A 72089-nucleotide genomic window follows, 5' to 3' on the forward strand; every position below is an offset into this window, starting at 1 on the left:
TATGTAAAAAATACTCTGCTATGAATAATATTTAGTTTACCATGGTTTCCCCACATAAAATATTACTAAAATTCCTGAAAATCTTTATCAGTGTCTTTGTGTCCCAACAGGCAGTGGCAGGTGGCCACCCACCTCGCCACTGTCACACCAAATGCTTGCTTGTGGGACATTGTTTGGGTCTTTGTAAAGTATAGAGTGTGGTCTAGACCCACTCTATCTGTAAAGTGTCCTGAGATATAACTCTATAAATACAATTGAATACATTTGTCACAGTTTCAGCAGGAGGATCCAAATGCAAGACTCTTTCAGGCAGATGTGCAGAAGAAACACACTTTATTTAGACTCTACAACTTAAAAACTCACAACTGCAAACCTACAAACGAACAGGACTCTCAAAGGAACAAACCGAGAGACAAACCGACAAAACACAAAGGAACAGAGGGGTGTAGAAATACACAGACCAGTCAACAGAAAGACAGAGGATTGGACAAGACTGTAACGAGAAAAAGGTGAGAGCAGAACCCGAGGGAAACTAACAAGACAGGAAGTGCAGACCATATAAGGGGATGGGGGGAGACAAAGACACATGACAGACAGGTAACCACAGAACACATGGAACACAGCAACAAGCACAAATCACAACACAATACACAACATGGCAACAAGAGTGGCACAAAGGCAGTGAGTCACAGCAGGATCCTGACAAAATTTAACTTTTTGAATCATTATGCAAATATAGATGTAGTTGAACTACAGCAAGCTACTGGGAAATTTAGTTAAACTACTAGTTTAATTACTTATAGTTTAATACTCCCCAAAAATATGTATATATTCTATTTTAATACACCTGTTATTGTTTTTCTATGATCAGCTTAGTGCTAACCAAACTAGCTAGTGTGTTGCTAATACAAAATTATAAGTAACTGTTGAATACTACTACTACTGTTAGGATAACTGTTGTGTATTTAAATCTTTTTACTTTTAATCTTTTGAACTTAAAGGTACAAAATGTAAAATTTGTGCATTAAAATGTCTAAAAACAACTATAACTATGTTATATATTTTGTTTAGTTGTGTACTTACACTATCCTAAATGTTCCACGTCCAAATGTTCAAACCCAGAGAAATCAGTTTATTTGTTTATTTTAATGACACGGGACGTTTCATTTAGTCACCTGTCAGTAGTGTCATAAAACCTTTGACCACACTAGTTACTTCCGTCAAAACACGGACACCCAGATGATACGTTCGAGAGTAATCGTAAATCATACAATGTCATAGAAAGAATAATACTCAGTAACCGTTATAAACCTTGCTTTCTGCCACACAGCATCATTTTGTCATTGATTACATGCCACTTACAACACAGTTATACAGCAGAGATCTAATTTATTAATACATTTCAATATTGATTGATCCAGCTTAACTTGCTACGTTGACAAGTAACGTTACAACAGCCCCAGGGACATGACACATCTACAGTTAGCCAGCAGCCAGCCACTATTGTTAACTTAGGCAAGGCAAGGCAAGGCAGCTTTATTTATATAGCACATTTCAGCAACAGGGCAATTCAAAGTGCTTTACATAAAACATACAATTTACAGCAATCCGAACCCAGCCAGCACAAACTCTAGTGCCAGGTGATAGCTATGCTAATGGCAGTAACAGAAAGTTTTATGTTCCGTCTGGGAAACAGAACATATCGGCTGCCAGCCCCAGCCGCGAAGTAAGTCTCTCAGCAGGGATGAGTAATGTTACAACAAACTCTTTTTCCCCCGGTGCTGAAAACATCCAAAAAGTTTAACTGACGTGAAATATATTGTGATACTGTGGTTTTAGCTGCTGGCTAATGTTAGCTTGCTTGCTCGCTAACTAGCTAGCTCACATTGGCAACCAATACAAATCGTGTTTATATTTACATTGTTTTGATTGAGAGACCCCTAGCAGCAGAAAATTACATATTTTACGTTTAATGTGAATGATTACTGCATTAGTTAGTTACAGTGTTTTACTTCCTATGAGAACTTCAAGTTGATCTTTCACTGGTGATACTTAGTTTATCCCTGACATGAAGCACGATGTGACCTAGTTGACAGCTAGTCTACTTTAGTTTCCTTGTTACACTACTAACTCATTTTTACAATGCATTTGGTGTAGCTTGGGGTGGCAGTAGCTCAGTCAGTAAGGAGTTGGTTTGGGAACTTTGGGGTGTGCTTGAGTATGGCACCGAACCCCCTCAACCGCTCAGGGTGTCTGTTTAGCAGTCGCAGCCCACTCATGCTGACATCTCTCCATTAGTGCATGTAATGGAGCATGTGTGTGTATTTCAAGCCTGTTAATAGTGAGTAATAATAACAGAGTGTAAATTGTAATTTCCACATTGGTGATCAATAAAGAGTATAGATTATTAATTAACATTATTGTATACTGGTTCAACCATCAGACAACAAAAACATATAGACACTGCCACAATAGCTGCATTGTGACTTTGACTGTTGACATACAAAATGAGCATTCACACAAAGAGTTGCAAAGAACAGAATGTTGGTTTTCTATCATTGCTTGCTGTTATGAGGAAGTATTTAACAATTTAGTTTGGAAAAGATCAGACTTGGATAATGGAATATATGGGCTGAAAGAAGATGAGAGCTATGATCAGAGAGAAAATTATGTGTTTTTTAATGTATTATAACCAGGAGGAAAAGCCATTGTGGTTGACTGTGGCCAGTGTGTCTTTGTGTTGGCAGCACAACCGGCTTCAATACCTTTGAGGTGGATCAGTAGTGACTGACTGACAGTTGTGTAATAGCTGTGATATTCTTAGCTGTTTCCTTTCCAGCTTTTTCTCCCAGGATTGCACAACAAGAGTGCCGTATTCTCTGAAGTTGCCCTCCCATCTGAGGACAGAGATCATGTCAGGAATATCAGGAGCTATTTATTGTTCTGTAGGCATCTATGTTCTAGACAGTTTGCAGTTGAAGTCCGTGCAGGGATTGATCTGTTTATTATATTTGAGAATTATTATTATAATTACATTGTTTTACTTAAATTATATTTTGGTTAATTTAACTTTGATTATCTTCAACTTCTTGTCTCTGTCATTTCATGAACAACACATTCTTTATTTGTCCTTGTTTTAATCATGTAAGAATATAATATGAAACCTAAGTAACCTTGCTATCACTATACATGTTTCTGATGGTATGTACGGATGCAGTTTAGGTACCAAAAGGTGACGGTTAAGTGTAGGCACCAAAACTATCTTTACACAACTGGTTGTTGTGGTTTTGCCTGTTTTTAAGGCGACTGTGAGTATTACATACTGTTGTGCAGTTCCCAAAGTTTACCTGGGGAGTTTCTGACCTCTAGTAGTGCTGTGATTTTATAAATAGTCCTGCTAATAGTTTCAGACTATTCAACTAATCTAGTGGATGCTTTGTTTAGTTGAGAAACACTGAATATAAACGGAACTGTTGAGCGTTTCAATGCATTAATTGCCTACTTCAACAAGACTTCCTGGATCATATTTCAGTACCCTAAAGTAATACTAACATCAAGGCATATTGTTTTTAAGTCTGTTATTGGTTTGAACACTCACTTAGGCTTTTATCATGTTTTTTCATTTTATTTTTTTATTTATGTGATGCAGCCATCCAAAAAGAGCGTACAGTTTATACATTATGTGTAAATTCACATCACCTTGACACAAAGAAGGCCATGTTATGTAGCAAGTTCTCCAGTTTAGCTACAGTATCTGTTAAGCTAAAGACTTGGATTGACTTTTGATTTGAGTTCAAGGACAAATGGTGCACTTATTTTACTTTAATATCACTTTTAGTTGAAGCCTATAGAGTACAAATGAGTTACATTTGGCATAGAAGAATGCATCAGCTTTCAGCAGAACACGTATTTTAACTTTACATGTATTTACAGCACAAATATCTTACTAAAGAGTGTATATAAACAGGGAAAATGGTAAGGCAAGGCAAGCTAGTTTAAGGCAGCTATATTTACTTTGTATAGCACATCTCAGCAACAACACAATTCACAGTGCTTTACATAAAACAAAGAGTAAAAAAAACATTCATTAAATACAATATAGAAACAGCTCAAATAGAATAAGACCGGTATAAAATACAACAAATACAACAATACAAGTTATAGTGCAGTGTAATAAATGAACACTTGATTTAAAACAAAGGCAGCATCAAAAAGAAGTCTTTAGCCTAGTCAGGAATGTATTTAGGGTCTAAACCATTCAGTGCTTTATAAACCAACAGTAGTGTTTTAAAATCAATTCTTTGAGAGACGAAGCCAGTGTGAAGACCTCGGAACTGGAGTGAGGTGATCCACTTTTTTGTCTTAGTGAGGCATCAAGCAGTGTTTTTAATCAGCTGCAGCTGTCTAATTGATTTGTTAGGGAGTACCTGTTATAGTAGTCAAGTCTACTGAATATAAAGGCATAGACAGGCTTTTCCAAATCCTGCTGAGACATAAGTTCTTAACCGTTGATGTATTCTAAGTAGAAGTACTATGGTAGTAGTACTACCTTCCTTAGAAGTCGTTATGTGGCTATTGCAATTTAGTCAATGACCAAGATTTCTGGCTTAGTCAGTTGTTTTAAACATTGCCCATTACAGATTGAAGCTGAGCGCCGACTTTTCATCAATCATTCTTCTTTGGTTTAAAAACAACTACCTCAGTTTTGTCTTTAATTCTGGCAAATCCAATTGTTAATCTGTTCAATGCACATACTCAGTGTTTGCATTGGACATGGTTATGTAAATATGTGTCTAATTTTGTTGTTTTCCATTATCCGAGCTAGTGGAAGCATGTAAATGTCAAACAGAAGAGGCCTATGAATGGAGCCTTGGGGAACTTTTTTTGGGTCATTTTTGTCTCCTCAGATGTGTAATCCCTGTTCTTCAAGTAGGCTTTAAACCAGTTTAGTGATGTGCCAGAAAGTCCAACCCAGTTCTCCAATAGGTCTGTTATTACTTTGGGGTGAAATGCAGCACTGAGATCATGTAATACGAAGACTGAAATTTTGCCTCTGTCTGTATTTCAGTGGTGTCATTGAAGACATGTGTGGTGTGGTCGAAAAACCTGACTGGAAGACATTAAAACTGTTGTTTAGAGACGAGAAAAGGTTGAAAAACAAGTTAAATATTTTAATAGACTAGAAGAGAGAGTATTACTGAATATCAGTGGAATACAATTTCACTGGAACCTTTTTCAGAAGGATATACTGCGTTTCCTAATTGTTGTTCTTAGCCTAAGATAGGCTTGCATCTTTTCAGTGGACATATCCATTATGTCCAGCACTGAATCAGTATAGCTGGTCTCGCTTAGCGTCCCTGAGCTCCTCAATATAGTTGATGTACTTGATATGGAATATCTGTTACTCTTTAGTGAGTGTGTATTCTTTCCAGGGTTATCTATAGCTATCTCTGTCACAGAATCAAGATTTGGACTGGAGATGACATGCCATTTTCTTAGAATCTTCTCCATTGTGTTTGTCTTTGAACCCCAAAGTGCTTCATAGCACTTGGGTAAAAAATGGCAGAAGATGATGCCATAGCTGGACACTAGAATGGCTGAAGCCTGCACAGGAGTGCCATTTTCATTGTTGGTGATATAAACTGGGATGAAACACACCCATACAAACAAGTACATTAGCATGCTAAAGATTATGTAGCCTGTTTCACTGACCTCCTGTGGAACCTTCCTGCCTTTGATTGCCAAGAGGAAGCAAATCAATGATAACAGAGCTATGTAGCTCAACATAATGCCAAAACCTATATATGTGTTACCTTCCTCACAGTGGATTAGTATTGTCATGCTTTGTGGAGATGGAGGTTTTTTATCAATATCAGGAGAATCAAAGATCAGCCAGAGAAGACAGATGATCCCCTGGAGAGTAGTTATGATGATGACAATTGCAGGTGGATGGTAAAGTTTGTGTAGTTGCCTGCTTGTCAGCTGACCAAAGGGAAGGAAAGCCAGGAAAGTACGATAGGCCTTGACTAGGATGCAGGACACACACAGGGTGAAGCCCATAGCATACATTACCTGGCGGGCACGGCATAAATGTACATTGGGCTTGCCCATGAAGCATATGACACTTGCAAAGCTCACTGATAGACCAGCCATCATCACACAGGACAATCTCACCTCAGCTCTTTTCATAGGTGGGGAATCTCTGTACACTAAAAAGATAATGAAGATAACCAACAAGAGCAAGATACCAAAGGCCGCTGCAGCCATCATGACGATTGGGTGAGGATCGCTCCATTTCATGTAAGACTCTCCTCTTGGCTCACACCCAGTCGAATTCTTGAGAGACCAGGTTCCAATTTTACAGGGTGTGCAGTTATTAAGATCTGTTAGAGAAAATGGTGATGTACATATTAGGCAAAATAAGGCCATTCTGGTTTATTTAGGTCTGCAGCAGGTCACCAAATCTGGAATATGAAGTTCACAAAAGCCAAAATGACATCTGTAAGGGGAAGACGTGATGCAGGAAACCGTCACTTGTCGGACTCAAACCCTGGACCTTCTGCGTCGAGGAATAAACCTCTACATATGTGTGCCTGCTCTACCAACTGAGCTATTAGGCCACTTCAGTGGCTTTTATACATGTAAAAAACTGGTGGGACCCCAACCATTTCAAAAGATAGGCTACATACCAAAACTGAAATACCCTGTATCTCTGTTAACATGTCAACAACAGCATGGCTCCACAAAAAACTCAAAGGGGGAGAGAGACAGTGCAAGACAGAGAGAGAGAGAGAGAGAGAGAGAGAGAGAGAGTGAGTGTGTGTGTGTGGGGATTGTACCTTGTGTAGTTGCATTCCCCTTTCTCTCTCTCTCTTACTCACACACATGTAAAATAATACCGTCACAAACCTAAATTAAGAGTGAAATATTTAAGGCGATACAACCAGAACAAGTGCACTGACAGGGCAATATGCAAACAGTAACGCTATGAGCTCAACACCATGAAGGTAATAAAGAAGCACACAGACAACTTTTTAGGGTTACAGATCCATACAGATCCATTGTATGACAACAACCTTGATGGATGAGCATGGACACACTCGTCACCATGTAGCGTAATATCAATCGATGACCGAATGACCAATGCATGGACCAGCCCCACAAAGGCATGATAATAAAATATGCTTTCACTCACCAAGGCCAAGGGCTCATATGAAGAGAATGGCGACACAGCGTTTTTTCCTCAGGGCAAACTTGTCTTATTTTGTGTGCTAACAACTCCACGTTAAACCGCGGTTACTTTTACTAGCAATTTGAGTGATGACAATATTCAGTGATTGGTGAGCACCAAGGCATATTAGTTCCAGTTTCTCCTTCAAGTTAAGGGTTCAAATCTGTGCTTGAGTATGAATTCCACTTCATTCATTTTTTAAAGTTAGCTAGCAATGATAAGACAATCTCCCCTATTCTTGCCGACGAGTGTTGACGACCCGCCAGATGGATATCCAATCAAGTCTGAAATATGAAATGCTGCTGTCGTGGGGCAACGGGCTGTCAGCCTCACTGGGCATCATATTTGTGTGATCTACATTCAGGGGCGTTTGACTGGGGGGAAAATGGGGACTGAGTACCCAGGGCCCTCATGTGAGGAGGGCCCAAAATGATGCTTGAATGAATAACAGGGCCCAGCATTTTGTGCTAAGCTCCTTTCTACATTAAACACACTTAAACTCTGAGCATATGTAATAATAATTTCCCACATACAATGCACATTGCATTGTGAGAGAGAGGCTAGCCCGACTCTCACATTCAGGCTAATGTAGCCTACCGCAAACACAGAGAGAACGCAGCAGCAAGGCAGGGACCAGTGAATATGAAATAAAATCCTACCACACTTGATATGCAATTTAGGAAGATATTATACTCATAGAAGATAATAAATTATAGATGATAATAATCTTAAATTAATTAAAAATAACATAACATTTGTTTGCATTTCTTTCTGTTGACAACTTGAAAATAAAATCAGTATTTCAATCACGCTTACCCGGTTTATCTGAATAGGTCCCCTCCTCACATGGGATGCAGTTGTAACAGCAGGATGCGTTCAAGATCTTTTTTACTGAGCCAGGGGCACAGCTCTCTGAGCATCTAGACTGAGGGTTCTGAGAGCGCAAAAGAGAACGTGAGTTATCATTACTAATCAGTCTTTAAAATCTCACGTAAGCTGTAGTTTTAAAATGAATAAATACTTGTTGTTTTATCAAATGACAAATTCTTTGGTCCAGCCTAAGATTTCTGCAGGTCGGATTCCCATTTTGCACAGAGATCCAACAGGACAGCTTGAGGAAGTCTGAACCGGCTCTGAGGCCACTCGTCCTCGATTGCCAGCAAAAGCCATAAAAAACAATGTATATGATGACCATATTAAAACATGTGCTCCACCAGACGGAGGCATCGAAAACAGAGCACTGCAGCACAGGCTGCATGGCTCCTGATGGCAAGATGACTAAAGGTTGAGGGTGGAGGTGAGTGTCTTGTACTGTAAACAAGTGACAAGTCTGTAAGTTAAGCTAAAGCTGCATTTTGTACACAGTATGCAACTTGTGTCTATTACTATGTTTGCAAATGCCTTAGCTTGCTAATACATAACTAACATTAGCTTACTAACAGCTAACTTGTCCTCTGGTATAAAAAAGATGCTAAAATAATCGTTTCACATGCTTAAATCTCGTGTTTTTAGCTAGCTACCCGCACTTTGTGGAGTTATTTCTCTGCCGGTGGGAGAGGGGTTTATATGTGCTATCTCTGTACACTAGGATAGAAGTGGGCCATAGCATGTGATCTCTCTTCTCTCTATGGGCTGATCAACAACAAAAAAATATCAACCCACATAGTCCGGCCCACCGGGAAATCTCCCGGTACGCCCGATGGCAATTCATGCCTGCTCTAATATCACAGCCAGGCTACATCCTGCTGCCTCACTGGTCTCTCTTCAATAACTCTGTCCTTTTCACGTATTTTTGTAGTCCCAAGGCAATTAATCATACAAGTGGGTCTAACATTGCCAACTTCTGCAGTCTCCCCTTAGAGGCATTAAGGTGTTTGCAATCAGTTGTTCACATTTAAATGTGACGGAAGTAGTATCGGAGAATATAAAATCAACTTCCGAGGGATGTTCAAGTTTTGGTTTCCCACCTCCACAACAATGTGAGAAATTGCTGTGTGAAGTGGGCGTAACTGTAGGATTGCCTGTTTCAGAAAGTTATGGTGATTCCAACATCTGGAAGGTTTTTTTTAGGACACATAGACAACTACTGTTCTACTGTTGCAGAAATCATATCAATATGAGTTAATGCTGTGAGTATGATGTTGTCTTACCGTGATATTGGCTGTTGAAAGCCAGAAGATGTTTGTCTCGACTTCAACTGTTTCATTAACACTGTAATTCCCAATCCGTTGAAATTTTCTATGTTCCCCATCCGTTTTCCACATGATCAGCTCATAAAAATTAGCAAAATCACCATTTTCATTAAAAGAGAAACTCTGGTTGTCATAACTGAAGTTTACTTTCTTCAGTTCTTCAAGAAGCTGCAAAGCAAAGGGTGGTATGCCAATTTAAATCGTCATTTTGCAGAGATTAATCATTGTAACTTTTATTATATTATGTGAATTCTAAGGGATAGAAACACACATTACATCGTAATTCTTAAATTATAAGGAAGCTACACTTTCAAATTTGAATATGTTCTCATCTGAAGATTATATAAATTCTCACCTTCCATGGTGGGAAGTTTATTTCTCCCAAGCATAATGAACTGTTGCACTTCAGTAGCTTTTTGAGGGCATTTGCTACAGCCTGCACAGCTACTTTGTGAAGGAAGGCTTGACTTGTATCCAGAGTGTTTACAAGATAGTCATCATTTTGCTCTTGGGGATCTGTGAAATTGCATGCATTCCTCGATTTAATTTCCATGAGATCAGGACAATAGGATGGAGGTGTTTTGGAGTCACATTCTGAGCTGCAGTTGAATCTTAGGCTCTTGTATTCTTCAATGAAGTAGTTGTATCCTCCTGGGGTTGCTGTCAGATTCTTGAGATATTTTTCAAATGAATCACTTTTGCCTGAAAGAAACGTGAAGCCCAAGATGTCCCCAACCTTGTTGATGTTAGCCATTTGGGAAATGGTCCTGCTCCTGGACCAGGCATCACTGGCAATCCAAATTCTTGATGTGTTGGTTTTGATCATTTCCTTAAAGAGGCCCTCCACCTGATCTGACTTAAGGATTAGCAGTACCACCTGGGCATTGGAGGAGCGGATCTGCTTGGCGACTTGCTCAATACGTTGCATGGTCTGTGAATTATCAAGGTAATGAGGCAAAACCTCCTGGTAGGCCAAGCACACATTATTTGCCTGAGCATCCGTGAGGAAGCTCTGGAAAGCTGCTTTCCCGTATTCATCATCCCCATACACGACCCCGACCCAGTTCCAGTCATAGTGTTTCATCATTTTGGCCACTGCTTTGGTCTGATGCACGTCACTGGGAATGGTGCGCAAGAAAGATGGGAAGCGCAACTTATCACTCAGTTTGGTTGCAGACGATGTGCTGCTCAGCTGATAAGATAAAATCATACAAAAACTCTTTAATACACAAAAAATAAACTTAAATATAAATTACAAGCATGATTTAAATTTGTAAATTACACTTGTTAGGGACCGTTTGGTATTTATGGAATGGACCACCGGAGGAAAATAAAGTCCAAGTCATGGCTTTTTATTCTTTGTTGAGGGGAGGGTCACCCAGGGGGGGGGGGGGTTTCACCCAACTTTTGTATTCATAAAACAGCAACATTTCAAAGTGGCTTGTTTGGTGCATATTTTTCCATGTGGCTCTTAGTCTCGACCCTACTTTGCTACCAGATGGGTCTGATCCATGAGTTGGCTGAGGGGCAGGGGGAGCACTGGACACCTTGCTGTGCCAAGGTTGCAATAAAGGTTTCCTAAATGCCATGTATATACATTTGATGTCATCTTATTAATTGATTGCGGGTTTTGTGTAGATTTGGACTTTTATACGTCTATTCCACTTTGTTTAAACAGCGATGTGGAGAGGCCTCGTTCACCTGTTTGGAGCTGGCTGGTGAATGTGACGCTCGTATAGGCCTTGCTGGATACACCGTGACTCTATTTCAGAGCTTCAAATTTGTAAGGGTGCGACTAAGATTTTTCCTAGGTTGCACGTAACGTCCTCGCATCCGAGTCGTTTATATCGATATGGTTTAATGTTGCGTTACATGACCTATTCCTTCTGTAAAGCCGTGCCTGTGTTTGGATCTCTCTTCCGTGCAGCCCCGCCCCCATTCACTCACGGCTCCACTGCAACATGGAGAGAACACAGCTGTATATTGTTAAATATGAGAGGGAAACCTGTATTGGTACCAGTGTTACCACTGGTAACTATCGGTTATTGCGGCCCCCACGGCGAAAAACACATTATAAGTTATTAAATGCAACTAACTTCAGTTCGTTGAGTAATAGCGTGTAAGACGGAGCCTGCTTGACCTGGGCGAAGAGTTGTGACCCATGGGCAGAATATCATAGTTCATAAAAATGCAGCGCAGTGACGATACAGACATTTCATAGCCTACACAAGACGTGTGTAACGCCGCTGACCCGCCAAAGCGCATTCGACCCGTGCTGCTCCATCACACTCCCCTTCTCTTCCTCTGTCTCCCTATGTCTTTCGGTCTGGTTATTTTTATTTTTTTTAAGATTTCGGCCTTTATTTTGATAGGAAAGCTGAAGACATAAAAGGGGAGAGAGAGGGGGGAATGACGTGTAGTAAAGGGCCGCAGGTCGGAATCGAACATCTATATTTACCAACTGAGCTATCCGGGCGTCCTCTTTCTCTTTTAATCAGTCTGTTATTGTTGTTGTTGAAAACAAGTGAAGGAGCTTTCTCAGAGATGGATATATTTTTTTAATATATCCTAGGCTATTTATTTCAGATAACTTTCATTTTTTTTTGTTATTAAACTTTTTATTTAAAGAGAATTAAGTTATACATGTTGCTCTTAAGTCTGTAAACATGCCATTGATCAAGAAAGAAAAATTCACATCATTACAAAAGCATCCACACTCTCACATCACAGTACCTCGATACCGGTTCTGGACTGGTATGGAAAATAAGTGGTAGTGATAACTACAAGAATAAAAATAGAATAAATAAAATAGGTAAATATATAGCAGTAAGTAAAATAGACAATAACCACTGTAAAATGAATACATTTGTCTGCTCCATATGTAGATAACTTTCATTTACATGTGTTGCAGCTGTATATTTTCAAACCGGTAAAGGAAACCCTGTCTTTGCATTTTATTTTAATCACAATCTGTTTTAATAAAAGAGCTTGTGAAAAGTGGCTTTCACTTAAAACTGAACATTTTGCCCACTTTGTAAAAAAAAATAAAAATACAGAGCTATATATCGTGTATCGGCATTCAGCATTAACGGCGACGCAAGGAAAAATTTGGGTGCACCTAAATTTTGTGCTGGGGCACCTAAATAAAAAAGATAGGCGCACCAGTGCAACCAAGGGAAAAAGATAGTCTGGAGCCCTGTATTTGTGGATCTACTTATCACTGTGGATTACTTTTTTTTCGTGTCATTGGATTACGGCAAAATACAGATCTTTTTTCTTAACATTTTATGGTGTGATTGAGCTTGGTTTCTGTGTTTGGAGAGGCATCTCAACAGACTGTAGGTCTAACACTGAGTGTTCACTGTTACATTTTAGTTGAATTTAAGTGTCGGGGCATTCCGCCACGTCTGTCTATTGCGTTCCAAGACACTGAAATGGCCACCACACCATAACAGAGGAGTGCGATGCGTTGGATGAGAAAACAGAGGTTAACTCATGTATGTCATAGCTGTAAAAAATCAGAGGGACATCTCTGCCAAGCGCAAACTAGCACATAGGGCATCATTTCAAATCATTTTGGAGGGCCATAGAAAAATGAATACTGGTCAGGGGAGGGTCAAGTCTATTTTGACTAAAGATCCCAAAACTCCTCTGGTGGCCCCTTAAATAAATAAAAAGTCCCTTACTGCACCCAAAAATCACCTCAAATCCCAAGATATCCACCCAGCACACCGTTTTAAATTTAAACTACGAAAGTTAGTAGTACATCTTTAAATGTTAATAGGATTAGTAATATTTCAATATTTTTTAAAGTACTGGACTGCTACAAATATTACAAACTTATAATTAAAATTACAAGTATGCTTGTTTGAGGTCTTACATATGCAAATCATACCAATGCAGCCTCAGGATGTTTCAGGATGTGCTAAACCTATCTTAGCACAAAGTATTTTCTGATCAGACAGTATTTGTGACTTACTAGAGGGACCATGTAAGTGGTCAGCAGGCCAGCCAAAGCGATGGACACATCAGAGTTTAAAGCTCCTAAAATAATCTTGACTTTGGGCCTGAAGTCGGTGTAGTTGCACTTCACATTTAAAGTCCTGCTGCCTTCGAGCATGTAGTTCACATCATCCAACGCCTTGCTTGCAAAGGAGCATGTGTCACACATCAGATATCCAAGACGCACTCCTGGGAGGAAGCCAGCTGCATTTATCTCATCAATTTCGTGGATTGTAGCCAAGGATCTCATAAACGACACCAGATCAAAACTGAAAGTGGAGAAACACAATAAATGATCTATGCTTGAGGAACTGTGGCAAAAAGGCAAACTGTTTACAATTTTGGTATACATGTAAATCTTTACAGATATTTTGGATAAAGGTGTTTCATTCACTTCATAGAGGAAGTCTTATGGCCGGGACACACCAGGCTGGCGAGGTCAGTGACTCGAGTCTGTTCGGTGTGTCCCGTGCCGTTGTCACGCTGTCGGCGTTCATTTTGGCCGACCTGACATGTTCAGTCGGCAGCAGGGCAGTCGGGACTCACCCGGAAATGGCGAGCGGATTGAGCGTGACTAGAGTCTCTCAAAACCTGACGAAAATCTTTTAAACTGACCTTTGTTGATCTGAAATGAAGACAGATTCAGCAACTGCATGGCCTATTTCTCTCTTAAAATGTTTTCAGAAACATGTTTCAGTGAACTATTTTCTTACAATATGAGATCGTATTCTGAACGAGCCGCCATGACAGTCTGGCTTTGAATTTCCGGAGAAAACAAACCCATGTGACGCGTTCGTCCAATCAGCTGCCGGTTTTACTTTCTTGGGCAACAATACAGAGTAGTGCCGCCTGCTGCTATGGAGACGTATTACGTTTCTCAAGTCGGTGTCGCCTCAGTGGCAGGACCTCGGGGACCCGATCATTTCGACTGGCTTTTCTGTCGAAGATCTGCCGTCTGGCTGGTGTGTCCTGGCTATTAAACATACACACGTGCTGACACACATGTAGACCTAGGTCATTTTCATTTGATTTACATTTGGGAGGGGTAAAATTTGCGTAACACAACCTTATAATAATGACATTGGTGAATCACTGTAAAATTGAACTATGAATACTGGAAAGTGTAGTTCCCCACATTTTACCAGGAAACACAGCAATGATTTACCTTTTCCCAGTTGACAGACACAGATTATTTGGAGAAGTAATTCACAAATTTGGTGATAAGCTTCCTACTCTCCGATAAAAGAGAGAACAATTGGGACGGCCTCGGGCTCGTTCGCCCCGTGTTGGGTGGTTCCTGCAGCGGCGCGGGTTTCGGGTCCGGCCTGCTGCCCTTTGCTGCGTGTCGTCCCCCATCTCTCTCCCCCTATCAAGTCTATCCACTCTCACTTCATAACAAAGGGAAAAAGCCTCCAAAAAACAACAGAGTAAAAAAACAGTTTGTGTTTCTCACATAAGGACTCAAACTGGGGGATGGCTTTCCTTACAAAATGCCTAAGTTGCATATAACCCAAAAAAATTACAGTGAGGTAGATAGTACTTTAAAGTCTATTTAATCAAAAATGCCTTTTTAACTCTTTTAAATAACATCCCGGTCATATTGTGCACCTATTTAACAATATATTATATTTATAGTATGTATAATATTACACATATTATATATAATATAAATTTACTAAGTTTCCCATTCATCTTTTGTCGTCCTCCTGATCTAACAGCAACAGCAGGTATGGGGAAATATGTGTGGAGCCATTGCCAACAGTCCTCAATCTCCCAGATTATAGAGAGGCGAAGTTCCTCCCTTTGGACCCCATGGAACCTTATTTGAAAAGATATATGAATGGTAGTGAACATGGAGCACTGACATTTTTTTTTTATCCCATTTCAATTGAGCCATGAATTACCTAGCTTGATTCTCGGCTTGCTCACTAGCTAGCTAGCTTAGCTATGTTTGGTATTGGTATCTTACCCAGGACTGGACTGGGACAAAAAATTGGCCCAGGCGGCCCACACCCACCATGATTGGTCAGACACATTCCCTGCAGACAGTCCTCTTAAAATATGTGTGCATTCTATGATATGAGTTGCCTAGTGTTCTGCCTTCATGTGATCGTTTTGGATCCTTCCAGAGGGGTCTCAATCTAATCTGTTGATCTTACACTTAAATAATTCATTCATTCTTAGAGTTATGATTTGTATATTTATGGTATTTTTATAATTTTTTATTATTGATATTTGATTATTACCATTTTGCTTAATATTGGCTTAGCAACTTTAAAAACTGATTTTTTAGATCACACAGACTTTTCAACTACCCAACAGCTAGCATTTTCAATGTAAGCTTAAACAGTTAGGTTACCTGACAGCCACTAACTTTAATGTTACAGCCAAACTGCTTGTTGTTGTTATGACATGAGGAGCACATAAGTGTGCGCGCGTGCGCACCTATACGGCCTCTCATACACACACACACACACACACACACACACACACACACAGACTCCCTCCCTCCCTTCCTGAGAGTCCCTGTTAATTTGCCCACTCCTTACCACATCGTCATCTTCTCTCTCTTCCATCTTTTCCATGGCCCTGTCATGCTTCAGGTGAAATCCCCTGAAGCCGCTGCACACACTTCACCATAGCCTGAGTCGCTAGGTCGGCATTAGCCTTCGGGTGAATATAAACAAGTGTTATAAATATCTGTGGGTTCTTTATAAAAAAGGCCTATTCATATCGGCGATTCGGCTCAAAAGTGCGTCGGCCCACCAGGAAAATGCATGGTATGCCAGATGGCCAGTCCAGCCCTGATCTTACCTGATATGTTTTATCCAGTGTCTATATTCATCAACTGGGAAGCAAAAGAACAAGCAAGATCTGTTGCTCGTTTGAGTAACGTTACATCCCGGTACGAAACACACAGGCATCGTAGCTTTGAGATGTCACCCATGCGACTTTGTGAAAATGTTAGAAAGACTCCTCACTTCAGTATGATACTTCAACAGTTTTATGACAAACTGAGACTTTCTTGACTTGCAAAATTATATTTTAAATTGAGGAAAATCAGGTATAATTAATGGCTCAATTCAAACGGGATCAAAGTATGATTTGTCTCTCCCTATTTGTTCACTACTGTTCATATTTTTTTTCCAAAATAAGGTCCCATGGTGGTCCACCGGAAGAGGATGGACTTGGCCCAGGAAAAACATCAGAGCACAGAAGCTAAAGACGATACAACTTCTGTTTCACTGGGAGTTTAAGTTTGATTGATAAAAGCAGTGGCTGTCAACCTGGGTGTAGGGACCCCCAAAGGGTAAGTAAGTAAGAATATTTCTGGGGGTCTCCAGATAGTTGGGGAGTAAAGAAAACGGTTTCGAACACCAACTTCATTATTCTGGGGGGGTCACGACTCGAAAAGTTTGAGAACCACTGGATGAAAGGATGCTAACGTAAGTCCTTTTACATATGTAAACCAAAAACTTTCTGATTGTAGAGCTACCACTGTTGGGAATAGAGAAAATATTAGGTAATAATTATGTAAACCAACCCTTAAACAAAGCATATTTGTTCTGTTAGCTGGATAGCTTTGCTAAGTCAAACCGTCTGAAATCTGGAACATGGATAGAAGGGAAAGGACCTGTTGTGGATTCTACTCAGCAAAGTGGTCTTTATTCATTAAGCCTACTTTGTGAAAAAGGCCTCTGTTGAAGGCACATGATTAATAATTTAAGATGTACAGTTTTCATTTATTGTGGAATTACTTCTGATTGATTGACTAATCTTTGTTTCATTCCTTAGTTAAAATAAATCATAAAAACTGAGAACAGAAATATGCACCCAGACTACCAAATAATGTAAGCATTAGTTAAACATTAAATAATGAATTCATTATTTATAAAGCATTGTTTCTACATTAATACACATTAGTTTGTAATTCATAATTCACAGTTATACAGGTTTTATTCTTGATGAATAAGCTAATCTATAATGTGTTTATGATTGTATTTTCATACTTTATGAATGATTCACGATATTTAAGTATATTTTAGTTATATTAATATTGAAGTATTATATCAAGATATTTAGGACTTGTCGATGGTTCATAAGATCATTTAGAAACTAAGTAAATGATTAACAAACTATTTAGATGTACATTTATTTCTTCATTTATACATAATGCTTTAGACATACACTAATGTTAGTAAGTGTGTTAACAGATATTTTAGAAACACTTAATACTGTTAATTAAGGTATTTGTTCAACTTCATCTAAAGTGAGGACTATCTTTGCCTCGCAAAGATACTGAAAAGCCAGCAGTACCTCAACACTCACAAAAGTCTGTTATTTTCTAAACAGAAAAAGAAAGTATACACAACACTAATTGATATAGAACATATGCCTATTTTATTGCAGGATGCAAACAATGTAATACAAACGTATCTCTGTGAATCATTCATTTAAAATAAAAATAAAAAACAAAGATTTTCCTTCAGGAGAACATGGCTGGTAAATTTGTAACTGTATGTTTTATAATTAAATAAACATGGGCAGCAGTTTCTTTGCAACTTTTGACCAACTCGTCCCTCTCTGACGCACCAGTCTCATGTTATAGATGTGCAAAGTATTACCAAGTTTTAGTTCTTCCTATTTATACAACTTCAAAGTAGGACTTTCTAAATGATCTTATGAACCATTGACAATTCCCAAATAAATGGTTTGAAATTCATATAATACTTAATTTAGAAATTGTAAATCCATCAAGTATGAAAATACAATAATGTAACACATTATAGGTGAGCTTATTAATCAAGAACAAATCATTAATAGCTGTGTTTGTGTTTCACATACTAATTTGTATTATTGCAAGAAGAACGCTTTATAAATGATGAATTAAGTGTTACCAAATAGGATAACAAGTCCAAAGGAGATAATAGCAATGACTGAAAATATGTAGACTGAACTTGGAGCTTATCTCAAAATAAAAAAAAATGATAAAATTTGTGAGAAATATACATCATTAACTTTTGCATATACACATATATTTTCCCCTTGTGTTTCTTTAATTTCTTTAATTTATATACACATAGTATTAATGTATATGACTTACGGTAATAAATTAGAACGGCAAATGTTGGAGGAAAAAAGGTCAGGAAAAAGAAATTCGAAGGGATATAATATTTTTTCTTGCGAGAACTAATAACACTACTATCGACATATCCTGACACATATATGAGTACCATCTAATGTAGCCAATACAGTATGTCTTATACTCACTCAGAGCACTGGAAGCTTTCGGGTCTAATCCGTTCTTGAAGAGACACTTTACGATGACATGGCAACATTATACCAATCACAACATCACCAGGAGCTTGGGCACCGCAAATGGACTGAGCATAATCACATCCATCCACACTAGCCGGGATGCTGCTCAGTATTATAAGGGCCAAGAAGAAGCTGCACAGCAGGCGGCACATCGGCATCCTGAATGGTGTGAAATAAAAAGCACTTCTGTGATGTGGAGGAACACTTTTCTCTTTGGCTGGTGCTAGAGAAAGTGAGCAAAAACCGGTTTGGAAACTATGCAGAATGTTTCATGCATGAAGTACTGTCCTTAAGGCACTTCCTTGCATGCTAGCACAAGGAAGTAAAGTGCCATTTAATATCTGTAATTGACACAAGTGTTAGATAGAATAATGAAGGATGCTGTAGTGGGGTCAAGGGACCTCTGAGGCCCTTGAGAGTGGGTGTCTCAATGGATGAGTGGCTATTTAGTTTCCCATTATTCTGATAAAAACAATATAATTTTCAGAACGGTCTGCTTTCCAAACCAGTATGTTCTTTGTTTGTGGTGACAGCCTAGCTGTGTCGTTGGGTGGCCTGTGCTTGGCTATGCTCACTCTACCTTCCAGTAAATATGAGGGTGGAGCTGAGTATCTGTAAGACCGTGTAATTACTGGTCTGACCAAAAATAGTCATGTAAAAAATATGTAGGAAAAGAACACTTTCCAACACAACTAGCAGACTAAAGACAGCATTGCACATACTGCTGTAGAACTAGATACCTTTTTAATCAAATGCTTTTTTTCCTCTATTAATGTCCTTTTTAATGCAAAACACTTTTGCCACATTTTTAAAACAGGTTGTGTCGGGACCTGCAGTGCCATTTCATCTTTTATCCAGATTAGTTGAATGCTTAATAGGGAACGAATGTTGGAACGAATTTTGAAAGTAGAATATAATTCGAATAGTAAAAAAATCTATACTATTCAAATGTGATTTTTTTTTTATGAATTTGTTTCGTTCGATTAAACGTTAGCTTATCTCCCTCTTCTTGCCTTGGCCTACCCGCATGTGAAAACGTAATGCTTTTGTCATTTCACGTCTGATGAACAGTAATTTAGCGGGAGTGAGAAACAAGGCACTGTGAGGTCTTAAGATCACGGAGCTAACGTTATGTACAGAGTAACGTAAGCACGGAGCTAGGATCAGAAGAAGGATGGGAAATAGTTTTAACATGACTTTAAAATCAAAATTCACAGAGTTATCGTAAGTTAGCTCATTCTTGTTTCCTAACTGCGTCACGAGATACAGGAGCTTAGCTGGGAGCTATATGGAGACAGCTAAAGTTAATGTTAGCTGCCCTACAGCTGTCAGAGTTAGCTTCCACTTTATATATTTCATGTAACACTGTAACAATGGCTTAGTTATCAATGCTGTTAGCATCTTGGCTAAAACTGTTGTTACAAAGCTACTTTATGACAAATTGTTTTGGCTAGCTTTCTAATATATTGTCATTGGGCTAACCGATATCCTTTAGAAACGAATGTTATGAATTAGTATGAATTTAAACTGAGCAGCATGATGGAAATGTGCCATGATGTTAGAGAAGATAGGAAGACAGCTCTAATGCTTAGCCTCATCAGGGTCATAGCAGGCTGGAGCTAACACAATTTAGTAACACCTTTAGTCACAGGTCTCCTCAGTTCCTATTAACCAAAACCCCAGAAGGGACCCAGTCGAGCCATGTCCAAATTATATCAGTCTGGCAAGGTTTAAAAAATAATGATACAATTATACTTTAATGATGCATGGCGACCATTGCTGTGTTCCCACCTGTAGTTTAGTTCCCTTTGACTAAAGTAAAAACAAAATGGGGGACTTTGATAACGTGGCTCCACCGCTCGATCACTACTGCGCACACTTTGGCCCCAAAATTACAAGATGGCACCGTCAGTATCCAGGATATTTTGGCTTCACATCTGTACATCTATATAAATAATAGGACCCACAGATGCAATGCATCTGGGTTGCTCACTTTGGCAGGTGTGCACAAGTCAGAAGGCCAAGCCTTTTGAATGCTGCCACTGAAAGGAAAATATTTCCAGCCACCATGTCTCTGAAGACATTCCATGTTTTCTCCTGTGTGCAGCAATATGGGATGTATGGGACAGGTGTGTCTAGCAATTACCCTTTCTTTAAAATCCAGGCTCTCACATGACTGCGGATGAATGTCTGGTTGCATGTCGTGGGCGCTGTACCTTTAGACAATACATACCAAACAAACCAGACAAACGCATTATCAAAGTACATGTAACGGGAGCCATGGGACCAACACTCTAGCTATGCCCGGAATATATAGATACTGGGAAACCCCCTGTGGAAGCACCTGAAGAGTCTCAGGTCATGCAGGCATAAGGCAGAAAGACTGAATGAAACTGAAAACTGCCGGTTAGAAAGCATCAGTTCACGGTCAAGTTTACCCATTCAAGTTTATTGACGTTACATTTAGTAACGTTTATTCATGTTATTGTAATAAAATAGCTGCAGTTTCCCCAACATAATTACGTTTTTCTTGATTAGATTTTTATTTGTAGCTGACCAGTTAGCTAGTGAGCCAGCAAGCTAACAGTAGCCAGCAGCTAAAACACAAAATATTTCACATATCAATGTCACCTTTTGGATGGTTTCAACACCGGGGCGGACGGGGTTTGTTGTAACTAGCTACTAAACGAGGCTGAGAGACGGGTGTGGGTGGGGATTGTCGGGGAAATCTCCGCGATAGTGAGCCAGGACGGTCGATGCCTGTTGTGCAGCAGCAGAACATCTCCCCTTCACTTTTCAGTAATCTCAACTTTTCGTTTTGGCGCTTAACCCACCTTTTGTCGGGTTAATTTAGCTAACCGTAAAGACTGCTTAACGCGAAGGGGGGAGAAGTTCGGCAGGGAGGAGATTTTCGGCACATACCGGAGATGTAGCTACCGCTATGGATGGCCGCTGTTGTGACTCAGTGCTGGGTCTGATATAGTTTCCCGACGTTAAATTAAACTGCCGTTAGCGTCGTAAGCACCAGGCACTGGAGATAAGTTCTGGTTGCTGTAATGAAAGTAGCTGGCTGATAGCTGACTGGGGGCTAACGCTAACTAGCTAGCTATATGTACCGGGGCTGTTGTCAGCTGTCATCCCGACTGAGTCTCTCTGCGCCGGGGGAGTGAGGCAGACAGACCGGGGTGTGCTAGCTGGCAAAATTAGCATTAGATTAATTGTCTATCTATACAGCTAACGTTAACGTTACTAGTGAAGTTATTCGTGAGTTAGCTCAGTCCTGAAACAGTCATACTAAAAATAACTATTAGCGTGTTGAACGATGTTGTAACCTCATAATGTTACCCACAAAGAATTAGCATCAACGTTAGCAGATTGTAGTAACGTTAAACTGGTATCGATATTGAACTTACAAAATAGATAAGGTCACTGTTGTATTACTGTGATAAAAAGTGGGATTTAATTAATCACAAAATTATGCTGTATGGCAAAAAAAAGCAGTATTACGGTTACAAGTATTTATTTTTTCTGTGACATTGTATGATTTACAATTACTCCTGAACGTATCATCTTGGTGCCAGTGTTCTGACGGAAGTTAGAGTAACTGGAGGGTGAAAGGTTATATGACGCCACTGACGGGCGACTAAAGGAAACGTGCCGTGTCTGAAAATAAAATAACAGATTTCTCTGGGTTTGACATTTGGTGGAAACATTTGGGATAGTGTAAGAACATAACTCATAAAAATATATAACATAGGTATGGTCGTTTTTAGACATTTTAAAGCAGAAATGTTACATATAGTACCTTTAAGAGGTGAGCAGCCGGGCTGGTAAGATTTTAGTAGATTTTTGAATTTTGACTACCTTTGTTGACTTTACCAACGTTTCAAGTTTAGACAAAATTTCTGTCAACTTGGATCTTCTTATTCACCTAATTATTAAGTTCCTGTGAGGCAAATAGCTAAGAACCACTCTTTCTTCGTGGTCAGTGTCCTGAGGAAAAGCAAGAAATGCATGATTGAGTGCTAAGAAAAAACTTAAGACTAAATATATTTTGGTAGCACTTTACGGCACGGTAATAAGATGGTAATAGAGGGGTAACAGTGTGATAATAGAGATGTAATATATAGGTAATAACATGTAATTGCTCAATTAATAACTGGGTAATACATCACAGTAATAAGATGTAATACTGAGGTAATAAAGTGGTAAGAAGTTAACATACAATTAACAATGTAGTAAGTAGGAAAGGGTTCAATGATAACCATATGTATATCTAGGTAATGGCAATATACTTATATATTAATAATATTGTAATAACATGGTAATAATGGCGTAATATATGTTGATATTTTCACAGTATTATAGGCTACTATCAGCCTAATACCTTCTAAATTAGATAAAACTTCTTGGAAGTTAAAATTGGTAATTACCATATTATAATGCTGAAATTCATCCACCCATTATGTTCGAAAAACATTTTCCTTTTGTTTCAAGGTAATACTTCACAAATTATAGGTTTAATCTTGTGACTTCTTACCTGGAAACACGTCTGGTAGTTTCTGTGTAATAGCCATGAATCAGTGCTGCAAAACTGCATGTTTCTATTGTATTACATGGTAATATTACACTGTAAAAAATTATTTCCCCTTTTTGTTGTCTCAACTTCTGTTTTGGGGTCAAGTCAACTTTCACCTCAAAACTTTTCAATACTTTTGTTAAGATAACACACATATCTGTATTTTGCTCAGAAATTGTAATGCACAGTTGACACAACTGAGTCATTCTTGTCTTCTCAACTGTAAGTTGAAGTTCACTCAGGGTTCACCACGCTACGTAATTTTGCACATGCGCAGAGCGGCAGACCAGTTAGTCAACGTCTCCTCTATCGAAGGACCGAGTGCAAGAAGCGAGCTGACCGTTGGCTTAATTAAACTTTTAACTTTTTCTATGGTGTAATATTTTGTTTTTACTAAGCTAAAGTGTTAACGAAATACTGTGAACTGACCATTCAAAGCTACAGTATAACGTGCAAGCCATTAGTTTCAAAACCTTAGCTGTGTGTGTGTGTGTGTGTGTGTGTGTGTGTGTGTGTGTGTGTGTGTGTGTGTGTGTGTGTGTATTGCGGGAAAAGAACGAACATTGCTCATTAACTATCTAATGGTAGCTAGCTATGTAATGATTATGTGGAGAAATTCTGAACTTGCCTTCAACTAAGTTATGCAAGTAGGTAATGAACTAGCTAATCCTCTGAATGTAAGTTAGTTAGCCCTTATGTTGACTAGCTAGCTGGTTTGTTCGATGAAGGAACGCATGGGGAAATGTTTACTTTTGAATTTCTGACATGACAAGGCTAGCTAAATATGCAGGCTAAGGTGGTTTAATTTAGGCAGGCTTGTCCCAACATGTTCTGATAACGTATCTTTTGCATATGGTCAGATGTGACAAATGAGCTATGACGTTGAAACACGTTAACTAGTTTAAACAAGCAAGATACTATCTTTTTTATTATGAATTGTGCGCCCACTTTTGCCCTAGATTTAGCGACTTTTCAAACCCCCGTTTTTCACGAAAGCGACTAGCCACAAGTCTTTTTCTCTTCTTTTCTTTTTTTAACAGATTGCAAAGTGGCATTTTTATTTATTTTCTATTTTTGAACATATATAAATTTTGACACAGCTGCACTTTTATTTTCTTTATTTTTGAACTTGCTGTTATTTGATGTAGATAGTTGTTACTTCAATAAATTGGAACATTTTAAGCTTGTTGCGTATTTCATTAGCATTGTGTTGGGGCATCTTGCATCTTGAATTTTCATGTGTAGAGGAATTAATGCTGATTTGCAATCTATTCTTATTACTTTGTTGTGTCATTAGCAGTGTTGGGAAGGATACTTTCAAAACGTATTTCATTACAGAATACAGAATACATGCCCACAAATGTAATTTAGTAATTGTTGTTACTCAATCTGAGTAACGTATTCTGAATACTTGGATTACTTCAAGATTACTTCCACATTGAATTGCGTTTTATAAGTGTAGGAATGCGGCTATCACATCCAGCTTACTAAAAAGGCCTATAATGGTGTGTTCTTTTTATTCCAACTACCTGAATGTGTACCTGAACAAGCAGATAGATTATTGTATTGGTAGTCCCGAACTGCATAGCCTACTACAAAAATCTAACTGCAGTCTAAGCTACCACAAGCTAATTTTAGCTAACGTTAGTTAGCATGTCAAACGGGGCTAGTCAGTCTTTAAACGGCTCTGGAGCTGAATGTAAAGTTGCACGTCAATGTTAAAATACCAGTAAAACTACAGCAGACAACTAACTAACTAACTAACGGCTAATTAAAAAAATAACTTACTTTAAGATGCTCCTTCAGGTTGGAGGTGGAGTAATTTGGAGCTGAAAGGAGGTTGGTTGCTGGCAAGCAGAGGCTGCACGGCACAGTTAGCTATATTTCATTCTCCCTGTTCGTTATTTAATGTGAAATGCTATTTGAATTTCCAAGATAGAAACTTATTGCTGCCCTGGCTCTGTCGTGCCAGTTCCGACTCCATTAAGACTGATCACGCAAATAGCTATTTTTTTCTATTTCATATCGGGGCTTCTGGAAAATGCATTAAGTTGCCTTAATTTATTCAGAGTGAATAAACTCGTGAAAAGGAGAAGTATCGTCATGTAATCCATTAATTTTAACAATGTAACTGTATTGTAAATACCAACTATTTAAACTGTAACTGTAACGGAATACAGTTACTCATAATTTGTATTCTGAATACGTAACGTCGTTACATGTATTTCGTTACTCCCCAACACTGGTCATTAGCCAAACGAAGAGAGTGAGGCAGTGAAAGGAATGAACGTCGGAATCTTGGTGGTTACAGAGGAGGATCCTCAACACCCTGTCCCCAAGGAGATGATTGATATTGCACTGATTCTGGAGGAGCATATCGTTCTTTGGGCCCTGAAGTCCTGAGAGTTGTCACTCTCTGTCTCACACACTCACTCTGTCTCACACACTCACTCACTCACTCTCTGTCTCACACACTCACTCACTCTCTTTCTCACTCACTCTCTGTCTCACACACTCACTCACTCTCTGTCTCACACACACACTCACTCACACAGACACTCACTCTCTGTCGCACACACTCGCTCACTCACTCTGTCTCACACACACTCACTCACACAGACACTCACTCTCTGTCTCACTCACTCTCTGTCGCACACACCCACTCACTCACGCTCTCTCTGTCTCACACACACACTCACTCTGTCTCACTCACTCACTCACTCTCTGTCACACACACTCGCTCACTGTCTCACACACTCACTCACTCTCCCATACATACTCACAGACGCTCTCTCACACAGACATACACCCACCCTTCTCTCACTCACTCTTATACATATACACACACACGCTGTAACAGTAAGGCTTATAATTTGTAATGGCAGAAAATGCAGATAGATATTTAACAGAGTGGATAAGGAAAGAAATGTTGATGCTGTGGCTTACCAATGTTTTGTATTGTATGAAACACTTGAATTTGTGAAATAAATATTTTTGTTAATCTTTTCTCAAAATCTTGTCTTGTGTAAACTTAAAAAAAAGTTTGTAGAACTTAGATTTTCAAGGCAACCGAGTCAACTTACTTGATATGTTAATACAACAAACATAATGAAATCAACATAAATACAAAGCTTAGTCAAGACAACTTGAAAATGCACATCAGGCCCACTACATAATGTTGTTGAATTGAGCTAGATTGACTCCACACAATCATTAGTTCATATAATGCATAATTAGAAGTTGGATCCACTAAATTGAATGTTGTGTTTACAAATAAACCTTAGTTGACTGAACATATCATTAGTACAGTGAACTTGCAACATTAAGTTGAGAGAACTGAATAGCCTCTTTGTGCCAACTTAATAGCTGATTTACAATCAACTTATAATTTCAAGGCAACCAGGTTACACATATTTTTAAGTTGAGTCAACACATTATTATTTTTTTTTACAGTGTAGAATAACAGAGGTGTAGAGATGACCTGGAAATGCTTCTGGTAGTTTCTGTGTAACAACCATGAATCAGTGCTGCAAAATGCAACACTGCCTGTTTCTATTGTATTACATGGTAATATTTGATAACCGAGGTGTAGAGATTACCTGGAAATGCTTCTGGTAGTTTCTGTGTAATAACCATGAATCAGTGCTGCAAAAGGCAAAACTGCCTGTTTCTATTGTATTACATGATAATATCAGAATAACAGAGGTGTAGAGATTACCTGGAAATGCTTCTGGTAGTTTCTGTGTAACAACCATGAATCAGTGCTGCAAAATGCAACACTGCCTGTTTCTATTGTATTACATGGTAATATTAGATAACCGAGGTGTAGAGATTACCTGGAAATGCTTCTGGTAGTTTCTGTGTAATAACCATGAATCAGTGCTGCAAAAGGCAAAACTGCCTGTTTCTATTGTATTACATGATAATATCAGAATAACAGAGGTGTAGAGATTACCTGGAAATGCTTCTGGTAGTTTCTGTGTTAAGAAGTATTTTCTTCCAAAAAAACACCAGCCAACAATGCAGCTGTTTCAGGTTGGCTGTTGCCCATCGGGCAGAAAAACAGCAAAAGTCATAGAAAACTCCTCACACCAAAATTATCTGGACTGATAAACTACACTGGGGGGAAGGTGTTTGTTGTTCATTTTTTTCATTTTGGGTGAACTCTTCTTTTAAACACCTCTGGGCACAAAGTGTATTATGCATAAAATGAATAGTATTAGCTATTAAATCACACTTTAAGGTGTTAAAGTTACATTAAGAAACATTACTTGCATTTTTTGTTGCATCTATTTCATACAGTTACTATTTATTCACCAAACACTTCCTGGAAAAAAATGGGCAGGCCTGCCAGTGCCTCTATCTCTTGTGAGACACAATGTCCGATGTCTGAAGAGCAGGCCTATCCACAGGCATATCAATTAGTATAGTGTCGTAGAATTTTTACAAATTGCAGAAATCCTTCATGAGGAGGATAAAGCACAGGTCAGACCCCAGTAACATGCTTGTAATTTTAGTTTTTTTCAACCTAGACCCCATTTCCCCATGCATTTGTGTCTAACAGACTGATGTGACCAAAAATCTTTGTAATTGGTCCAGTATTGACCTAGATCGCATTGACAGTCTGGCGCGAACCAAGCTGCAATGTAACCTAATAGGGCAATTGTGCATCCTTGATCATTGTTCACTAAAAGTGATTGTTTTTACCACTGACAGGCTCAGATTCTTATCAAAAGTGTCTGACAACGTTATCAATCTCACAAGGTGACTTCTTGTCTGAAGACAGCTGTGTTGAGAGTGGAACGTGAGTCGGGTAAAAGTCATTCAGGGAGTTGTTTTGGAGATTATATTGACCTCATCCACATTGTCAAAATAATTTATTTTGATGCTTGGTGCTCCAACGTAGTCAAAGTTGATAGACCTTGTTTCACTGATTTCTATTGTTAAGATGCAGGACTTATCATTTGCCCAGAGAATACACCAGCGTTGTTGCTGTAAATATTCTGCTGGCTGCAATTTTTTTTTAAATGCAGTAGTTTGTTTTATATTGTTTTGTTAGTGTTTTTTGTTGTGTAGCATCAATTGATTACAACAGCATTTGGCAAACCTGTGTTGTACAATGAAAATGAATATTGAATATGCATGAGGGACCTTTGTGATAAACCTTGGACAATGCTGCCCTCTGCTGGCAATTTACAGCCAAACATGTTGTACATTACAGGGGATTTTACATAATGCAGCTCCAGTGAGCTGTTTAAAATCTGTGTGACGACATGGACAGCTGGTCAGCAACGACTTTCAGATAGGAGTGTAACACTCAATCTTGGCCTTCCTGATCTGCTGTCTCTGAAAGAGATAACACGCATCCATATTAAGAATTGATAGGATGTTTTTAGTGACTTAGTTGTGCACTGTTGAAATGTCCCTTTAGTTATGTTACTAATTACATCTTGCTGTTGGACTAGTAAGTCACATTAGCTGGCTTACTATGTCTTGTATTGTTGCACTTGCTTATTGTTAAGTTGTGTTAGCAAAGTTGCTTGCTAGTTTTTGATCATTGGTAATGTGATCATAACTATAACTGCAAGCAGTTATGACGGGGTCCAAGCCTCCCCGTCGCGAGTCCCCTCTGGCGCAAGTCGCCCCTGATGACACGCGGAGCCCACGAAAGCGGAGCCCACGAAAGCGGAGCCCGCAAAAGCGGAGAACCCGCAAAAGTGGAGCCCGCAAAAGCGGAGCCCGCAAAAGCGGAGCCCAAAGCAAGATGGCGGCGAGGCAAAAGTCAATAAATTTCACTAAGTGCGAGCTCCAAAAACTGTAGTGAAATGCAATAGCAAATTTCCCATTCATTGAATAAAAGGCCAAAACCCTTCAACCTAAATTATAACGCCCCCTAATGGCTGGTTATCACCAAATCTGGTATAGAGTTGCAGAGTTGCATGTCAAACAATAATCTCAAATTTTGTGATGAAAGCATTTACTGTGGCAGAGATATTGCCATTGCAAATTTCCCATTTAGAGGCGTGTTCAGATCCTTGGAGTGCGATGTCTAACAATAATAACAAGTTTTGCTCTGATACTTATTAATTCTGCCGAGATATGCTGAAGTTTGTGTTTTGTGGCTAACTAGGAACATTTGTTTGGTCGTAAAATGCACATAGTTTAACATAGCAAAATTCCTTAGATATATTTTGGTCAGGTCCATCTGTCGGTGCTAGATACCAGGTTTCGTGCCGATCGGTCGCACGGCCTAGGAGGAGATAGAAAAAGTTGGTTTTGCGCATTGCGGGTCCCATAGGCCATGGTACACTTTGATGAATCAGTACCCCACTGTAAGCGTGGTCTCAGCAATGGCCCTCAAAATTTTGTAAAATTTTTAAAAAATAGGATGAGCCGTTCATGAGATATAAACTTTTTGTACTTGTAGCGCCCCCTAGTGGCCAATTTTTTTTATAGAATTGGTTCCGAAGCCTCAGAGGGTCATGGCAAACAAAAATCTAAAGTTTTGCAATGATAGCATTTGTTTTGGCCGAGATATCGTGTTTTCGTAGCTAGCTACACTAATTTGTTTGTGCGTAATAAGTTTCATCCGTTAAAAATTCTTTTGATAACTTTTTTGTCAGATCGGTCACTACCTGCCAAGTTTCGTGCAGATTGGTCGCACAGTCTAGGAGGAATTAGAAAAAGTAGGTTTATGATAAATTGCGATTTTTTGCGCATAAAAATATAACCAAAAATGGGCGTATAGCAGGAGATTCAGCTGAATTTGGGGAACGCGTGGATATGTGTATTTTTTATGTGCGATGTACGGTTTGGGAGTTTTTTTTCTGCTATAGTGCCACCTAGTGGTGGAAGTGGCTGAATTCTTTTGGTCGAGGTCTGTGCAGGGATCTGGACCAGTCCTGAAAATTGCACCCACCCCCCACCATGTACGGTTTAGGTTGTAGCATCAGTTTTACGTGGAGGAAAATAATGATCTTTAATAGGGTTCCACAGCTCCGCTGGATCTGCAGCCACCTTGGGCTTGGACCCTTAATTAAAGCACTTGTACAGCTGTCCATATTTACGACAGCGGTGTATAAATGAATTACACTCTGAAACTGTAGGGCCACCACATCGCAATGATATCAAAAGTTGCTTTAAAGCTACATTGTGTAAGAAAATTGTATATGACATCCAATTGAATATTATTTTCTAGCCCCCATTCCGAGCGCGTTGTAACTCCTCTGGTGGCCAAACCCGAAATTAGCTCTTAGTATCTCCATCGTTTACACGCAGCTGTTCTAGCTGTCTGTGTTAAACTGCAGGACGTAAGTTGTCTGCCAGGGAAATCACAACGTTATGCACAATCATGTTATAGTTAGCCAAGCAACTATGAAACTTCAAATTTACACAAATAGGCAGAATTACCTGGCAAGAACAAAGCAGGCAACTTCGACTTTTAAAATTGTTGCTTCTTATGAGCTCTTTCCATCTTGGAAGAGCCACTCCAATATTAACTTTGGTCTTGATGCTTTGCCTGTCGCGTTGTCGTTTTAATTCTCTTTTTAACTTCCTTGGTGACTCTATTACATGTCCTAGAGAATAGGTGTGATCCTCCATTTTCAACAGGCTTTCAAATCTGCTGGGAGTCGCAAGTAATCTTCTCCCCCTCCCTAGCATTCGTCACCGTGCCAGTAAGTGTAAAAGTGCGAAAGGCGGGGGTATGTCCCTCTTTGGCTAATGCATTTTTAAAGATGGAGGTGCAACATGGCGGCCGTAGGTGCAACACGGCGACTCGTTCCTATGTATTCTGAATGATTCTGAATGGCAGATTCTATGCGTACGAGAATACTTTGATTAGTTGGTGGAAGTAATTACACATGAATGAGCACATATTTGTGAAAGAATTATGGGGTTTTCAACTGTAAACATTACACAATGTAGGTTTAAGGTTTGGGGCCCTATTTTGCACTCAGCGCAATTGCTGTTGTACACCGACGCATGTATCATTCCTGTTTTACACCCGACGCACAGTGGACTTTTCCCTCCACAGACGCATGTCTGGAAGTAGGGAATGTATTTGCGCTCCTGGGGGTTTCAGCGAAAAGAGGAGGCGTGTTCAGGCACAAACGTTCCCTGTTGTTATTTTGCAGTTTCAGAAAACAATTCCACCAAAGACCAGGAAAAGTCTAAAGTCAGTGGCGCGTTATTCAGATGCTATTTTAGGGGCGCATGCTTGGCCATAATGTAGCGTGTGCACAACGCACATACGCTTTGCTTCGCTCATCTACACGGACGCAGCAGTTCCTATTTTAAAAATATTACTGAAAATGTGCTCCAGGTGTTTGGATTACAGTACAGTCCTCAAAAAGTTGCAGCATTCTTTGTGGCTTGTAGTGTTTTACACAACATTTCCATGAATCATGGATGTGTTGATGACATAAATGAGGAAATATTAGAGGACTTAAGGAGACGTGATGTTGAACGGCGGGATTGGACGCTCCGGCGGGATCTGGTCTGGGAGTGGCAATGCGCTCCTGGGGGAGCGGGTGGACGGAGATGGAGTGGGGGGAGGAGGAAGGGGCACAACAGGAGCAAGTGGTGCGTTTGGAGGCCCACGCTCCATGGCTGCAGCAATCCTCTCCAGACTTGAGGAGATGCGCCCGAGAGGCCTCAGCAACATCGCCACCCGGTCAAGACGGGCATTTATTACTTTGCTGCGTCTCAGACAGCTCCCGCTGGCGTGCGCCAGGCAAATTCGCCGTCATAATAGAAATTCGCCATGAAACAAGCGCGCCTGCTCTTAAAGGGAATGTGAGATTGGTTTATTGCACGTTACGCCCAAACCACACCTAGCTACTTCAGACCAACCCATTTTAGATTTGCGTCTGGTGTGAGAGTCATTTATCCCGCCGGTATAATAGCAACAGCGCCCGAGATCCGCTCACAAGCTTCTTGCGTTTCACATATGATACTTGCGTTTCAGATCGTTAAAATAGGGCCTAAACCTATAGTGCGTAGTTTCTGTCGCCCCCATGAGGAATTATAAATAATGACAACAAAACTGTCGACGCTTCCACTTTATACAAGCCTTCCATAACCGTGCACCTCCCCCAATCCCCATATCCTCCACACAGTTGCTAGTAGCCAAGGAGGACACAGAGTTTCTGCGCGGGAAAGTCACTGGACAATACAATCTTCTGAACATAGTCATACTGAGAAATACAGAGAGAGTTGTGTGGAGCTGATAGTCTGAATTAGCTTTGTAGCAACTCATTTGGCAATGGCTTGAATATAAGTACAGGATGTACAGGATTTTGTTCTCACTTCTGTAGGCGTCTTCTTTGGCCTGATGAAGCTGCCTGGGTTTTGCTGTAAAATAGGGTTCACAGACCATTTTACACTGAACAGCACACCACTTCATTTGCCCTGCAAAATGTCAAGGACCATGAAGCATTGCTAACTCCCTTGTGAACTATTTGCCTCCAAGAACACTGCGATCCCCTGCTTATTGGAGGTTCCCAGCAATAGCCAAAATAAAATCAGGGATGCAGCCTTTGTCAATTTACGCCCCAAAGCTATGGACCACACTAAATATCAAGGAAGCCCCCATGCTTAACCCTTGTGTTGTCTTTCCGTCCATCTTGAAAAAAACTTTATTATAAATAAATATTATAAAACTAAATTTTTACATTTTCTTCTACACATTTTCAGCGCTTATTTTTACGTCCCATATTTTCTGATACAAAACAAAAATTTAAAACGGGTTAATGTGACCCGAAGTCAACACAAGGGTTCATTTAATTTTTTTTTATAGCTAAAAATGTATCCTTTCACGTTATCTTTTAACTAGTTATGACTTATCTAATACGAGCCTGAAACCTTTTTTTACACTTTGCTTTCCTCTTATGCACTGCTGAACTTCTTTTAAAATGTTATATTTTACTTAACTTCATGCATTCTATGTCTTCTATAAAGGGGGTTACAGATTATGCATGGCTTAAGTGTGTTAAATGTTGGCATCAGTTGTTGACTATTAAATTTGAGATAATAAGACTGTGGTGTGTTTGTTAACCCCCACAGCACCGGCGAGAGGGTGTTTTTAAGCTAGATAAGGCCCACAGTAAGGATACACCCTAGGGAAGATGCATGAGGTAGCTGAAAAATGCTTTTTCATTGAAATCAGGATGTGACGTTAATGTGATGGTCGCAGAGGATGATGTTGATAGCTATAGTTTTGAGAAGGCGTTGTCATTTGCAGACAACATGCTGTTTTTGTCATTTTATCTTCTGTTAAGAGACAACAACACAAAAGACGTTTGATTTTTTTTTTTAAAGGATACAAACATTACTTTCATATTCATCATGTATCCGTCCAGAACTTAAATTCCAAAACTTTTTAGTTAATCTTAACTTAAAAAAAAAAAAAAAAAAAAAAATATATATATATATATATATATATATATATATATATATATTTGTGCTATGACAGCCTGCTCAATGTAATATTTGAAAAAAATAAAATGTGTCTTAAATAAGTGGTGACTGTCTAAAAGCCGACATGCAGTTTGGTGCTTCACAACTGCTTGTGCAGCTTAATTTAGTTTTGTGTTAAAGTCCTTTTAACAAGATTTACCAGTCAGTGGTTTTCTAGTTGACTTTGCTTTTAATAAACTACCCAAAGTACTGTTTCTGGCCTACAGTGCATATGTTTTACTTGAAAAAACAACGAGACATGAGACAGGCAGAACAATTCAAACAAGACAGTCAGCCTCTCAGACTAAAAGCAAATAAAGAACTTTTACAGCATGCTGTACTTTGCACTAGATATGCTGTTGCTCTGCCTGTGTCTGCAGTTCAATGTGTCTTTAATCACAATGTTGTTTTCACATGATGCAATAGACAACATATATTTCTGAGTAATCAAGTTACTACAAAGTAATTCCTAATTACCGACTACTACATACACAATGAATAGAGAAAAGAGGCATGGGGAGGTCACTTGGTGCCCACAGCTATTTTTTGCACCAGGGCCCCCCCTCTAATAATGAATAAATAAAGCAGTTTTTTCAACGAAATTCCTCTGGAGATTAACAAGTGAAATTTCAACTAAAGGGAAACCGTGTTTTTTTTGTTTTTTTTAACCTGTGTGCGAGAACGCTGCAGTCCGCAGCATTGAAACAATCTACAATGTAATAGGACAATTGTGCACCGTCTATTTATGTACACAAAAAGACTAAATCGGTCAGATGTCTTAACTGAGAGGAGTGGCGTGATGAACGCTCCTGCACAGCTCTGTCCTTAAAACTTCATGTTGGGCCTCTCAATGACAATTTACTTAAACTAAAGATCTACATTTGTCTGCCTAAAATATAGTTGCCTTTATGCATGTCTAATGCATGTTTCTCCTGTGAAACCCGAGCCAAAACAAAGAAAAGTGAGTGAATTATGTCAGACAAGGAAACACCTGCCTGGGAACTCATTTGAAATAAGACTGGATGAGCTTGAAAGAAACACGAACTACACTGAATAGACTCTCTAATGCCAAAAAAAGCCATGGGAGATCTAACCAAAAAGGTGAACACACTCTACAAACAAGGTTCACCAACCTGGAGGCACATAGTTGGTGAAATAATTTGGTCTTTGTAGGCCAAGAAGGTCTTGAGTCACGTAACCCAGAACCAGCCAAGACGATGGATGACATAACCGAGGTATATTCTGGAACTCAAAACCAACGAGCCGACGCCAGAGGGTGAAAGACAGCAGTGTAGAGCTGAAGATCTTTGCCCAAACCCGACGGGACCCGCAGTATATACTGCTTGTAATATTCATCTTTATGCAGACAATTGTATTTTGTATTATAACTCTCCACAGCTGTCAGAAGCGTTACCTTTAACAGCTCACTGCCCTGTTACAACTTTCCAACCTGGTGCATTTCAGTGGCTAAAGCAAGGTATCGTATATCTGGGTATCTTATTCCCTCCCCATTTAAAAGATCTAGTTAAAGGTAATTTGGATCCATTATTTAATAAAATGTCTTGTGATGTTAATAGATGGGTGACCCCTAATCTCTCAAAAGCTGGGAAGGTCAATGTTATAAAAATGGTTTGTGTGAGCTACTGAACTACCTTATCCAATCTCTGCCTCTGGAGGTTCACCTGTCATATTTTAAATGGTTCGATAGGATAACAAGGACATTTATATGGAATGGTTAAAAACCTGGCTACATTTTGATATATTACAAAGACCGCTTGATAGAGGAGGTTTGGGTCTACCAAAAATTATATATTATTACTATGCTCTTAACTTAAGGCATCTGGCCCACTGGTCACTTCCTCCTGAAAGAGCCCCACCCTGGTATTATATTGAGCAATCTGTTCTGGCCCCATCCCTCACTTAAAAGTAGTTTGGACCAAAGTGGCCTGGCTGTTTGAACTGGATCCATATTTAAATGCCTCATCAAGTATCTGGCGGAATCCAAAGTTATGTATTAATAGATTTACCTTTTTTTGGAGGGACTGGCTGGAAAAGGGAATTGTTACATTGGGTGATCTGTATCTTGGTGGGACATTGAAATACTTTGAGGATATAGTACAGCAATTTGGGATCCCTAAGTCCCAATTATTTTTTTTTTTTATATTTGCAACTTCGCCATCTGTTAGTGGGGACTTTTGGATCCAGTTCTTCAGCCCCAAAGGCACCAGAATGTTTAGATAAGGTGTTGATGAACTTTGGAAAAGATCATGCTTCTGGGTATTATGCTATACTCATTCAGAACCTGGGGGATGGAGCTTAGTCAGCCCTCAAAAAGACATGGGAAAGAAATCTGAGTATTACACTGATAGGTAATTGGTAGGAATATTAAAACTATGTAACACAATGTAAAGGTGTGTCTCATGCAATTTAAGATTATGCATTGCTTCTACTGGACGCCCTCCAAATTGTTTAAACTTGGATTAAAAGACACACCAAATTGTTGGAAATGTAGGACAGAGGACGGCAAATTACTTCATGCCCTATTGTCCCGTGATAAGGTCTAGGAATTTTGGACCGAGATACATGATTATGTTCGATTGCAGAGATTCAGCCCAAGATTATTTGTTCTGGCAGATAAATTGGATAGAAAAGCAGATAAAACGTTGAGTCCAAACCAGTTTAATGATAGCCAGACTGATTTTTCAAAGAGTTTGGAGGATCAAAGGGGTACCTTCAATCCAAGAATGAGCTTGGAGATGGCTAGAGTCGCAACATTTGAAAAAATGTCATACAAACGGTTTGCTAGATTGAGTTTTTATACTAAATGGGGAAAGTATCTGAGATTTCCGGAGGGGTCTTAGGAGGCTATGTACTGTGGAAAGACGTTTGTAATATACTTATGGTGTCGATAAATATACATAATGTGGTTATTTGGTTGACAGTTTGTTGTCAATAAGTTTTGTTATTTTATTGTATTGAATAGTATATATGTATATATATATATATATATATATATATATATATATATATATATATGCATTATTTCATCTTGTCAAGGATGAGAGAAGGAAAAAAGAAGGAAGAAAAAAAGAAAGAAAAAAGGGCAAGGGGGGGGGGGATCAGACGGGGAGGTGATGTGCTCATGTTTTAAGTTGTATTTCTTTTTCTAAATAAGAATAAAAATGTTAATCATGAGGAAACCCCCCCCTAAATTTACCCATTGATATTACCATATGCTGGCTTTATACCAACTAAAAGTCATAGGCGTCGCTAGGCTATTTTTAGGGGTGCTGAAGCACCCCTAAATATCATCTCAGCACCCCTGAAAATAAAGTCCTTATTGTGATAATGTGAGATCGTTTAGTGCTCAAAGTAGTGGCGGTTTTTGACACAGGCGAACCGGGCAGCCACCGAACTTAAAAAAATATATAAATAATCCTCTGTGCTGCGAAGCGTTTTTCTGTTTTCTATCATTTCACTGTGTGGGGAATTGGCAGATCAGCGCCCCCAGCAGCTGCAGGCGCCCTGCTTGCTGAGAGAGGTCAGCCCCCCCTACTTTCACAATGAAATGGACTAGTCCGTCCCACAGTGCGCCGCCAAAGATAAACAAACGGTGAAAGGAGAAATGGGAAGTACACGGAGACGGAGAAAGACGAGTCTAAACGGTCTAAACCTTTCTGTTATGTCAATGGTCTAAACGCCAAAATGCAAAAAAGTTACCCAAGCGGCTCAAATAAAAGAAAAAAGCAAAAAGACATGTTTTCGGGAGTAGCAGGACCTTCATCAGCTCTACTTTGGTAGCCTACACAATGCATTCTCTGTTGATTAGTTGATTACATTTGCCTTCTGGTTGACAACACAAAGGAGCGAGGAGAATAGAGAGGGAGAAGGGCAGAGAGAGCAAGATGAACAAGGTGAGAAAATGGCTAGGTAGCCTATAAGACATGTATATAGTAGGACTACTGTGTTTTATTTTGTCTTTTATTTGAAGATTATTTTCTAGTTGATTACAAAATGTTTTGTATGTGATTGTCAGTGATATGACAGAGGGAAGGAGATAGAGGGAGAGAGGAGGATGGGGAGAGAGAGAGAAGGATGGAGAGAGAGTGGACAAAGAGAGGGACCTGGAAGAACCAAGTGAGAAAGTGGACATATATTATACGGGCAAAAACACTTAAAACATTCCATTCACATTATATTTACATATGCATTTCATGGAGGACTAAGCTCTTAAGAAAAAGAGATGTTGTGTTTTCCCCATCTGGTTCAGAGGCATTATTAGATTAGATGAAAAAGTTGAAAATCAACAGCAGAAAAAAACATGAATAATCTTGTCTAAAAATATGTTAAGGCTTATTTTACCATTCAAGGTATGTGCAGGGGTGTAGCTCCAAATTCTGGGCCCTGTGAAAGGCATTTTCTATGGGCCCCTCCATGCAGCCAAAGCTATGAATTCTAGCATATTTTTGGGCCCTCCTCACATGAGGGCCCTGGGCACTCAGTCCCCTCCCCCCCCAGTCCAACACCCCTGGGTATGTGTGCTGCAATAATCATGCTTTGTAGTTTCCATCTTTTTTCACAGCAGATGCCTTGAATCTGTTGATAGTTTGTCATAATTGCATATCTCAATCTGTCTATTTCTTTCCCCAAAACTCACAAGAAGTCATGATTTAAGAGTTTAAAAAAAAAAAAATCTTACGGGAGCATGCCCCCAAACCCCCCTAGCTTAACTGCTATCAACTTTTCATTAGGGGCTGAGCACCCCCAAAGGTCAGATCCTAGAATCGCCCCTGCTAAAAGTATTGTTTATTTACAGTACAGCGTTCTTGCTCAATACTGGACCAAAAGATTTTTAGATTAGATTCAGATTTAGATTATGATGGGTGGGTAAGAGAGAGCGAGAGAGAGAGAGAGCGAGAGAAAATGCTAAATTTGACTTTCTCTTTTGCACTTGATCAGGTGGAACTGTATTTAATTCTCTTTCAGGTGGGCAGAGCCATTGAAACAAACAGTTTACTAAGGACAGACATTCTGATCGCTGCTAAAACTTAGTCAACAATGCATGGAAAAATATGGTCTAGGTTGGAAAAAAACTGAAACTACCCTTTGAAACAACCAAACTAACTAATAACTGTCACAGACATTTACCTCAATTTTGGCTATTGTTAGTTCCTAATTACCAGTGATGTCAAATGAAGCTTCATGAACGATTAGTTGTACTTGCTGACCAAGCTAGATCGTGCTCTTGGTTTAAAGATAAAGGCTCAAGCAATGACAAATTGTACTTTCAACCCTTTGTTGAACATAGAGTGCCATCTATTGGGCTCAGAAAATAAAGAAAATGATTCACAAAGATTTATTTGGACATCACTACTAATTACCTTGCTCTTTCCAAGAAGCTTTCAAGAAGTTGTAATACAATTTTTAGGATATGATGGAATGCACGTTTAAAGTAAAACCTTCTAAAAACTTTCCTGTACAGTATGAGCTTCCTCGGTGGATACAAGGAGCCTTTTAAAGATCTGTCATATATGTGTTTTTCCACCTTTGAGGGAAAAATGCTTCTACAAAATAAAAATGAAAACACATTACGTGATGTTGTCTAGTGTTTTTTATTTAAATGTGCATGTTTACCTTGTTATTAGTCTCCATGGCTCTGTCCAGCAGCTGCATATAGATCAACTCAAGCTCCTGTTTTGTCCAAGATAGCTGCTACATCATGATACATGACCAAACGGGGCAGGTCCAACACAGAATATGATGATTAAGCTAGAGAAGCTGCAACATTCACTCTCACTCACCAACACAGCAGCTTACTGTCTGCGTCTTTTACACCTTCACAAGGAGTATTTCTTACTATATATATATATATATATATTCTTTTTCTTTTAAATCAAACTCCAAATTCAAGAATAAACTCTTTTATACTTCTTCCTTCATTGGTCATTTATTGTGTGGCAATTATAGTTGAAATGATGAGAAAAAGCAGATATCAACAATGTTGAATGTCATTCATGGGGTCAAGATAGACACAACTAGATCATTGTATTCCTATTTATTTAAAAATAATCAGTCATCCATAGAGTTTTCAAGTCACCTGGCTGTTCTCAAATTATCTAGACCAGGGGTCTTCAACGTTTTTTAAGCCAAGGACCCCGTAACTGAAAGAGAAGGCATAAAAGGTATAAAATCAAGTTGCATATTAAATTGGGCCTACAACAACCTGTAGGGTGGCCTAAAGTTCTTATACACATCTTTTTTTGCATAGAATATTAAACTTTTCAAATAGCCTAATAATTGGCATGATTTTATAAATGTTTTAATGTTAAACATACATGTGGCACAGTGAATAGTTATGATTAACTATCTGTGTATGGCCTTAGTGACTATCTTACTGCCAGTAAGCAGTGGGGATTTCTATTTGCTAATATGTTGGATTCATGTTAAGACTTTTTAATTTTTGAAAATCTTTCAAAAATTAACAAGAATTTGGAGGCCCCCCTGCACTGACTCTGAGGACCCCCTAGGGGTCCCGGACCCCCTGTTGAAGATCACTGATCTATACGATCCCTTTCTTGAACATTACTGTTAAATAAAACCCAAATAAATTAAAATCAAGATTAGCAGAGTTCATGTAGACGGTTGACTGGCGTTGGTCTACTCCTCTGATAGGATACAGTGGCTTAAAAAGCAGTAACGTTAGCATCAGTAGGTAACACTTAACAATGAGGTAAGACAAATAAACTGTTTAATAATGCCCGAATTTGTGTAAAAAGGTTTAAGAATATGGCTGTTTATTCCTGGTCTTCCCACTGCTGGCTGCCCTTCAAACTGCCACTACAGTCCAATCAACCTCCAGCTCCAAGTAAATGTAATCAGTGGGCCAAACAGTGTGATAAAAGTCACATCTTAAGATAAGATTCAATCATTTGTTTCCTGACAGTGTTTATTTGTGCAGCCCTAAAATTAAGTGTTACTGCTTTATAGCCGCGCACACACACACACACACACACACACACACACACACACACACACACACACACACACACACACACACACACACACACACACACACAAAATGCTAAAATAGAACATTATTCATACTGGAGCATGCTTCATGTTATACTAATGCTACACCATCCTCTGCCTGTCCCGCTGTGTCACAGGCAGACCCGGTGGTTTAAGGGAGGAGGGGATGGGCAGCTCATGCAGGCTGTCCGGGAAGGTCGCAGGGCTGAGCTGCTTCAGAATAGTCTGCATAGCAGCAAGGACCAGCGGCGCCGGGCTTCTTTCAGCCAGGTACTTGTACGTCTCCTCACCCAGCACCTCGCTCCAGCGCTCCGGCTCTCTGCTCAGAGCCCCTTTCATCTTAAAGTGAACCTTTGGCATGAACATGAGCAGGTTGTCCAGACACTGCCTTCTCTCCCCGCCGTTCACCTCCTTGGAGTCCCTGAGTTTTTCCAGAATGACATCCAGCGGCGTCAAGCCACTTTGGTCCAGGGCGTGCGGGGACGCTCCGTTCCCCAAAAGCATGACGACCGCCTCGGGCCGCATGAGCTCGCAGGCCAGATGTAAAGGGGTTCTCCCGTCCTCCAAGTGAAAACACCCAGCTCGGTCCGTGTAGGAGGTCCCGAAGGGTATCCGGTGGATCTCCTGTAAGATAAGGCCGAGAATGTAGCGCCTGTCGTAGCGGACAGCCATGGCCAGGTGTGGGGCGGAGGACGGGCAGCAGCAGAAGCGCTCCCCGGGCTTTGCTAGCGCTTCGACGGTGTACCGGCTGAGCAGGTACTGGGCGTACGCCTGGTGATCGTGAACTACAGCGTAGAGTAACGCCTCCGACGGGGTATAAATCCTTTGGCTGGCGTCCTCCTCCTGGTAAAAAGTCTCCATCGTCCGCATGTCCTCCAGCATCCAGACCGGTTTCAGGTCCCGCACAGCCCGATAGAAGAGCAAGGAGAAGGACTTGCGATGCCCCTGAATGCTCTGAGCCGCCAAGCTGACAGCTACAGAGGCCATGGCGAAGAGCGACCCGAGTAAACTAACTCCTCGACGGGTTAGACGGCGTCCTTCATATTTCTGGAGCCATAACTTCAAGAGCTGTGGAGATACAAGAACACAGCCAGATAGAACATGGACACATTTAGTTTACTTACAAAACAATGACTAGCTCTGTCTTCAAAGTCATTTACAAAGTGACTGACTCACATTCCTGTACACTCCACAGCTGCGGGATTCCGCTATGCAGTACTGAGCTGAGCTAGTACGCATGCGCATGTTATAATAATGTCAAAAGAGTCCGGAAAACTTTATTGACAACTGTGTTACAATATTTCCTTAAGGTTCTTATTTTTAAAACAATTTAAGAATGTACAAACAGTCATCAGTCATCAAATCAGTCATTTAACAAGAAAAGAAATACATCAAAAAGTAATAAAGTAATACAATAATAATAATAATAATAATAATAATAATAATAATAATAATAATAATAATAATAATAATAATAATAACAATACAGCATACATACATATACATACAAAATAAGAGTAATTTCGGTGACAGACTTCTGACAAACAGTTTAGACTTTACTGAGACTCAAAATAACAATATCGACTTAAAAGACTTAAAATATAGTGCAGAATTAAGAAATGTACGTTTATGAATTTTCCACAATAAGATAAAAAAGGTAACAATAGTATATAAACTGTTATCATCACTTTCAAAAAAAATTACTCATGTTTTTTTTACCTTCAATAACTATTGCATATGTTGTTCATAATATACAGTACCATAGCCAGCGACCTCAGCTTATGAAACGTGTTTTGGAATGTATGAAACATAACAGGCGGCAATGTTGTTAAGTCACCAGGGTGCTAAACAATATGTATAGCTGAGAAATCAGAGGCCAGACAAAAGCTATTATGAATCATTTCTTAATATTGTTTAAAAAGATGATTTCTCATCCATATCATTTTCAAACATATGGGAAAAGGTTTTTGGATTTCCTCTTCCCTGGCAGAAAATGTATAGATTTATTTACAAGGCATCTTATTCTACCTCTTTATGGGTTTTCCCAATTTAAATTGTTTTACAAGATGTTGCCCACAGGAAAAATGCTGAAAATATGGCTAATAGCTGATAGTGATGTATGTAAATGTTGTGCTAAGGAGGTGGAAGTTATAATGCATTTTATTATATCCTCTGCACATCCTTTATATCCTGAACTTTTGCACATCCTGCACTTATCCATAAAGCCTCTTTTTTCTTTCTCAATGTTATATAGTTGTATGTGCAATTTGTTTCTGTATTTATTATTTGTTTATTTCAAAGTTTAAATATGTTTTTGCACCATCAACCAAAGCAAATTCCTAGTAAGCGCTACTTACCTGGCAATAAATCTTTTGTGATTTCTGATTCTGCATAACTTAATTAGAATTTGGGTCAATATGGTATCTTAGTTAAATGTAAAGATTTTGTACATTTAATTATATATGAATGTATGCTTGTATGTAAGTATATATGTGTGTTATGTTATGTTTATAAAACAAACAAAAACAAAAACAAAAACGTAACGGAACAAAAACAAAAAATTACACTGCCTACATAGCTTCTCTGACTAAGAAAACCTAAACAATGCTATGTGTACATCAGGGCAATGTTTATTTTAATTTCAGAACATGCACTGCATGGGTACGGAATGTAATGTCTCCACATTCGCCTGCCAATCGGAAGGTTGGTGGTTCGATCCCTGTAGTCCCATGTCGAAGTGTCCTTGGGCAAGACACTGAACCCAGAGTTGCCCCTGATGCTGCGCATCGGAGTGTAAATGTGTGTGAGTGTTTATCTGATGAGCAGGTGGCACCTTGTATGGCAGCCTCAGCCACAGTGTATGAATGTGTGTGAATGGTTCCCTGGACTAGAAAAGCGCTATATAAAAACAGTCCATTTACATTTACATTCTTGATCGGAGGAAACAGTTTTTGCTTGTTTGGGATCCGACTGGCCAGCGTATTTGAACAAGTTAAGCAAACTTTGTTGTCTTTTTGACATTTTTCTCCTGAATGAAACGAGGCTGACAGCAATCTCAACCATCTCAAAGCGCATGTGTCACTTGAAGTGCCTCCCCTCCCTCCGTCCCTCTCTCCCCTCTGGCTTACCCTGAAAATTCACCTCAAAACACATCAAAAATGCAAACACAAGATTTTTGTGGAACTAACACTCAGACAACAAGACAGATAACAACACTGAACACTACACAAACAGTAATTCATTTTTTTCCTTTAGGTGATTCATTTTTCATAGTGACACAGGAGGTGCCGGATCCAACAAAAAAGGTTCCGGATCAAACATCGGAGGTGCCGGAACATGTTCCGGCGTGTTCCGGCTCAAATTAAGCCCTGTGTTCAACTGAGGGTAAGGTGGTTCTAGGTTAAATCGGAGTTGTCCCAAGATAATTAAATAAAAAAAACATTGTTCCATCCCTCTACATATGATGAAGAGTACATATGTAAATGAAGTACAAAGTGTAATGCAAAAGTTACATAGTGCCTGAATGGAGTATTTTCTTACAAAACAAATATATAAAGTTTGTTATAACTTTTGTAACTGAATACAAAGACAATTGAACTGTCCTTAAAACCTCCATAATACATTATTTTCTGTAATGTAACAGAGTGAAGTTTAAACCGCTTTAAACTATGAAACACAAAAAGGGATAACATACAATTATGTTATGCTTATATGGCTGTAAATAGCAGAACATTGAATTATTGCATTCAGTAACACTGACTGAACAGTGTGAAACTTTTAATCACTGAAATATACTGGGTAAGGCTATTGAGAGTGAGTAGATGTGAGCAGGTAATCTACATCAGGTGGCTGATGGATGAGACAGAGGAAGATATAAATGTGATATTGCAATGGTTGCGAGGCTTGATTTCATAGTAAGAACAAGCTACGCCCCCATTTCATCATGGGCACCAACAGATGATTCAGATGCAGAGGTCTTATGTGGTGAAGCTGGGTGGTGTAAATTAACGGACGTAAATTAAGGCAGCAATATACTGTATATAGAAATGCTTCCAATCAACCGGGGAAAGAGGGTGAAACCATTTAGGAGGCAGAACCCACTAATTGTATGTCATGAATCTTTCCAACAATGGGATTTATTCAACAAGGGTGCACTTAGCAACCATCAATTGAAACAGAACACATGGGCTTGTTGTAAGACACAACTAACAAGATTCCAAGATTCACTTACTAAACTGCCATAGAAACTGGAGTCACATCTACACCTTGGGACACATTATGAGAGAATGGGCTGCTACTTCCTTCCCTCTCTATCAGCAACATTTTTCAGATTAAACAGAACTCCAAAGTGCTGCTGAAAATCCGTATTTTGTCCATGCAGGAAATGAACATGTTGTCTAACTACTTTCCAAAGCTTGCTAAACCAGCAGATCCACTTTGAAACTAATACTGGCACTCAAATACAAGTTACAATAGGTCTTTTTACAACATATTGCAGGGATCCATTAATGGAAACTGGTTAAAGCAGAGCTATTCTGTTCACACAAAAATAACTTCAGTCTATACTTTTCAAACTGATGTGTTTATAAGAGTCACTTCATGATCAGGCTCTTTGTTTGGGACTTTGATGGGGCCGTCCATGGACTAAACAATGCAATCCACTATTTTTTTATTTTTACTGTCTATGAATCTTAAAGTCTGCACGACAGACACTGTCACTTGGTGAAGGCTGAAAAGGGTTGTCTACATCAGGAGAAGTGTGGAGTAGTGATGTATTTGTTGACCTGTTCAGATTAATGCAATTCGCTCCTCTTTGGTCTCCCACTCAAAATCCTCCATAAACTTCAGTTGGTCCAGAATGCGGCCTTTGTTGTGCATTTATCATTTAGTATTTGCCAATTTAAGGTGTCCTTGAGTATCAAGAAAGGGCGCCTCTAAATAAAATGTATTCATATTATTTAACTAGATAGTGCTCCTCGTTTAAAGAAAAAGGCTCAAGGAATGACAATTCAGGGTGTTTTCAACCCTTCGTTGAACAGAGAGCACCATCTATTGGGGTCAGAAAATAAAGAAAATTAAGCCTTGTTTGGACATCACTACAAATCATATCATCAATTTATAAAATGATGCATTGTTATATATTAAAAGACACTTTGTTAAGCTACACCCCGACCAACTGTAACATGTCTTTTTTATATTTTTTTGTACGAGCATATTTAAAGGTAATGCAGAACAATTTGTTTGAATACATGTAAATAAATGTTGAAAAGTTATGCAGACATGCATGCAAGTATATCCACATGTACAGTACATGCATCCCTACTGCGTACATTCCACATTTACAGAAATAGATTAATTGTTAACAGCAAAGAACAATACATGAATTAACAATATTAATAATAGTACAGAAATGGAACGTTATTGGGAATAACATTCCAAAGCATGCACATTTAAAAACCTATTATCTAAAGATAGTATTTGTACTTGAGGATAACAATATTCTTTTACAGTCAATTGTTAAGACTGTTACAGTATTGTCTTTTATTACGTGTGTCAGCACAAAATTTAGAGTGTACTGCTTCAGTACAGTACACTGTTTGCAGTACAGTGTAAAGGAAGCATTAGTGTTGCAGCCTGAGTGTTGTGTAGTAGTTATCTTTGATCACACTGGGGCAGTAGTGATCTACTGAATGAGGAATAACACTGTAAATGGCTGTAAGTCCACTGAATTGTAGATGTTTAAATGTCCTCCAAGCAAGAGGAAACACAAACAGATGTACAGAGTTGGAAAATAATACAATATAGCACCTTCATCAGTCTGCTGCAGTTTTAAACAGCACAACATGTCTGCATGTTTTTTGAGTTAATTGGGGCACAGGATGGTAAAGACAGAAAAAAAAACACAAAAAAAGAAAACAGACTATGTTATACTGTAAGAAAGATGAAAAACTATGCTGTAAATGGCCTCCTTGCCTGGCGTCCATCATCCCAGGCTCTCATCACAAGCTCTGGAGCACTTAGACCTCGCAGACTTCATTTCACGCTGAAGCCAGGTCAATGCTATTTGTATAACGTAATATCATATCCAATGTCTCAATGGGCCTCACAGTACCATAACAAAAAACATTTACTAAGCCAAGCCCTGACAAGCTCCCAAAGAAGAAGACAATCCTCACTGAGAAAACAAGCGTATAGGATTATTGTGCAAGCAACTAAGCTTGAAAATATTTTTAGCTATGTGGCCTGCAGAAACATTTGGGAAACAGTGTTATGGTCACATGTTATAGTCATGTGCTTTAAATAGAATGGTCTTATATGTAGTTTTGGAGTTGCTTAAGAATGAGGACATGTTTCAAAGAAGACCAACCCCCTGCAATATCTTAGAAAATAAGGAAAACTGGGACAAAACTTGGCAATTCAGACAACTGAAAAAATTGGCTGAACCATTCACGACATAAATTATGAAACAAAGACAAGACAATTCATTGAGGACAGACATAAAAAGCATCAACAAACACACCACTACTTTGATTCATTCTCGACCTTAAAAAATAGTACAAAAACATTTCTCAATGCAAGGCCCTACTTCTTGTTTCCAAAGATTTCAACCCCATCTCTTGGCCTCCCTCAGTTATACCCCTTTCACGCCAATGGCTCAACAAGGGTTATACCCAGGTTGACTTGTGTGTTTGAATGGGTCCTCCTCGATCTAATCAGCTTTGTGACCCAAGTCGCTGGGTGGGTTGGATCAGGGTAGCGCTAGGGTCGATATCAATGTGAAATATGCACGACCTGGGTCGCTAACAGCCGGGGCGGGATGAATTATGTGATTGGTTGGAAATGACAGTGGGGCAGTTGTCACCGGGCGCTTTTGCAGAGCGGTTGCAGAGTTTTACAGGCAAAACAGCCTGTTCTAACCCAGCGTTAGAACGTAAACGTATGAAAACAAGTTTTGTTTAATTCTATCGGCCCCGCGCTCATACTCCCTCTCTTTTGCACGAGACACCTGTCTGCAGACTGCAGTTCAATGCGGCTGCTGGGTAGATCGATTCAATCTCTTTTTGAAAAATGAGTCGTGAAGCCCACAGGAAAGCCCAACTTCACTTTTAATGAAATCAAAAAAAAAAGAAATGTTTTCCCCTTGTCTTAAAATAGTCAAAAATCGATAGTAACCTACTTCCTTTTCCAGCTGCTACAATAAATATGCAGAAGAGGAGAAATCAGTCTGCACAAAATCATCTGATAAGTGTTTGATGGTTAATTATTTATGCGTTAGAATGTAATCACTGCAAAACAAACACAAAATCAGCTTTATTTCTCTCTCCTACTGTTAAATGACAAATTCAAGTAGCTACAAAACATATTAGTTATTGTGGTATAAAGATGGACTTGAGTATGTGTCAAGTTAGCTGTTCACTGAATACGACGTGTAAAGCCCCGCCCAAAACTAGTACTTAAGGTAATTGTTATGCATTGCTCCCGGGTTGTGACCCAGGTGATCTCTGAATTGTGATGACCAGGGATATAACCATGTTGACTGGCTTGGTTAGAATTTCCAAAAGAAGGGTTGAACACTGATCAGACAACCCTGGTGAAACCCTGGTCAGTGGTGTGAAAAAGGTAATAGAGTTGCCTTCCACTGAGGTGGATGACAAGATCAAGGAAGACATTCACATCTGACATCAGAGACCATCTTGGAATATAGACAGGAGTTACCATCTCCCCCCACCACCTGAGAAAATCTGCCATCTGCCAAGGAAGGCCATGAGATGTGGTTGAAAGCTTAGGAACATTTTGTAGTAGTATATAAAGTTGATAAAATCCTGACAAAAAACTATTAAATACTCTGGGGGTACAACGTGTACAACATTGCTTGAGTGCCTTTGAGTACGGCAGTTAACAGCCCTGTGCTCCTGGGACATTACTCATTGGTTACTACTTAAATTCTATTAAACTTTTAAACTAAAAAGATGGTTCTGAAAGAGTATCATGATTGCCACTCATATGTAAAGCTATTGGAAACCAAACACGTTGATGTACAGGACTGAATTGGTTTCTATATTTTAAATTTAAACAAGTCTGAATGACCAGTAGTTACACACAGTAGGCTAGAGTAAGAAGTTTTGTACATTATTTTTTTTCTCAAGGATTACTTATCTTTTTGTAATCCTGTAATCTGTTTAGCTTCATTTGACCATCACTAGTTGCAGCTAGTGATGGTCAAATGAAGCTTCGCGAACCAGTGTCTTTACTTTCTGAGCTCACTAGATGGGGCTCTCTGTTAAAAAAAAAGGTTAAATGAATGGCAATTCAATGGGTTTTCAAACCCTTTGTTGAACAGACAGCACCATCTAGTGAGCTCAGAAAGTAAAGACACTGGTTCGCGAAGCTTCATTTGACCATCACTTAGTTGCAGCCTGTCGCCGTGGTCCTGCTGCGCGCCCTGCTGTGCCCTGTTACACCTGCTACGCTCTGCAGTGCCCTGCTACATCCTGCTGCGTACTACTACGCCCTTCAGTGCTCTGCTACGTCCTGCAACGCCCTGTTATACCCTGCTACATCCTGCTACATCCTGTGACACCCTGCAGTGCCCTGCTATGCCATGAACTACTACAACTACCATTTCTAGTCACTGATCCATTATCTTTTTTGTGACTATTATTGCCACTGTTCATCACACCCCCAACCGGCACCGTCAGACACCATCTACCAAGAGCCTGGGTCTGTCTGAGGTTTCTCCCTGAGAGTTTTTCCTCGCCACTGTTGCACTGAATGCTTGCTCTTGGGGGAATTACTGGAATTTTTGGGTCTTTGTAAATTATAGTGTGGTCTAGACCTACTCTATCTGTAAAGTGTCTTGAGACACTTTATTGATACTATAAATAAAATTGAACTGAAAAATTGATATGAATTGAAATTTTGGAATTTCAGTAATTGTGCATAATGTTGGTAAATTTACAGATTAACCTGTCCTTTTGTAGTAATGTTTTATTAATGTTTCATTGCAATTACAATTTTCAACAACCCTCCCCCTGATGAAATAACTTGGCATGACAGCCTATTGGATCAGAACTTACTTTATGGTGATTGCATTACTTTAAAACAAGCGTTAATTGCTGAGTTGAATTGCCTCTCAAAAGTCTGGGTTTTCTGCCCTTGTCAGTTAACTCCAATTTTGAAAATGATGTGGATAATACATTCGCAACAATGTCCTCCTCACCAGTGGTAACATTACTTTCTACTTTGTGGGAATTATGTCTAAAATAAGGCCCTAAGGCCTGTCAAATCTGACTCCAATTTATTAATTCCCGCGCCTTCTTATATCGGACTTAAAGCTACATTGTGTAAGAATTTCTCCCATCTAGTGGTGAAATTGTATATGACAACCAACTGAATATTACTTTCTAGCCCCTCCCATTCCGATTGCGTTGTAACTGCTACGGTGGCCGAAGCCGAAATTAGCTCTTAGTATCTCCATCATTTACACACAGCTATTCTAGCCACTCCAATATTAACTTTGGTCTGTCGCGTTGTCGTTTTAATTCTCTTTTTCACTTCCCTGGCGAGTAATCTCCCCCTGGCATTCGTCACGGTGCGGGGTGCCACTGAGTGTAAAAGAGCAAAAGACAGAGGTATGTCCCTCTTTGGCTAATGTATTTTACACGTGCTACATGCCGCCTGTCATTCGAGCGACTCGCCTGTATTTATTCTGAATGATTCTAAATTGCAGATTCTACGCTTACGAGAATACTTTGATTAGTTGGTGGAAGTAATTACACATGAATATATTTGTGAAAGAACAAAGGTTTTTTTTGCTAAGAATCAACAAAAAAAAATGACACAATGTAGGTTTAAGTTTACCAGAACACAAGGATCAATCTGAGACAAAGAGTTCAGTTAAGCAAGTTTAATGAAGTCCAGCATTTAAGTTAAAACACACGTGTGGGTACACAAAAAAGATCCTAAGTTTCTCTCACCACAGACAAAAATATACGGGGTTCAGGTCCATTCAGTCTCTCTCAAAATTGTGAATCCCCGTCTGACCATATTCCTAATCTTTTTTTATCTTCTTCCTTTGTGGCGTCATCCTCTGTCTCCGGGCAGATTTCTTCAGTTCTCACACACACACACACACACTTGCTTGTAGTTGTCCATCGAATCCGATGATGACGTCCACTTCTGTCTTTTAACGGTGAGTTTTCTGATGGCTGTATAGTCCTATCCTGGATCCACAGGTTCTATTGCAGGTAACACCAATACATGTATATATAGTATTGGTGTTACTGGCATTCATGGGTGTGGGTGTGGGTGTGGGTGTGTTCCTCCGGAGCCTTCTTTGTTGTCTCCTGACTGTCCTTTCCTACTCCAGTGCTTGGGTCCCATCTAGACATAGCTGCTGCCAGATGTTGCGATCAGCAACCATGTTCTCCAGGTCCCCAGGTTTAATTTTGCACCTCTTAAGCGCTGTCATCAATTGCTCTTTAAAGCGTTTCTTCTGGCCTCCGGCAGAGCAATGGCCTTGGTGTAGCTTGCCATATAGCACTCTGCGGGGCAGACGGTTGTAGGGTATCCTTATGACGTGTCCCAACCAACGCAGTTGGTGCTGGGTGATTGTGGCCTCAATACTCTTACAGCCTGTTCTCCTGAGGATCTCAGTATTAGGCACTCTGTCACGCACACACACACACACACACACACACACACACACACACACACACACACACACACACACACACACACACACACACACAAACTGACCCAAGAGCCACCCCCTGCTGTTCCACCTCTCCGTCTGGTACAGAAAAACAGTTCCTAACATTCCTGAACTATAAGGTAATCAAAGCCTTAGCTAACTATCTGTGTGTCCCGAGTCTATACATTATACAGGGAATACACTTTGATACTGAGAATAACATACTGTATCTAGATTATAGAAATATTTCTACAACTTCCATCGTGAACCAACACACTAGGTAGTTTATCGGCGTTGCTAGCTTGTTATACATGTCCCCCACAGCATGTGGAACTTGTCATAAAGTTAGCAATAACAAAGCCCAACCATTTGGAGTGAAGTGATTTGAAATTAAATTCTGTCATTAAATTACTATGCTCGGCCCTCTGTAAATTTATAGCTAGACCATTAATGACAGAGCTGAATGCATAACATTTTGATTGACAATTATTAATTCAACCCTTCACATGGCATTCAAATTATGAATTGATAAAATAAAATTAAAACTGACTTTTTAAATATTTTTCAGAATATCTCCTTTCTCCACTCTGGCCGGTACTCAGCCTTGCTGTGACTCCTTGCTGATTCACAGCTCTCTACACGCAGGACATGTGCCTTATTGTCTACAGCTCTCAGTGCTTGATTTATTTGTTAATATTTCATATTTAACTGTGACTGATCAAATTGCCCCGACTCATCAGCTCTAGTCAAAGATTCCTTTGATTAGAACTGCAGCCTCTCATCACATCTAAGCTTTTGATTGAATTTGCATTCGGTGGGTGGTCAGCATTGCATTTCAGCTGTGACCACGTCCCTTTTATCCTTTGATAATGACACTCTTCTATTCCGACCAATTGAATTAAATGTCAGAATGAGCTGGCTCAACAAGCACGTTGGCATGCTTTGAAATATAATGTGAGCACTGCAGATCAGTGTTTAATTCTCCGTCTTCTTTGTCTGGTGGCCTTTGCTGCACACTGATGCCAGAGATCATCACTGTGTGTGAAAGGTTTTCTTGTGGATACTGATCTGAGAGCAGTGTCCGAACTATGTGTCTATTTACAAGGGTTAGACCTTTATATCAGTCTGTAAATATTACAGCGTGATATTTGTCTTTTAAAGCAATTCACTGCAAAAACTACCTTAAAAATAATATATTTATAAATATATATATTTATTCCTCTGCTGTTGACAGAAATCCTTGGGCTGCCTTGGAGGCTGAGGTCAGGGGTAACCTGTCCTTGTAGGATGCAGCATTAGCTGGAGACTGTCTTCACCAAAATAACATGTTTGTTCAAATGCCTAAAATATCTGTTTACGTTTACCTGATTGGGACCTTTAGGGGCTGTCTGACTTATGACTCTTGTGTGTCAGCAGTAGGGTTGGGCATCTGAATCGTTTCTGTAGTGGAATTGTTTTGGAATCGTTTGGAGGATTTGGTTTCAAATCCGATCATCACTTCCCAATTTAACATACACAAGTTTTGGTTTCCATAGCGACCAGGTGCTTGTTGTGTTGCAGCCATGGAGCACAGTAAGCGGTGCTCTACTGTGGCTTTATTTTACGTTGAAAAAACTGTAAAACTGCAAACCACCATTGAATCAAAATAAAACTTTCCTCTTATTTGTGAAAATAGGCATGTGAACCGTTTCAACTCCACCACTCAAAGAATCGGAATCGAGAATTGATAAGAACCGGAATCGAAAGGAAGAATCGGAATTGGAATTGGAATCAGAATCGTTAAAATCCAAACGATGCCCAACCCTAGTCAGCAGCAAAGATGTGATGCTGATGTCTTATTACTGTTGGTTTCCTGTCTCCCGAACAGCAGTGATGGTCAAATGAAGCTTCGCGAACCAGTGTCTTTACTTTCTGAGCTCACTAGATGGTGCTGTCTGTTCAACAAAGGGTTTGAAAACCCATTGAATTGCCATTCATTTAACCTTTTTTTTTAACAGAGAGCCCCATCTAGTGAGCTCAGAAAGTAAAGACACTGGTTCGCGAAGCTTCATTTGACCATCACTACCGAACAGTCAACATCAGTTTCTTTTAACCATGACCCACATCTTTACGTATAACCTCAACAGGTCATTTTTTTTGTGCCTAAACTTAACCAAACCTTAACCACAGAGTTGGCAGATTAAGAAATAGTCATATGTATCATTTTTGCAGTAGTCATTTGTAATGCTTATACACATTTATACACAGACCAATGAATACACAGACATATTATACTGCTCATGCATGCATGTTGATCATTATCTGCTTCTGGATAAACTATATTCAATTGGTCTCTCCCGTACATCTCTTCTTTGGTTCAACTCATATTTTCATCATCGCCATCAGTGTGTGTCCTTCGGGGGCAGTCAGTCGAATTTTACAGGTGTAGATAAAGGCAATCCCCAGGGTTCTTCACTTGGCCCTTTATTATTTTCCATTTTTATTAATGACTTGCCACTCTGTTGTTCAAGATGTGATATTCATCTTTACGCTGATAATACAATTATATATTGCTCCAAACCAAATATACCAGACATAAATTATTCTTTACAACATGACTTTGATTCTGTACAGCAGTGGCTGTCATTTAATAAACTCTTGCTGAATAAATCAAAATCTTACTCTATGCTTTTCCAGAAGAAAGATAGAAATGATCTTAATCTTCATTTTCTGGATTCTTCTCCACTAGAGCCAACCAAAAAATTTAAATATCTTGGTGTTTGGCTGGAAACTAATCTTTCATTTAAAGCTCATGTATATGCGCTTACCAACAAACTTAGCTTTCGGCTTAAAACATTATATCAATCAATAGACTGCTTTAACTATCAGGTTAGGAGAAGAATAGTTTCTCAGTTGTTGCTACCTATTCTGGACTATGCAGATATTATATATGCTAACACTACTGCCACTTGTCTACATTCTCTTGATGTGAAATGTTATATATTATGTTATGTATGTGTGTAGGCTATATATGAATGAGGTTATGTACATAAATGTCCATTGTGATGTTAACTTTGTCAGTTATATGTGGGATTATTGTGTAATATTTTATATGTTACATAAATCGTTTCTCAAATATTTTACATGTGATAGGGATGGGGGTAGGGATATTGAGAGCTTATGTGTGAGTAGTGTGGGCATGCGTGTTTTTTTTTTGTTTTGTTTTTCTTCTCTTTTCTGTTTGATTGTATCTACTCTATTGTTCTGCTGTTCTGTTGTTTTGTACATGAAACCCCCATGAAAACGAGATGCTGTATCTCATGGGGTTGATCCTCTAATAAATGTTCATAAATAAATAAAATTAATGTGCAGTATGCACACACTAATACAGAAAGGCACAGAAAGTGTATAGAATACACAGAGAATATATTAGCCTACATCAGATTAAAAACATGTTGTTTATTTAGAGCAACTCCTTAAAATAAAAAGCAACAGTCAAAAGACTAGATTGATCATTCATAAAGGATAGTTTAAGTTTATTAATTCTTGGTTCTTAATTCTGTATCTTTGGACACACTTTTGTATATAAAATTAACTTTGTACTCACCAAGTTAATTGTTGAGATGTGGGAATAGGTTGACATCACTAAAAATGATTCACACTGTTAAGGAAGCTCCAGCCCTCAGATTATCAGAGAAAACAAACTTTCAAAATAGATGGACCTCATTAGAAGTTCACAGACCAACTTCCTGTTTGTTGCAACAAGTTCGATTTATTGAATTAATTGATTGATTGAAAACTTTATTGAACAATCAACAGGAGGTGTTTGAAAGGATAACAAACACAATAAAGCCCAAAGTTTCCATTGTGGTCCTTAAATGAGCAGTTATTAGTGACATTTCAGGGGTCCGTTTCAGAAAGCAGGTTTAGTGAAAAGTCTTTCACTAACCCTGAGATGAGGGAAACTCTGGGTTTTCTGTTTCAGAAAGAGAGGTTGATCAAACCTGAGCGAGAGGGGTAACTCCAGCCCATTTCCGAAAAAGAGGTAACTTAACCTCAGAGTCAGTTACTATGGTAACTGAGCCTGTGAACCTAACCTGATCAGCAGGTTTTCTTCAATAAACCTCGAGTTTCTCTCAGTCTCCTCCCTCTGACACGGCGCTCTTTCATTTCTTCATTCATTCATTCAGTCTGTATCAGGGGCATTTTAGCGCAGTATTGTCATCTGCATGAATAAAATAGGATTGTTTCATCAACTCAGTTAGGTAACGTTATAGACTAAATTTTTTTTTCTTGAACATTGCATCTCCTTTTGTCGAGGATCCCGTTGATGAAGAAGCTGTATTATTTCGCAGGGAGTTAAACATACGTTGGGAGAGGATATTGAGGCCCCGACTAGATGTATTTTCATTCCCAGATCTATTTGCGCGGTATTGCTTTTCTTCACAGTCTATTAGATATGTACATAACCTTATCTGTCCTCATATCGTTAATGTCACCCATCGTGGACATGCTCTTACATCCGAGCAGATTCTTTGGGTTGCATTACGTTTTTTTGCAGTTTTCATACAACATTGGTGATGCAGAACATACTAATGCTGGGTTATTTCATCTACCCAACCGCTGGGTTATGAAATGTTTTACCCATATTGGGTTATTTATATAGAAGTTGGGTTATTTTGTGCAACTCATGCGTTGAGTCAAAATCCATCAACCCAACATACATCGGTTGACCCAGCACTTGGGTTGTTTGTACTTCGAACGTCATCAGATCATCACCAGAGTCCACACACCGAGCGCTTGTCACAGCAGAGAACCAGTCTGGTCATCCAACGAGGCAAATAAATAATAAAAGGTTTGTGTACACTAGCTACATGTCTAATTCACATTGTCTGTGTTGCGTTACCTATTAAAGTACTATCTTTATATTGTGAGGCTAGTTGGTTAGTTTGGCTAACAACGTAGCTAGCTAACGTTAGCCATTTAGCCGTTATCATGGAAGCATCTATAGCCTACAGCTTATCCGTTTGGTCGGAATTATATTAATGAATTAAGGAAACAAGTTCATAATGCCCATGGGCATATGGTCATGTTTATTCAGTTCACCAGGCTAATTTGCCAGCTAGTTTCAAGCTAGCCAGGTAATTTGGCAGTTAACAAACTATCTAGCTAGCTAACTAGTTAGCTAGATAGTTTACTAGCCAACAGGCTGTCAGTTAGTTGCTTTACTAGCTATATTATTTTAACTGGCTATAAATGAACGCGCTGGTTTTTCCTGAAGCTTTTAATGTGAAATGTGAAGGCATAACAGTGTATGACTGATTAAAGTATGTAAAAACAGTGAGATAACCTGATATGTCTGACTAAATGCATTTATGTGCATTTATTTAAGTAAAGTGGTGACCCACAATAGATAAGAACAAATGCTTATTTAAAATGGCGGCCTGGCAAACGACAAGGGCCACTTGAGTTAAGGGTTAAGAAATATATAATAAAAAGTTTGGGAACCACTGCTGTACTGTTGTACTGACACTCGTGCCCTGAAGGCTATGCTTTGAGCAGCCACAAATATTCTTGTAAAAAGGTAAAAACAATTCACATGCATGCAATTTGTCATATGAATTGTATAGGTAGAGAGGGAGGAATGTGATGCTAAATAAAATGGCTGTTATCTTCACATTCGATTACATTCTGCTGTTGGTCTGCATTGCTTTTACATGGTGATATCTGAATATTTAATACAATAGCAATTGTATCTTTGCTTAAGCTCTTTTTGTGTTTGTTTCAGATCAACGGATAGCTTTGTCATTAACACTTTGACAGAGTGCCAGACCTTGTCGAAAGATTTAAAAGGTAAGAAATATGTTTTCCCATCCACAGCATATCAAGTCTGCATTGCTACTAAAGCCCTTTTCAGACATGAATTCTTATGAAATATAATTTCCTCTTTTTTTCAATAGCTTCCACGTAATATGTCAAATTGACTCCAATAGATGAATAGAGCCGGCCACTGGATTCCTGGAGGAAAGGCTGCGGAACGTCAGGAAGCGGCTGAGATCAACCAGCAGGTCGCAGAGCACGGCACAGACACCACCACAAACGCCAGATGATGGCGCTCTAGCAAGGGCTCTCATACCAGGTAATTATTAAACTGAAAAATTATTTGATGAAGCAAAACATCCGTATTTCAGTGAATGACAACTTTCTTGTTCTTTTTTACAGAATGTACCATATCAGACGAACGTGGGTCACAGCTTAAAGAATGGTTGAGAAATAATTCTCAGCCCCTCAGCCAGATAGAGAACTACATGCGGAACACAGCAGTCTACAGGGCCAAGTGGATTAGGGACAACAATTGGACCATCGATCAGATCCTCGAAGAGTTCCCTCACCTAATGACCAAAGGCATGGTAGGTATAGGGAAATATGATCTTACATATAAGGATGCATTGTTTATAATGTTTTATTAGTGTGCCACATTGAATTGGTTTTAAAAATGTGTTTTCCATTTTATAGATTGCACAGGCTTGTCCTGCATGGGGATGCTGCATCAAAGTTGTTTGAAACTTGGTCAAGTGAAATGCCAGGAGGGGAGTCTAAAATGGTAAAGTTTATTCACAGTAGAATACTTGCTTGCAAGTAGAGCTAATGGCTCTTAATAGCAGCTTTTTAATAGGAATTTGAATTTGTTCAGTATAGACCTGTTGAATGTTCAGCCAGTTCATTCGTAATTGTTGTTTTGCTCTGAATGTTTTCCTACCTGAGTGATATGAACTGCACCAGTTCCACTATATTGTTGATATAATACATTTTTTTCAAAGATTCCATTATGTTGTTTTGTTTTTGTATTGTTTAAGTGTTTATTAAATAATATATGCATACATCTAGCATGTATTCTGTTCTAGGTTTGTAGTTTAACAGTTTTATTGCAATTGAATTAATCTGGCATATGGGTTAATTTTGCCCAGCATTCGGGTACACTATATAACAAATATGTAGTTGAATCAACCCAGAATTGTAATTAATTTGACCCAGCATTTGGGTACACTATATAACAAATATTTAGTTGAATCAACCCAGAATTGTAATTAATTTGACCCAGCATTTGGGTACACTATATAACAAATATGTAGTTGAATCAACCCAGAATTATAATTAATTTGACCCAGCATTTGGGTACACTATATAACAAATATGTAGTTGAATCAACCCAGAATTGTAATTAATTTGACCCAGCATTTGGGTAGAATATTTAACTCATCTCTTGGGTTAAAAATCACCAACCCATCTTGCTGGGTCAAATTAACTACTGTTGGTCCGGTGCAATAGTGATCCAGCGGTTGGGTTATAAAACAACCCAAGTTGGGTTATTTTTAACCCATCATTTTTAAGTGTGATAAAGCCACTGTATGCAGAACCGTCAGAAAAGTGTGCCTCGCTCTGAAACATTTTTTAAACGTGTTTGTAGTGTTCCCTGGACACAAACCAGAGAAAGCCATTAAAGAAGAGTTCCACAGGATTGCAGGTGAATAATGTAAAACCCTTACAATGAATAATTATTAATTATAATTTTGTTTAATGACATGGTGCTGCAAGATCAGAATGGTATAAGTCATTTGAATTTCTTTTAGGATTTCCCACTGTGATTGGCTGCATTGATGGCACACAAATTCCAATCACTGCTCCTTCAGAAAATGAAGATGTGAATAAGTCCATTCACAGCATTAATGTACAGATAAATTGACCACTGTCACAAAATGTCAAAGACTGCATCACAATACTGCAAGTGACTGTCATTCTCTGCACTGTAAAGATCATATATGATGCTGCATATCTCATAACCAATGTGGAGGCCAAATGGCCTGGGTCTGTGCATTACTCACGGATATATCGTGAGTCTGCCCTGAGCAACAGAAACGTGGTAAGCAGCCTAAAGCTTTGTACAGTATTATTCACCTGTCTCCCTCCTTAAATATACTTCTGCTGGGTGACAGGGGTTACCCATGCCAGCCCACTCTGCTCACGAGCCAGGCCCCCAACGCAACTTCAGTGTGGCACACTGCAGGACTAGAGCCCGGGTGGAGATGACCATAGGCCTGCTGAAAGCTCGTTTCCAGTGCCTACATCAGGGTAACCCCTGAGAGGGCCTGTGACATTATTGTGGCGTGTGTTGTTCTCCATAATATTGCCACAATTATAGGAGAGCGACACCCTGCCCTACAAATAGAGGACCCTGATGAGGACCCCATCCATTCTGCAGATTTCCAGGATGGAAGAGTGGTCAGAGACATATGCAGGAATCACTTCGACTAAAACACAAGCACCACCCAAATAAAGAAAAATTCTAATTTGTCTTTATTTCCTAAAAACATAAATGCAACAGTTAGGTTTTTTATATTGTTCCAATAATTAACACAAGTCACCTGTGACCATGCACCCACCTCTAACTTGTGTTTCAGGATTTCAATTTCCAGATCTGTCTTCTGAATCTGGCGGTCCAACAATACCATTTCTAGGTCATTTTCTGCATTTATTTTGAGGAGATTCATTTTATATAGGTCCTTCACAGGTAACTAGGAATACATAAACGCTGAGTTGATTGAACCAACTCAAGTCAGCTGTTATGGAACCAAAAACTCAGTTTCCCATCTCAGGGTAAATCAATTCAGAGATCAGGGTTAGACTCAGAGTTTGTTAAACCTCCTTTCTAAAACGGACCCCAGGTTTGACCTCAAACTAAGTGGTTTAGATAATCGTGATAAACTGTTGTGTCCGATAATGTGTTCTCAAGGGAGTTCCAAGCTATTATTATTATTATTATTATTGTTATTATCGTTATTGTTGTTGTTATTGTGAAAAGGCATTTTGGGAAATATGTAGGTTCAATAGACTCAAGCAGAAATTAAGACAGGGATGGGTCGAGGGAAGTGGTCGTACATAGAAAGTATTTTAAAGCACTGAACAAATTAAACAAACAAAATAAAAACTGTAACAAATGGCAATATAGTGAACATCACAAATGTATATCTACCAGTGCAGGAAGATCACCAGAGGCCTGTACTACGAAGCAGGATTTGGCGTTAACGAGCTAACTTAAGGCTCAACCCAGGATTTTCTGTACTACGAAGGTGGCTTAGTTGTTACCGGTTTCAATCGCCGTGGTAACTCATGCTGAGCGCCTTACCTGGTCGGGAGCAGGTTAAGTTGGAGATCAAAGATCAACCGGTGTTAAAGCACCGCCTACTGACCAATCAATAGGTCGATTGATAACGGCGTCACCATTCTTAAAGAAGATCAGGTGGAGCTCGGTGCAGAGAGAGAGAGAGAGAGAGAGAGAGAGGGGGGGGAGAGAGGGGTGCGCTCAAAAGTTAAAACATTGAGAGACCAACAACCCCGTTAACATGGGTATTTTTATGAAATATAGCCTATATATTTTAATGGGAGGGAATTACATATCGGCTTCTTGAGCCGTGTGTCGCCAATGCGCACATTGGTTTGAATTATGTTTTTATATGTTTTATTTGCTCTAACGATCGCTTCCCACTGCCAAGGTTGCAACTGAAATAATAGGCTAAAGCAACGACAGTTTATGGAAAGCACAAGTGTAATTATGGTCAGATCTTGGTCCTGACTGATGAGGAAGTGATATTGACAAGCGTTGTGATTTAAACATCTGCAGCGTCGGCTATTTATTTATTTTTTTGCCAGCTTTCCTCCTGTTTTAGGAAGCAGCGACTGTATTGCGTTTTCCCTGGAAAACCGTGTCTGTGTTCTTCATATTTATGGAGAATTCAAATTTGCTCTTCTTATATATAACATGCGGCTGTGGTAGATGTTTGCGATTGGTCGTGGTGCGCAGACACCGCCTCTTTTATGTGAACGCGCGCGCCGCTAGATTGGGAAACCCTGAGTTGACTGAACTAGTTGATAACCAGCGTCGTAGTACAGGTTATGCGGGACCGCGGTTGTTAGGTTAGGTGAAGCCGGATTACTGAAAGAAATCCAGGCCATGTTGATCTTGCTTCGTAGTACAGGCATCTGATGGTATATGTTAAAAAAATAAAAATAAAATAAAAACTAAGCCAGTCAGCATTGTTCATAACTGTGTTGAGGATATAATTTGACTCAACACCTTCAAGAGCGACAGTCTGTAAAACCTGCCATGAATCCTGCCTCAGGCTGCTGGAAGAATTGCTTCCTTACCTACAGTGACATATTTTATTAGTCTGGGTTTCAGTCAAGGGCTTCACTGTCCCATAATGCTCTAAATGTTGTTTTTATACACGTCACTCTGATAGGAACACCATTTTTTAGGAATCAAACATTCTGCCCATCTATTCCTTTAAAGGTAGGTCAAGACAATAAGCCTCAATATGTACAGTATACAACAGCCTCTAATGTATCCGTAGACCTCTGTGTAAGTACTGTCAAGACATTAATCAGTCAATGGCATACATTTTAGCTAAACAGCTGTGTAGTTACTTTCTCTAAAAGCAAATCCACTAAATCTGGTGTTACACTTTGCTGGCCTTTACACTAACAAATATTAATCCTGATGCATTCCAGGGGCAGATGTACTGTTTATGGGCTTGTAGGACTACACACTTAACTCCAGTTTTCACCCATTTCTATCACTACATTTCACTGACATCAGACCTGCCTGTATTAATATTCTTGTCACTTTGCTCTGCACTGCTAAATTGATGATCTGCTGCACCATATATGTTGTATTACATAGTAGTCAATATGTCATAATGATGATGATGAAGGCCTCTCCCACTATAGCAGCAATTTTAATTGCAGAATTAACATTTTTCATTACTAAAATGGTTTTACATTTTGTTATGTTCCCATAGTATTATATAATGTTCATTTTATGTTTTGTTAACTCCACATCAGCTACCTTGAGCTGTCCCTAGCAAATGTTTTTGAATAAACCAAACACTGAAAATACATACATGTCTTTACACAAGGAGAAAGTACCACGGGATATTTACTGTCTACTTCAGCTGATAGTTTTTCCAGTTAAGGAAAATTCAACAGAGAATATATTTCAGTTTTTCCTTTCTTCAAATTGTATAAAATGTATTTTACCCCAGTCCAGCCCTGGTCACAGTTTACCCTTTACCAATATTAGGTCCATGACAAGTAACCCTCATAATAACAACACATTTCTATTACTTTCTTAATATTACTTAAATAACTGACAACCATTCAGTTATTTGTCATTCAGTTACCAATGCAAGTGGTGCATGTTATACCTTCCAAGGGCCCCCGTTGGTTTCATTTCAGTTTAGTATTCTATCAAAATCCATCTTGAATCTTTCTCAGCATAGCTAATGCTTTATAATGAAACACACGTCCCCAGTGGTTTTCATTAGACTTAGTTAATTATACAGTTCTAATAGTCTCAAAATGGTGGAGTGATTTGTGAAGCCCCACCTTTTTTTAGCAAACCGTTTGGCTGATTAATTACCCCTTTCCTTGTTTCTTTTACTTTCAATACTTTTTTTCTTTCTAGCACTTATCCGTATTTCATATGTAGCACTTTGAGATTTGTTTAAATATAAAGTGCATTACAAAGAAAGGAATAATAAGAGAAAAATATATATAAATGGATTTCGAGACCAATGCACACTAAGATCAATAAAACAAAATATATTTAAAAAATAATTAAATGTTTAAAACAATATCAATCATAATATAAAACTGTGTATTGCTTGATGTAAAAGCCAGACTGAATAAGTATGTTATGGTTTCGGTGTTTTGCTTTGCATTTTGTTAATTTCTGTTCCCTGTTGTGTTGATGTATTCTGTCTGTGTGTTTCAGTTATTCCTGTCTTCTCTGTTATTCCTTGTGTTGCCTAGTGGTTTGTCAAGTGTCTGTGTTTAGTTGATGTCATGTTTTCTGTCTGTGTTCCTGTTTCTTGTTTTATTTTGATAGTCTGGTTTTCTGTCTTGTCTTGTCCGATTTACTTCCTGAGTTTTCCCGCCTTTGTTGATTGTCCTGCCCCGCCCTGATGTGTTTCACCTGATGTTACCACCTGTTCCTTGTTTGCTCCCTACCTCATGTACTTTTATTCTTTGTGTCTTGTCAGATTGTTTTGTAGCCATGTCCTTGTGTTTCCTCCCTGTGCCTTGTGTCTGTGCCTGCGTCAGTGTACTCCTGCTTATGTTTTTCCCATCAGTTCATTTTTGTGTGTTTTCCAGTCTTTGTACTGCCGCTTTTTGTTTGTATTAAATCCTCCACTTCGAACGTCCTCCTGCCTGCCTGCCTGCGCTCTCTGCACTTTGGGTCTGCCATTCCCTACTCCTCCCTGCTACAACGCAACATAACGATCCAACCATTATGGACCCAGTGGCAGTGATGGTCAAATGAAGCTTCGCCAACCAGTGTCTTTACTTTCTGAGCTCACTAGATGGGGCTCTCTGTTAAAAAAAAAGGTTAAGTGAATGGCAATTCAATGGGTTTTCAATAGTGATGGTCAAATGAAGCTTCGCGAACCAGTGTCTTTACTTTCTGAGCTCACTAGATGGGGCTCTCTGTTAAAAAAAAAGGTTAAGTGAATGGCAATTCAATGGGTTTTCAATAGTGATGGTCAAATGAAGCTTCGCGAACCAGTGTCTTTACTTTCTGAGCTCACTAGATGGTGCTGTCTGTTCAACAAAGGGTTTGAAAACCCATTGAATTGCCATTCATTTAACCTTTTTTTTTAACAGAGAGCCCCATCTAGTGAGCTCAGAAAGTAAAGACACTGGTTCGCGAAGCTTCATTTGACCATCACTAGTTTTCAAACCCTTTGTTGAACAGACAGCACCATCTAGTGAGCTCAGAAAGTAAAGACACTGGTTCGCGAAGCTTCATTTGACCATCACTACCCAGCGGAGAGGCTTCAGGGTACTAAGAAGGTGTTGGAGTTTGGCTGGACTGTGACGTGTTTGATCTGCTCTGAGCCGGACCGGCATCCTCCTCTTCTGGAGAAGCTTGCCATTCTGCGGCAGTGGCTGTCAGAGAGACCTTGGGTGAGTCACTTTGTTCCCCAGCTGGAGGGCTTCAAGCACCAGCTGGAGTGTTTTCTACAAGCCACCTCCAGTGACTCACCCACCACAAGCCTGCCTCCTCGGCCAACACCGTAGCCGTCGGTGCATGCTTTGTCAGCCAGCCTGCCACTTTTCCGGCTTCCTCAGAACTCTCGTTAGACTGCTCAGACGCTACCCGGTCAACGTACGCCCCCAACCACCAGCAGTCCTATGAAGGAACCCGCCTGGCCGTCTTCACAGGGACCCGTGGAGGCCGTGGACGGAGGAAGGGACGTCTTAGCTCTCAGCGCCATGTCCCTAATCAGCCTCTCATTGGACCTGAGCCCAAGCTGCCCAGCGGACCTGAGCCTGACCTAACCTGGGTACCTGAGCCTGGGCCGACCTGTGTGCCAGATTCGCCGCTGACGTGCAGCTGCCCAGATTTGCCGCTGACGTGCAGTTGGCCAGATTCGCCGCTGACGTGCAGCCGCCCAGAGTGGCCGACGTGCGGCTCTCCTGACCCCGGGCCGGCGTGCGGCTCTCCTGACCCCGGGCCGGCGTGCGGCTCTCCTGACCCCGGGCCGGCGTGCGGCTCTCCTGACCCCGGGCCGGCGTGCGGCTCTCCTGACCCCGGGCCGGCGTGCGGCTCTCCTGACCCCGAGCCGACGTGCGGCTCTCCTGACCCCGAGCCGACGTGCGGCTCTCCTGACCCCGAGCCGACGTGCGGCTCTCCTGACCCCGAGCCGACGTGCAGCTCTCCTGACTCTGAGCTGACGTGTAGCTCTCCTGACTCTACGTGTAGCTCACCTGACTCTGGGCTGACGTGCAGCCCCTTCCCAGACTCCCAGCCTGCTAGCGGCCTTCCCCCAGACTCCCGGCTAGCTAGCATCTCCCCTGAGTCCAGGCTAGCTAGTGTTAGAGTGTTCGTTTGTTGAGAAGAAAGTAAAAAGTCGCTCCAACTTCAGATAAAAAGTCTACAACTTCACTCCTTCTGTTCAGGATTTATTTCCAAGCAATAGGGCAGAAAAAGGGTACAGGGACACACAGCTGTGGGCAACAGTGTGCTTCGTTCTGAAAACTCCACAAAATGTGCCCCGAATCCTTTGTCTAGACAGTTTAAATACTATTCTACTCCGGCGCGTTCTTCTCTTATTGGTCCTGGCAGGTGTCAGGTCTTGTGTGTCCAATGGCTTTTCCAGATGTCTCCTGAGGGGAGGGATTCTCCTTGAAACATGATATGCCTAGTTTTTAAATGTTGTATTAAATGTGTCAAAACTGGTTAAAAGTTCAAATTAAAAGCAAAGATATGATGTATGTTCCTTTAATTTTGTGCCAGCCTGCAATGTGCCAGCCTGTAGCACAGCAGGAGACTGCTGACTTGACACAAAACGTAGCTGAGTTCAATAGTTCAGATGATGTTGTCTTCTAGAACTTTTCAGAATGGAAAGTTACTGGGGAAGGCTGTCCCAAAAATGGAATCTTCCCATCACATACCCTAGCAACAGGCTCTGAAAATTCTCATTGGATGATTTCTTTCTATGCTCTGTGTTAACACTTTATCTGCACTATGAGTACACTGAAGTCAAATTAAAACATTCCATTACATAAAAAAGTTATTAAAACTGATTGATCATATAATCCAGAAAGTCATTAGTGATTGCATTTACTCAGGGCCTTGGTGTGACTTGTTTTGTTGAACTTAGGCACATGTTATTAACTGTTGTTATTTCTTCACAATTCCCTCCTTTCACACCATTAATGGTGTGAACATCTATGTATAATCAAATGTATAAAAGTTGAAAGTTGTAGGAAAAACATAAAAACAAAAAAAGGGAGATTAGGCGAAAAACATAAGCGTGATATAAAAAGCATGCAGTAATGGAAGGCTCAAGCCAGTTGATCTAACTAACATTTTCCCAGCTAAACTAAACAAGCAAAACATTTAAAATATTATGAGAGTGTAAGTTCCAAATAATTATTACAGTTTTTTAAATCCTCCCACTATCAGTTCTATATAACAAATTACCACAGACACAGTAAATACAATTGAGTACACCATGATTTTTCAAAAAGGTTTCTTCCAGAAAGTTTGTTTCTAGTCTTCTTCAATTCGGTTGTACTTATTCTGTCAAGGGTGAATTTAGACTCTAGATTAGACTAAGGACACAATGTTGTCCTGTTGCGCTGTTTCTACGTATTAACTTTTTTAGAATCAGATCACTTTTTCCAGCGCAGCCAAATCAGTACTAACCTCCCCAATTGGACGGGAGGGTGCCTGGGCAGGTGCACAATGTGTGAGATGGTGCCAATTTGCTCCTGTATTTCCTCTTACTTTCAGGGCGTGGGATGAGCGCTCAATCCCTTCCCACGGTCCTGTCCACCTGGGTTCAGACCATTTTCTTTTATGGACTTTCACCCTTACCAGGCCCTACAGGAGTCTCACTTGCCTCTCCAGGGGTCTCCTCCGCATTCTGGACCTGAGTAGATAAAACTTGTGTGATGTCAGTGAGGGCTTTCATATAGTCATCTACCTCAATTTGCCACAGATCCAACACAGGGCCATGTTCTCCTTCCTAAGGTGTCTGAGATTTTGATTTTTCTGACTGGGGAAAACGTAAATGCCTTAGAGCTTAGAAATGCTACTACTCCATGGGTGGTGTTGACTTTCAGGGGATGGCACATAACCACATGCGCTATCTTCTCAATAGCTTTTGCTAGGGCTGCCAGGTGTCTTGCACATCCTGTTTGTCCTTGTTCAATGTTGTCCAACCGGGAGCTATGATACATCAGTACTTTCCGCTCTCCCTCCTTTTTCTGAAAGAGGACTGCATTGACAATGCCAACTGTTTCAGAAACATCCAAGTAGAAGGGTTGAGTGTAGTCAGGGGAGCATAGGTGTGCAGCTTGTCCCAATGCTTGTTTAGTGCGAGTGAAAGCCTCTTCTCCCTCCAGAGTCCAGGTAAGGTGTGCAGAGAGATTCCTATTTCCGGCAACTGAGACCATGTCCCTCAGAGGCTGAGTGAGAGAGACATAGTCTGGTAAGTGGTTTCTGCTGTATCCAGTTAATCCCAGAAATGCGAGCATTTGCTGGACTGTGGTGGGCTTTCCATGAGTCAGAATGGAGGTTAGTTGGGATGATGTTAGTGTGAGGCTGTCAGCGGAGATGAGTCTGCCCAGGAATGTTACTGGCCCCCTGGCCACCTGTGTTTTCTCTTTTTTGACTTTGTATCCCGCTGCTGCCAACAATGAGAGCAGCTCCACAGTGCCCTGTAGACAAATTTCCGCTGAACGGGCAGCTAACAGCAAGTCATCAACATATTGAATCAGTACCACCCCCTGTGGTAGCTGCAGGTGTTGCAGATCTTTTTTGAGTGCTTGATTGTAGAGTCCGGGACTGTCTTTATAACCTTGGGGCATGCGATTGTAGGTGTATTTCTTGCCTTTGTAGGTGAAAGCAAATGAGAGTGGCAGGCAGAAGTAGGCATTAGCAAGATCTATCACAGTGAAGTGAGTATGGGAAGGGTTCAGGTTTTGCAGAGCCACGTAGGGGTCAGGCACTGGGATATTTTCTGTGGTCGTTGCATTGTTTATTTCTCTCAGATCATGCACCATTCTCCACCCTTTGTTTTCGGCTTTTGGGACTGGCAGAATGGGGGTGTTCCATTGAGAGTTGGCAGGTCTCAGGACTCCGGCTGATAGGAGACCTGTTATGGTGTCTTCAATCCCTGTAAGCTGCTCAGTTTTGAGTTTATACTGTGGTCTCCAACATGGTGTTTGACCTGGCTTGAGGTGTACTCTTACTTCATGGGCTTTTACACATCCCACATCATAGGGTCCGGTAGTCCATAGTGAATCTGGAATGTTAGCGAGCCAATTGTTTGCATCTGGGTGGTTGGTGTGTTCTCTGCCATGATCCCTTTCTAGTTCCTGTTCCTCCAACAGCCCTTTATCAGTGCCTTGATGTAAGATTTTCCACATGGTCCCATCACTGGAGGCGAACAGGATCGGGGAAGATGTTGGCTGCCAATCCAAGGTTATGGCTCTCTTCACCATGCGTCCTAGAGACCGTGCCTCATGGCCTACAGCTACAGCTAGGGTTACATGTGGTTCAGAATCGTGTGGCAGGGCATACCATGATAGCTGTTCTGGGGTGAGTTTGCAGTGTGCTGCCACTCCTTGTGGTCCCACATAGATGTCTGTGATTTCAATGTTCTCTGTTTTTTTCTCTTTTTCCTCTTCCCAGGCCTGCTGGTATTCTTCATCAGGTCTTCTGAGGTAGTTATAGGTACAGATCCAACGGCGGTCCATAGGGTCCAAGAGTGTTTATCCAAGGTTTCCACTCCATGTATGTCCGCTGGATTTCTGGGGTGTCCAGTCCGGTGGTAAGCAGTCTACTCCAATAGACTTTAGTTGTCTCCTCAGGTACTTCTGGTTCATTGCATACTCTCATCATGAGTATTCTTTGTCCATGCTGGTAGGAAGTTGGGGCATGTCCAGGGAGATGAAGGATGAGTCCATCTGGGGTGCAAAGTATGGTGGCACCTATCTTGACCAGCAGGTCTCTTCCCAGTAGGTTCATGGGGCATTTGGGGGAGTATAAGAATGAGTGTCGTAGGGTCTGACTTCCAACTGCAGTGACCAATGGTTTAGTATATCTTTGTTTTTGAGATCTTCCCAAGTATCCAACTGTTTGTAGAGTTTTAGTGGAGAGAGGGGGTGCTTTTCCTTTAAGGCTTGTGAGGCATGATGCAGTGGCCCCTGTGTCTACCATAAGTGTAACACTCTCTCCCTCTATCATGCAGGTGACCATTGGTTCCATGTGGGCTGGGATTGCCCCACCTGCAGTTGGGTCCTCTGGGCCTCCTCATTGCTGTGTGGGATCCCACTGGGTGGCCACCCATGCAGTCAGTGGCATCTGCTGTGCGTTTGGTGGATTGGGTAGATATCCTGGATATCCTCTTCCTTTTCCCTGCTGGGGATGCCCTCCTCTGCCTCTTTAATTGTTCTGGGTACCTTCATACTGTTGCTGGGGTGGTCCATACGGCTGCTGAGTCGGTGCCGACTGCTGATATGTTTGACCATACAGTTGTTGGAGTTGTTGGGGGCAATCCTTTGCCCAATGTCCTGGGTTTCCACATGTGTAGCATCCTGTGCTCTGAAGTGGTCTCCCCCTTCCTCTTGATCTATTAAATCCTCCTCTTTTTGGCTGGAGTATTACAATAGGCTGCTGGAATGGTGGTTGAGATGGAGCAGACCCAGGCCAGACTGGCCAGCTTGGCAGTGGGGTAGGTGCTGGAGTGGCTACAGTATCCGGCTGTTGGATGGGGGTGGTTGATCCTACGACCATCTGCTTCCTTTCCTTCTTTATTTTGTTGACTTCATTGTCTTTTTCTGCTACTTGCATCTTCAGAAGTCTCTTTGTTAGAGTTTTCAGCTCCTCATCATTATCCCCTTGGGTCTTTTTGTGTTTGTTGTCGTGGTGTACCAAGTGAGCTCTCCATCTTTCATCTGACATTGTGTCCAATCCCACAATGTCTTCCAGTTTTGCTTGTACTTGTAGGGGGAGGGACTTGAGGACCACATTCCTCCACAGCATAACTATGGCCTCAGTGGAGTCATAGCGTTCTCCAGTGCTTTCTTGCCACACGTCTTCACACCTTTTCAGGAAAGTGTGCATTTGTTCATCTACCTCTTTCTTGAAACTGGCTAGTGCTGTCAATGTTCTTGTTGTGGGGAAGGTGGCTCTGAGAGCAGTCCAATATGCAGTTCTGTGTCTGTTAAATGGTGTCTCGTCACCACTGCGGGTACTGCCTGCTTTCTCGTCCATCTCCTGCACCCTCAAACGTCTTTCAATTCTTCCCATCAGTGCTCTGATGTCTCCTAAACAGAGCTGGTCTCCTGCTGTGAATTTTTCCATTTCCATGATCCATTTCTGACCTCCTTTTGTCAGTGGGGGAAGCTTATTTACTAGCGCCTCCATGTCCCGGTGGCTCCAGGGCTGGTATATGGTTCCTCCTCCGGGGCTTGCCAGTAAGGGACCCTGAAATTGTTTGTCCATGTTTTTACTTCTTGTCTTTGACCTGGTTCGCTGTGCCACAGGTTCGGACACGGTCAGTGTGCCGCTCAGAATTTTGAGTTGTCGGATCTCCTTATCACTTTCTTCTTCCTTTTCATCATCATCCTCGAAGCCTAATCCTGGAGCCACATCACTGCTGGCTATGCTGCTCCTGTCCTCTTCATTTTCCTCATTTTTTACACTTGATCTGGATGAGGCTCCTTCTTCCTGATCACTATACCCCGTCCAATAGCCCATTGTCTTCACTTCCTCATACTTTCTATATTCTCTTTCTTGTCTTTCTTCGTCTTGTGGAGTGGTCTTTAGGAGACAGAGTCCTTGAGGTGTCCTACTCGACTGCCTTCTTGTTCTCCATCACACGTTGACTCTCGTTCAACATACGTTCGCTTTCATTCATCATTTGTTCTACTGTTCGCGACAGACTCCTCACATTCTCCAACAGGTCTTTCAGCTGGTCATCTCTTTCTGCATGGTGGTTCAAATCCAGGATTCCTCCTTTGACTTCTACCATGGGGGCCTGCACAGGGATGGATATGGAAGCCTGCTCAGGAGTGGGATAGAAGGGATTAGTGGAGGGGGCATAAGCAGGGGGAGAACAGGGGGCTGTGGGTGTAATACACGTCCAATAAGTTCTCGGTGGTAGGGCGGGGTAGAGCTGGTTTACAGTTGGCTGAAGGGCTTTTGTTGGGGGGTCGGCCGGAGGTAGTTTGTTGGCCATTTCTGGTTTGTCTTCCTTTATTTTTGTCACTGGGGACTCCAAGCAGCGAGCCCCAGGTACCGCATGCCTTGTGTAGCAGTAAGCATGTCACTCTGGCCATCTTCCTCTCTGCTTTATCTAAAGCTGATGTGTGGTGAGCGTTCTGGCGTCTGGCGTCGCAAGGCGTTGTATGGCTGCCGTGCATCACCCAGGTGGGTGCTACACATTAGTGGTGTTAGAGAGCAGTCCCCACCCCCCCTCCCCCCAAATGCGCTTTGAGTGTCTATGATAAAGCGCTATATAAATGTAATAAATAATAATAATAATAATAAAGCTGTTTTTGTTAGCCCGTATTTTTTCTTCCCGCTTTCTTCTCATTCTGCTCTGCGCATGGCCAATTCTCCCTTCTCATAGTCCTGCACCCTATTTCTGTCAGCCCTCGAGGGGCCTGGTGCGGCATCTGGTGGTATCAGCCCTCTTGTTTGCCAATCACTCATCATCAGTTTTTCCATCATCTTGCATGTTTTCTTCCTTTGCCCTGGATCTGTAGTGGTCTCTAGTTGTTGATATATTTTTTCTTTTAATATGCCGGTTTTGATGTTTTGATAAGTGGGGATGTCTTTTTCTTCTGCCATTATCTTATCCTACTCTCGTCCTGTCACTGATGTTCTTATGTTGGTGTATGTACTGTATATGTGGCTTTAGGAGCCCTATGCCAAATACATCCAATAGGTTCTTTTTTATTTGCTTTGATTTTTATTACTATTATTGTTATTATTGTTATTTTTGATTTTGGGCAAAAACACTTCTGTCT

General features: G+C 40.2%; 2 protein-coding genes and 1 long non-coding RNA gene across 3 annotated transcripts; 1 reads left to right on the forward strand and 2 right to left on the reverse strand.

The window, feature by feature from the left end:
- Positions 1-5235: 5235 nt before the first annotated feature.
- On the reverse strand, positions 5236-18902 carry olfcb1 (olfactory receptor C family, b1). Its single transcript, XM_028604604.1, has 7 exons — positions 18697-18902; positions 13403-13694; positions 10015-10615; positions 9779-9939; positions 9382-9591; positions 8048-8165; positions 5236-6383 (listed from the first exon to the last, which is right to left on the reverse strand). The coding sequence occupies exons 1-7, from the start codon at positions 18900-18902 to the stop codon at positions 5236-5238; spliced, it is 2736 nt and encodes a 911-aa protein (XP_028460405.1).
- Positions 18903-40283: 21381 nt separating this feature from the next.
- On the reverse strand, positions 40284-42019 carry zgc:112001 (ankyrin repeat domain-containing protein 9). Its single transcript, XM_028605731.1, has 2 exons — positions 41987-42019; positions 40284-41878 (listed from the first exon to the last, which is right to left on the reverse strand). The coding sequence occupies exon 2, from the start codon at positions 41795-41797 to the stop codon at positions 40913-40915; it is 885 nt and encodes a 294-aa protein (XP_028461532.1). The 5' UTR covers positions 41798-41878; positions 41987-42019; the 3' UTR covers positions 40284-40912.
- Positions 42020-57472: 15453 nt separating this feature from the next.
- Positions 57473-58085, forward strand: LOC114572687 (uncharacterized). Its single transcript, XR_003694799.1, has 3 exons — positions 57473-57621; positions 57705-57892; positions 57999-58085. It is a non-coding gene; the product is annotated as an uncharacterized LOC114572687 (long non-coding RNA).
- Positions 58086-72089: the final 14004 nt, after the last annotated feature.

Source organism: Perca flavescens, chromosome 18 (genome assembly GCF_004354835.1).
Source record: "Perca flavescens isolate YP-PL-M2 chromosome 18, PFLA_1.0, whole genome shotgun sequence".
NCBI classification, from domain to species: Eukaryota; Metazoa; Chordata; class Actinopteri; order Perciformes; family Percidae; genus Perca; species Perca flavescens.

Bases quoted from the DNA above. Each gene is read 5' to 3' on its own strand.
- olfcb1 (XM_028604604.1), bottom strand. From the start codon at position 18,902: ATGCCGATGTGCCGCCTGCTGTGCAGCTTCTTCTTGGCCCTTATAATA. The intron at 10,616-13,402 runs GTAAGTCACAAA...TTATCTTATCAG, and splicing joins CCACTTACATGGTCCCTCTA to CTGAGCAGCACATCGTCTGC. The intron at 9,940-10,014 runs GTGACTCCAAAA...GCAATTTCACAG, and splicing joins ATTCAACTGCAGCTCAGAAT to ATCCCCAAGAGCAAAATGAT.
- zgc:112001 (XM_028605731.1), bottom strand. From the start codon at position 41,797: ATGGCCTCTGTAGCTGTCAGCTTGGCGGCTCAGAGCATTCAGGGGCAT.